General features: G+C 41.6%; 1 protein-coding gene and 1 pseudogene across 1 annotated transcript; both read left to right on the top strand.

Annotated features, from left to right (window-relative positions):
- The window catches only part of LOC127043561 (uncharacterized), a 3,211-nt pseudogene extending 1,330 nt beyond the window's left edge, over positions 1-1,881 (top strand).
- A 17,507-nt stretch (positions 1,882-19,388) lies between these two features.
- On the top strand, positions 19,389-35,876 carry SLC10A2 (solute carrier family 10 member 2). Its single transcript, XM_050937522.1, has 6 exons — positions 19,389-19,783; positions 27,244-27,362; positions 29,053-29,141; positions 31,577-31,752; positions 34,050-34,207; positions 35,716-35,876. The coding sequence occupies exons 1-6, from the start codon at positions 19,389-19,391 to the stop codon at positions 35,874-35,876; spliced, it is 1,098 nt and encodes a 365-aa protein (XP_050793479.1).
- Positions 35,877-72,089: the final 36,213 nt, after the last annotated feature.

A 72,089-nucleotide genomic window follows, 5' to 3' on the forward strand; every position in this document is an offset into this window, starting at 1 on the left:
GGCCTTACTTGCTGAGAAGCACTGCCTGCATCATGCATATCAAAACGATCCATCCTCAGCGGCAAAGAAGACCGCCTTTATCAAAGCTTGCAGAACAGTACAGAACTGACTGCACAAAATGAGGGACTTGTGGCTGAGCACCAAAGTAGATGAAATACAGGCGTATGCAGACAGGAAGGACTATAAGCAGTTCTATGAAGCCCTCAACACACTCTGTGGTCCACAGTCTTCTGGGAGCTTTCCCCTCCTGAACTCTGATGGCACTGTGCTTCTTACAGAGAAGACGCAGATTCTCCAGATATGGGCTGAACATTTTGAAGCAGTTCTCAACTGCCCCTCAGTCATCAGTGATGTGGCCATTGACAAGATGCCTCAGGTTGCAGTCAATGACTCCATGGTTGCTTCACCAGAAGAGGATGAAGTGAAGAAAGCCATCAACCCGCTGTCAAGTGGCAAAGCCCCAGGGTCAGATGCCATACCAGCAGACGTGTACAAAGTCGGTGGACCCATGCTGCTACGGAAACTCACTGAGCTGTTTCAGTCCTTCTGGAAGCAGGGATCCATTCCACAGGAATTTGGAGAAGAGTCCATAGTGCACCTCTATAAGAAGAAGGGCAATCGCCAAGTATGCGACAATCACCGTGGAATCTCGCTGCTCTTTACAGCGGGGAAAGTTCTTGCATGGGTTCTGTTGAATCCATTGATCACTCACCTGGAGCAGGGCTTACTGCCAGAATCACGGTGCGGCTTTCGCAAGGGATGTGGGACTATTGACATGATCTTCTCTGTGCGTCAGTTACAGGAGAAATGTCAAGAACAGAATCGTGAACTCTACATAACTTTTGTGGACCTCACGAAAGCGTTTTACTCTGTCAGTCGCCAGGGCCTGTGGAGGATCATGTCAGACTCGGCTGTCTAGACAGATTCATACGAATGGTATGTCAATTTCATCACGGTATGATGGCTTGTGTCCTTGATGACGGTGAAACATCTGAGGTCTTCCCAGTCACCAATGATGTCAAGTAAGGGTGTGTTTTAGCACCCACTTTGTTCAGCATGATATTCTCTGCCACTCTGACTGATGCCTTTCAACACTGCACTGAAGGAGTAGGCCTGAAGTACAGAACTGACGGGAAACTATTCAATCTGAGGCGACTGTGTGCCATCACCAAGGTGAAGGAAACTGTACTTCGAGACTTTCCCTTTGCCGATGATTGTGCTCTGAATGCTAGTACAGAGCCAGAAATGCAAGCCAGTGTAGACAAGTTTTCATCTGCATGCAACAACTTCGGTCTCACCATTAACATCAAGAAGACTGAGGTCATGCACCAGCCAGCTCCCCATGCTCCGTACTCAGAACTGTCCATCACTGTAAGTGGACAGAGACTTCAGGCAGTGGACCACTTTACGTACCTGGGCAGTACCCTTTCTCGAGCAGTGTCAATCGATGATGAAGTAAACTGCTGAATCGCTAAAGCCAGCTCTGCATTTGGCCAATTGCACTCCAATGTCTGGGAACGTCGAGGGATCAGCCTACCAACGAAGCTGAAGGTCTACCGAGCAGCGGTGCTTCCAACTCTGCTTTACGCTTGCGAGACGTGGACTGTCTATCGAAGTCATGCACGAAGGCTCAATCACTTGCACATTTCCTGTCTGCGAAAACTTCTAAAAATCAGATGGCAGGACAAAGTGCCCGATACTGAAGTCCTTACCAGAGCCAGTCTGCCGTCAGTTCACACACTGCTGATGGGAGCCCAGATCAGATGGGCTGGACATGTCGTGAGAATGTCAGATGAGCACATTCCTAAACAGTTCTTCTACGGAGAACTCACCCAGGGAAAGCGCTCCCATGGAGGACAAAAGAAGCAGTTTAAGGACATGCTGAAGACCTCTCTGAAGTCCCTCGAGATCTACACCACCACATGGGAAACCCTCACACTGAACCGTCCAGCATGACGCAGCCTCATTCACACAGGCAGTAATATCTCTGAGGCGAGGCGTACTGCTGAGGCTGAAAGAAAGCGTGAGCTGCACAAGTCCAAGGCTGCCCGCACATCATCGACAGTGCCATCATGTGTCTGCCCAACGTGTGACAGAAGGTTCCAAGTGCGAATCGGACTGATCAGTCATCTTTGGACGCACAGAGCCCGGTCATCGAATGAATGAGTTTTGAGGTCTTCATTGACAATGATGGACAAATATCAAATGTTTTCATGTCAACAGATGCTATAGTCAGTGTTCAGCCACTATAGTGGAAGGTGCTATAGAAAACCTTTAAGATAGAAGAAAATCTCTTTCCAATGTCAAGTGCAGCATCGGAGCACATTTTACAGCTATATGTAGTACTAGTAGTGTGGGCTTAGAAATAAACAGCAAAATTAACCAAAAGCACTCAATTTTATTGTCTTTAAATTCATGGGTTCTTGATAGTAGGATCATAAGGGATCATAGGTTGAACTGCACTCATCCCGCTGCAGGATGTGAGCCCAGAGTTGCTTTCACAGCTTTATATTTGAGCATTCAGATTTATATTACATTATTCAGCTCATGTATTTGCATGACTAATACCGGATCTGCATATACAGATATGGATTTTTCCACATGCTAATTTTGAAAATTTGGCCCTGAATACCTATTAAAACAAGAGGTCATTTCTTATTTTATCCCATTACTGGAGCCCAGCAATGCAGATGTTACACAACAAAATATGCCAGACTAGAGATTACATAGAGGAGGACCTGTGTTACAAAGACAGTATCAAATCCTAGTGTGATTATGTGCAGGATGAAATTCAGTTCACACTCTAGAAGGCTTGGAGCTGTGAGGCCTTTCCATTGCCGCACTCCTGGCGATCTCTTTATTAGTGTGCCTTTTCACTGTAAAGTGCTGCAGCCTGCTTCCCATTTCCACTGCAGCATGGAATATATATGAAATATTTCACAAATGAGTGGCCTAAGGTATATGCCTGGGGGATCTCCAAGGAATACACACATGTGATTAACAAACTAGCCACCTGGCACAACTGTTGCTCCACATAAATGCTGCTGAGACAGCAGCTTTTTTGCAGTGGGAAAAACAGTAGAAGGAAGCAGTGCCTGAATCTGAACTAAATCTGAGCTAGAGTAAAAAAGCTTCTCTCTCTGATATTCTAAGGAAGCCTAGAATATAGCTCTCTGGACTTTGAGTTCTAGCTTTCTCATATTTTAAGAAAAAGATGACATATTTTACAATGTAAAATGACTTCTCTAGAGTCTGTCTCTGAACCAGAGCTGATTTCCACTCCGTGCATTCATTAAGGGTCTTTTCATAGTCTCTGCAGGCCTACCTTGCGTATTATAACTGGCCTTTTGGCTAACTCTGGATTACCTTTTAAAATATTTCCAGCAATACAATGTGAAGGTAAAATCTTTATAAGAAATATTTTTCTTAGTACTGTGTGAGCAACATTTTGCGGTGTACATAGAATGGCACAAATGGTGCCTTCGAAACTTTTTATTATACTTTGTTAAAAAAGAGATTTCAGCTAATGGGGTGCTGTCAAATCTTCATTGCCTACCAAGCCCCACTCTCACAGAAGAGAGAGCACAAGGCCCTTTTTGACCACCACCATTGTCAGACACAGAATAAAAATACTTTGCCTCTCCCAAAGACTAACCCTTACTTAAATTTTTCCTTACTACCCCTATCCCCAACCAAATGTGTAGCATCACGGCCAATACTGGTCTACCCTCAAGGGCATGATCCTGCCTCCTTGTAACTCTTACAACCATATTGCTGCCTGGCAACATTTTCAGATGTAGGTGACTAAAGTTAAGCTCCTAAATCCATATTTAGACACCTACATAAATGGCCCAATTTTCCAAAATGATCACAACCTAGCAGCTCCCACACAGGGATTTGCATACATTTAAACTTTTGAAACAATGGCTTTAATAGCCACAAAACCACAACTTTAAAACTTTTTATTTCAAGAATTCTTCCTTAACAGCTGCCGTGACTACAGTCTTTCAGACACAATAAAATTATCTGAACAACCAATCCATCACTGGAATGATGGATTGATCCCTACTGAAGGCTGCAGGGATCTAGATACTGTTGCGCAGTCCTGACAGAAGTTTCCCATTGTAATGAAAGAAGACATGGCAGTCATGTTAAAGTTAAACTAAGATGACAGGTTTGGGGTAAAAGCCTATTCTCCACAATGGCAAGAGGCAAGAATTTTTTAACTTGATTTTCCAAAAAATAAGTTGCACATGCCATTGCTGCTGTTGCGTATGCAAAGTGGATATTTGTGCAAGCTCCAGTGATCATAAAAGAGCACACACACACACACACACACACACACACACAAAAGGTACATAGGGAATTGCAGAAGATGTAAAGCAGCTTCAGGCTTCAAGAACTCTGCTGGGTTTCATACAGGGCCTGAAGCAACAAAGTGTACCTCCACCCACCTGAGCTATGACACTTACTCAAGGCTTCACCTACGGAGTCATAGATCTAGAGTCCAAGGGTTGAACTTCATCAGGTCCCAAGCAGAGAGAGGATAGTGCTAACCTTCCTTATGAAGGAAAGGAGATAGCTATGTGGGAAGAGGGACGTGCTGTGTCCGCACTACTGGCCTAGTCATCTGGCTCCAAGTGTCCATATTGGATTTACATAATTCACTTGAGCCAACGTTCAGGAAATTATATAGGAGCTAAAAATTTTACAATAGTTCATAATTGCCTGGATTCAGAAAGGCATCTGTGAATACGAAAAGGTAATTGGATTCACTAAGCCCAGTCAACATCTGTGAGAGCTACTTCTGGATAAACACCCAAGGACAAGGAGCAGAGGGACGGGGATGACTGACAGAAATGGAGCTTATCTCATTGTTCTTGCTTTCTTCCTTTTTTCTGTGTATCATTTTTTCCCATTCCTTTTTTATGTTGTTTGTCTGGGAGGGGCTGAAAGGGTGGAGAAGTTTGCTTTGGAATGAAATGGTGTGATTGTGGTAAAGCATCAGAATGAAGGAGGGTTACTCTAATTGAATTGTGAAAGATTACACACTTTCAATCTTTCTTACAAAGCAATAGAGTTGAGGTCTTAACAACAAATTACACTGTGTTCAGAGTACATGAAAAGCCACAATACAAACTCATTTATCTGGTAAATTATGGCCAATCAATGAGGTATAATAGGTGCTGTTGATTCAGATTAATTGGCTATGTTGCCTTGGAGCTGCAGCTATAGACTGATTTTAATTAGGGAGATTTGAACAATTAGGGCTTGGCTACACTAGAGAGTTGCAGCGCTGGTGAGGGGGTTACAGCGCTGCAACTTAGGATGTGGCCATACTTGCAAAGCAAGGCCAGCGCTGCAACTCCCTGGTTGCAGCGCTGGCTGTACACCCGGTCGAGCCTCAGGTGTAGGGATTCCAGCGCTGGTGATCCAGCACTGGTCAGCAAGTGTGGACACACACCAGCGCTTTTATTGACCTCCGGGGTATAAGGAGGTATCTCAGAATTCCTGTCCACAACAAAACCGGAAGAAAGGGAGAGCTCGGAGTTCAGTCAAACTGCTTATTTAAAAAACAAACACAGCTCCTGTTTGCTGAGCAAGCTGAGGCAGGCAGGGGAATTACTTTGGAATGTTCACAGCTGTTTGCTTGAAGAGAGAAACAGCACGCTCACACGGCAGAGGGGGAGGGGGAAGTCCGTGTTCAGCAGTTGCTGATCTGGTCTGACGGGTATTTAGCTGTGCATAATTTGCAATTAGTGAATGAGAGAGAAGTGGGGGAAGGGAGTTAGAACTTTTAAAATGATTGAAGGTAGACACAAGTCCTTAGAACTTGCAAGGCAGGGAGCTGAGAACAGTGTCAACTCCAAAAATCCATTCTGTCTGTCTCCTCCACGCTCCCTGTCACATTCCACCCCACCCCCCTCTTTTGAAAAGCACGTTGCAGCCACTTGAATGCTGGGATAGCTGCCCACAATGCACCACTCCCAACAGTGCTGCAAGTGCTGCAAATGTGGCCACACTGCAGAGCTGGTAGCTGTCAGTGTGGCCACACTGCAGCGCTGGCCCTACACAGCTGTACGAACACAGCTGTAACTACCAGCGCTGCAAAACTGCAAGTGTAGCCATACCCTTAGTAACTTTGCATGTGCATATGTTTTGCATTACATGTTATAAGTAGAGATGTAACACCTGGACAAAACCAAGTTGTAAGTATATGTATGTATTCCTATGAGCACTCATGTGCTAAACTATAAAAAAGTAACAATTTTTCTGACCTTATTTATAGAGGTTTTGGTACAATACATTTTTGCAAATGGATGACCCAATTCTGCAAACGTTACTTATGTGGAGTAGTATTTACTTACACAAAGTAGTTCCTCTGAAGTCAGTATGACTATTCTAGATCAAGAGGCAGAATTGGGCCCAAAATAATTGAATTATAAAGAGAGATGCTTGCAAAGGATAAGATTTTCAGAGGTTCATACAGGATTTAGAAGTATAAATTCCACTGGCTTGTGGAAACCATTCCCAGAAATCAGTGCATTTTTAAGAAAAACAACAGGTGACACTGTAAATTTTGAAAACACTAGGATAGAAACATGATTTTTTTTTCTTTGAGGAAGGGAAGGGGGTTTTAAGGTTGATAATACAACAGACAAAAGTGTCATGGTCAGATGGAATTGTGAGAGATGAAGAGCCACACCTGTTGCTTGTGATAGAATATTGTGCTTTAACCATAAAAGAGTATGGATGAAAGAAATTAGAATGCAGTTAGATTTTAGCAATCAGTGTATTCTGTTCTCAGTGAAGCTCCCATTTTATGTGCCCTTAAAATGAGAACTTTGTATTTATTTTTAAGGTAATCCAAAAATGCAGGAGTACATTGGGATCTCTGGGTTGTAGAAGGTAGTTTGCAAAATATAGAAAATTATTGTATAGATAGAGTTCTGTGTTTATAGATTTTGATGCTATTCTGTTTGGCTGATTGATACAATGTTAAGGGAAAGGGTGGCCAAGAACTGAATTAGTCAAACAATGGAAACCCTTCCATGGACTTTGATTAATGGGGATCTCATTGGCATGTTCATTTCTGTGAACTGCCAATGAATACGGCTTTTATTTCCTGTAAACTGAACTAGGCGTTGACAATGATATTTGGGGCTGGCTATTTGCTGGTTTACTCCATTGGAATGAAGATGAGAGGGAAAGTGAACATGACTGGGATGTTTCATTTACCAGGTCAAAGGACACAGATCACCTTCAAATCTGGCTGCCTATATTTTTGTTTAAAGTTTAAAACAAAATAATTACAATAGTCATTTGCTTCAATGCCAACTCTCAAAGCAAACTTTCAATGTTCTCAAACTCCTTACAGTTTTCTTGTTTAAAAAAAAATTATATTGTCCTTTTGCTGCCAATGTTTCCACCACAGTGGTTTATTGCATTGATTTTCTGTGGGTGTAATTAAGTTATTGCAGTGAAATTACACTAAAGTAATTAAAGCTGAATCCTAGGGACAAAATCCTAGCACTGAGTTCTACTGGACTGTAGACTAGTCCCCATCACTTGAAAGATAAAGTGGGTGAGGTAATGTCTTTTATTGGAGCAACTTCTCTTGGTGAGAGAGAGAAGATTTCAAGCTTAATAGTTCTCTGTAAGCTCAAAACTTTGTCTCTCACCAACAGAAGTTAGTCCAATAAATGACATTACTTCACCCAGCTTGTCTCTCTAATATCCTGGGACGGACATGGCTCAACAACCCCAGCACTTAAGACATTTAAAACCAGAATGGGTCCTATGCATGGTGCACCCTCCCTGAGATCATCTGCCCACCTTTTTCACATTTGAATCCAGTTCAAAACCTCTTGAAGATCCATTTCTTCCATGCTTGAAGCATGACTCACACTGACAAAAAATCTTAATTAGAAAAAAAAAGTTATTTCCCATTCCCCCCTAATCTTGGTCTACTTGTCTATCTATCCTTACTTTGCAAGCTCCTAGGGACAATGACTGTTTTGTTCTCAGTATGGAGAGCACATAACAGGAGCTACAATAAACAATTTACAGACTGCATTGAATATAGTTAAATATGCTATAAGGAAAAGCTCTGTCCTTGCAAAAGGGTGAACTAAATTCACTGGATTTAAGGTTGCATCGATACTATTGACCTCATACTTGTCTATGAGCAGGAATAAACATTGACTTGGACAAGATGGTATGTGAAACTACAGTTGTTCCAAACATTTTCCTTCCACCAGATGCCACAGTTGCATGATTTAGATGTTCTAGGACTGGAGTGGGGATTATTAGAGAGGAAGAGGGTCCACAAATTGGCACAAGAAGAGGAAACTGGCACAAAATAAATTTATGAAAAGGAACTTAGAATTAAAAGAAAAGAGGATTTGGAAAGAAAGTAATTGGCCTAGTAAAACCAGGTTTATGAAGTACTGCATGTATTAAAAATGTAAAAAGATGTTACTCAAAATCCGTTAAACTGGCAAATATGTAGCTAACTAGAAACCAGGTGCAGGAAAATATAAGACAAATTGCTGGATATGTTTGAAGGATGTAAAGTTGATTAATTTGTTTAATAGGCATAAGTAGCATTTTATCACTTAATTAATCCCCACCACTTGGTAATTTATAAGGAAATTAGTTCCTCATTACAAAAATATTTTGATATTTCTTTGTAAGGAAGGGTGCATATTGGAAGCATTCCATTTCTAGAAGACTCTGAACTGAGAAATTGTATGGGCATTAAACTCTGCAGAGTAATTCTTCCTTTTGGCTCTTCTTTGATAACCCTCATTCTTTTGTACTCTAGGGTGGTAGTTTGTTTTTATATTGATGCTGTTAGCATGTTCTCAAAATGCTCAAAAACTAAGCCCCTCACAAAACCAAGTGAAGACACAATCCTTCCCCAAAGATTGTACGCAAATATGAAGGGACACAATAAGGGAGAACCATAGGCCAGAAAAAGGAGGAGAGGGGAGGGAGAGGAAATACAAAGCTGACACTATTCATAGTGATCACTTCTTGGTGATCCTCTTTCTGGTATGAGGAAGAATGGTCATGTTTAAAGGACTCAAGAGATCTGGGTTTAATTCTGAGATCCACCATAGACTATGTCCTTGTTTACTTGGATAAGTCACTTACTCTGTACCTTTAGTTCCTCAGCTGTGAGCTGGGGATAATGACATTTCCTTTTTCCCCACTTCTCTGTCCTATCAGTGTGGCTCCTTCTTTGTGCCTAGTCACGGGAGTAAGGGAGTAAGTCCCTTGGGGTAATTCCACAATCAAGTCCTTAGATTGTAAGCCTTTCCAGGCAGGAACCACTGTTTATTACTTATGTGTACAGCGGCTACCACAAAGGAAGAGGGCACTGATTTCAGCAGGGAGTCAGCTCTAGATACTACAATGATGAAAGTGTTAATCTGGTTCATAATTCCAATACAAACCAGAACCCACAAGAAAGTTTCTCCAAAGATATTCTAAGTTGCTGAAATCTATATTAGTTTTACATCAGATTTGATTAAGGTTAATTTCTGATAAAAATGACATTTCTAACTTTGTACACACACATACAAGAATATCATCTGGATCACGTGGTTACTCAAAAAAGCAAACTGTTTCTTGATGATTTTGTTACCTTTCCTCTACCCTTTACTTCTCAATTTGGAACAATTTTATTTTTAGCCTGTCTCTTATTAGAATGTTTTCTCAGCATAACGTGGCATACTGTAAACTATCATCTATTTGTTAAACTGTTAATGATATTGACAGATGTGATACAGCATGGCCAGAGGGCAGCAGGAGAGTGCTAGCAAGGAGCCTTATTCCCTGCAAGGGGAGGAAGGTTTGCTATAGATTAACTAGAGCACCTGAAGCCAATTAGAGCACCAGTAGTCAATCATGTGATAAAAAACCCCTGCTTCAGTCAGACAGTGTGGGAGTTGGAGCAGAGAGCAGTTTGAAGGAGTTAGAGCAGAGAACAGTTTTGAAGAGAGACCAAAAGGAAAGTTTGGAGGAGTGCTGAGGTGGGCTGAGAAATCCAAAAAAACCCTAGGTAAGGGGCACCTGGCTTATGTAGAAGGAGAGCAAGAAGCCCCTTCAGAAGCTAAAGGGCAGGAGAGGGAAGCAGCGCAGGGGAAGGAACCGCTAGTTCAAGTGGTTCACCACAAACCTCAGGGCCCCTGGGTTGGGACCTGGAGAAGAGGGTGGGCCCAGGTCCCTCCCTCTCCACTCCCCTCCTCAAGGACAATAGTGGTGTAATTAAAATACCGATTCAGAGGCAAGCAATGATGCCTTGAACCTTCCCCAAAGAAGAGAAAGCGCGAGACCCAGCATAACAGTACAGGCAATTTGCCACACAGAGAATACAACTTTGTATAAAGAGGCAAAAGGTCATCCTACGTTTTGGATGGTGGCATTCCGGACTGCCAAGAGCTCAAAGGACTGCAGCAGGATCTCACTCTTGGGTTATGTAATGTTTAAATAAAAATTATAGAATTAAATATAAACTCTCTGTACCTTAATAAATCCAAAACTACATGGGTTTATGAATAAGTACATCCAGATCCATTTTATTTCAAGAGGTTCTCATTTACTCTACGAGTGTTTGGAGTCACACCTCCAAATTCGTCTGCTTATGCTAAACATTTGTTGGGCCCCAACTCATTTGCATATTGAGAAATGAGGGCAGAATTTGACCTGGAAGGTTTACTTTTTTCAGTTTTCAAAGGGTTTCTAATAATTGCAATGGCTACATTGAGCTTCGCCAAAAGGCAGATGCAAATCACGTACAAACAACTAACAAGAAGAAACATCTAGCAGATCCAAGATCCAAGTCTTTTCTGTTGGCAGTGTTTTATGTTGCTTACTGAAATTTACTCACCTTCATTGGTTCTCTAATGATTTACATTCATAATTTTATCATAAACTGTGCTCTGGATGTGTTTTTAAGGTGAAAAGTTTCCTTATCTTATAATTGTGCATAATAATGTATCACACCCCCTCTTACCTAGTGACTAATTGGATACTACAGGACTAGGCAATTATATGCAAAGTTAGAGGAGTTAATTTTTATTCTGAAAAGAGATTAAAAGACCCTGTAATGATATTCAATAAGCTGTTGAACCGGGGAGGGAACCACCACACTAGAGTTTGGTCCAATAAGCCCAACTTGAATGTTTCCTACAAAGTAAAACTGTAACTTCTAAAGCTAAAGTAGAGACATTGGGCTAATTTGCATAATATATTGTCTGTCAAAGTCCAAGGTCGATACTTGCTAAGGAAAATGAAATACATGCTTGTATTAACAGATTCCAATCCAATAAAATCATTTGAAAACTTTTACGTGTACAGTTATGGGATGACTCATTTCTCTGACTTCAATAATATGGAATTATTTACCTTTCAGCTGTCTAGGCAATGACATTTTAGATCACCCTTACAGTTCAATGACCAAAAGGCCAAAAATTACATTCTTGGCAAATCTTTGGTATTTTTTCTTACACTGTGCAGTAAGGATTGCATATTATAAAAGTGTAACTCTCATCAGGCGTTCTCATAAATGTAGTAAAAAAAGGAAGAGCCCTTTGGAAGCTAGGGCATTTGCACTCTGTTGCTCTGTGTTAGATAGGTAATCACATGCTTCTGAGATGCAATATTATGTTCTAGTCAAAATGCTGGAGTTTGGCTACAACAGACAGATACATTGGATTAGATTTTCTATCAGGATTTCAGTATGCTAGCATGAAATGTATCACAGAAAGCAAATGTATTGCTGCATTTCTTCATGTGTAGACAGGATTTAAAAAACACTTTAGCAGAAAAATACTCCTCCAGTTGACTGACTGCACAGACATAGCCACAGATTGAAAAACCACTTCTCAAGGATAGTACCCCAGAAAATTGACTCTACACATGATGCAAGCATATGCAAGCACCTAATGCTTTTTCCTAGCTGGGCTTGTCTGCTTCATGTTTATCTGCAAGAAGAGTTGCCTGAGCAAGAAAGCATGTGTCCTGGAGATGTCTTTTTAGTCTGCATAGAAGCATGGAGCAGAAAGGCAGAATGTAGAATAGAATTCCATGCATGTATGCACACACCTCAGAACTAGCCTGTTAGCTTGTTGATTTAAAAAATTACACTGAAAAACTTACAGGGATTTACACTTGACAAAAATAAACTGAGTTATTTAATTCTGCAATGATGAAGTTAGAGATTGAAAAGACATTTGATCGTGCAGACCATCTCCCTGAAAACGCGAAATTGTGCTCTACAGCCTCTTTCCTGTATTTTGTCCAAGCTAGTTTTAGCAGTCCCAGGTGACAGGGATTTTCCACCATCCTTTGGAAGAAATTTATGTAGCTAAACGTATTTTAACATCAAGAAATTTTTTCTACTGTTAGCATAGATTTTCCTTTTCTTAATTCCTTCCATTACTCTCAGTTATACAGTACCGCTGTCTCCAAACTAAGCAATTATCCTCCTTGTCAATAATATCTAGGGTTGAAATTATTAACAGTTAAACAAAATACGAGAGAGGAGACACACAGTAACAGGTTATGGTTTAGTGTGCACTTACTGTTCATGTATTTTTGAACTACTGGATAAATAACTACGCTAACACTGAGCACATGTATTTAAAAATACATAGGGCCAAATCCCCTTCTGGTGTTAATCAGACTAGATTTATTTGCTTCAGTGGAACTACCACAATTCACCCCAGAGAAAATCTATCCTATTGCTCCTGAAAATTCAACAGAGCAGTATTCATTATCTAAAGTCACAAATATTGATGTCAAGTATCAGAGGGGTAACAGTGTTAGTCTGGATCTGTAAAAAGCAACAAAGAATCCTGTAAAAGCAGCAAAGAGTCCTATGGCACCTTATAGACTAACAAACGTTTTACAACCGCATCTGCTCTAACCCCTCAGACAGAGACCAACACCTACAAAATCTCCACCAAGCATTCTCAAAACTACAATACCCGCATGAGGAAATAGGGAAACAGATCAACAGAGCCAGACATGTACCCAGAAGCCTTCTACTGCAAGACAAACCCAAGAAAGAAACCAACAGGACTCCACTGGCCATCACGTACAGTCCCCAGCTAAAACCTCTCCAACGCATCATCAGAGACCTACAACCCATCCTGGACAATGATCCCACACTTTCACAGGCCTTGGGTGGCAGGCCAGTCCTCGCCCACAGGCAACCTGCAAACCTGAAACATATTCTCACCAGTAACTGCACACCGCACCATAGTAACTCTAGCTCAGGAACCAATCCATGCAACAAACCTCGATGCCAACTCTGCCCACATATCTACACCAGCGACACCATCACAGGACCTAACCAGATCAGCCACACCATCACCGGTTCATTCACCTGCACGTCCACCAATGTAATATACACCATCATATGCCAGCAATGCCTCTCTGCTATGTACATCGGCCAAACTGGACAGTCGCTACGGAAAAGGATAAATGGACACAAATCAGATATGAGGAATGGCAATATACAAAAACCTGTAGGAGACACTTCAACCTCCCTGGCCACACTACAGCAGACCTTAAGGTGGCCATCCTGCAGCAAAAAAACTTCAGGACCAGACTTCAAAGAGAAACTGCTGAGCTTCAGTTCATCTGCAAATTTGACACCATCAGCTCAGGATTAAACAAAGACTGTGAATGGCTTGCCAATTACAGAACCAGTTTCTCCTCCCTTGGTTTTTCACACCTCAACTGCTAGAACAGGGCCTCATCCTCCCTAATTGAACTACCTCATTATCTCTAGCTTGCCTGCATATATATACCTGCCCCTGGAAATTTCCATTACATGCATCTGACGAAGTGGGTATTCACCCACGAAAGCTCATGCTCCAAAACGTCTGTTAGTCTATAAGATGCCACAGGACTCTTTGCTGCTTTTACAGATCCAGACTAACACGGCTACCCCTCTGATAAAAGAATCCTGTGGCACCTTATAGATTAATAGACTTTTTGGAGCATGAGCTTTCATGGGTGAATACCCACTTTGTCAGACACATGGCAAATATTGATGTGACACTGTAGTTATGCTAGCATTAATACCATGAAGTATTGATAGTTAGGACTTTCCAGAGCTGTTCTGGAGGTTGAATAACAGCTTTCATGTGCAGAAGAGTTTGCAGGACCAGGCCATAGGGATCATCCACCACTGAAATTCAAATTCACAATTTGTGGCAGCTAAAGTCAATTATGACTTTCTGAACACAGGAGGGTTACAGTGTGCAATAGAAATAACAGAGTACACATCCCACAAAAGCTCCCTTAGGAATTATGCTCCAGTCAGTTCTCCACTGGTATCTAGCTTCACCATAACCTGTGTAGAGGGGGAGCTATGTAAGAAAATGGAGGCAGCATAGTTCAATGGCCAGCAAACTGAATCAGGAGAGCTCAGTTTAGTTCCCAGAAATCCCCGACTGAGTAGGTGACATACAGTAAAATAACATTTCCTAAAACAGGAATACTACTTACCATTAGATTGACAGTGTCATAGGTTATTGGGATCTGTGCTATTTATTTCCCCACAGTATCACATTTCTGTTATACCTAGATATTTTGCCAAAAATGCAAAAGCCCACTAGTGATTTTTACTGAAATGGATTAAAAAAAAACACTAGCATGCTAAAAGAGCTACAGTATTGACCACTATGGAAAAAGTTCTGTTGTCATTCCCAGATTTCATCCATTACTCTTGGTCTTCTCATTTCTCATTCTGTCCTGCTCAGCCTAGTAGGTAGAACTGGAACAAATGTGTTGCATGTCTGAGTTAATGACTCAAGAGTGTCAAATAACTGGCTCAACTGGAATGATTTAATCAAAGATTATCAATCAGATTAGTGCAGCACTAGAAGAAAGAAAGAAAGACATTGTCAACCCTTTTTGTCAGACCAAGAGTTGGTTCTGTCTTTCTCCTTGACTGTTTGTGGAGGGACCCGCAGTTTTCATTTCCCCCAGCTAAGTTCCCATACCAATATCATTATATAGAGTTTTAGACAAATAAACCCTCTTTGCCAAGAATATTCTCCCAGCAACATATGTTCTGAGGTCATTTCTATATATTCTCACTTTACCTGATTTATGTGTGAAGGCATGATTGACAGCTGAGAGAACTAACAATTCCTCAAGATAATCTCTCAGTGGGTCCTTCTTACCCCACAATCATTCTTTCCTATTGATTCCACAACAGAAAACATCTGCTGTAACAATCGTCCCTTATTAGTTTCCCAAGTCTATATATACTTACGTAAGCATTACGGACAGACAGGTTTCCAAGAATATTTGGAGTTGTATAGACACGAAGGCACCGAAGATTGTTAAAGTACAGCATAATGGAGAAAATTCCTGACTAGAATTACTTATCATTCAAGGACCAGTGTTCTGGGCCTTAGAATTCAGACACACTCTTTGCTGAAGATAAAGATTCTTAGGATTAGTTGCTATATAAATGAATGAAAATATACAAAGAGAAAGAACTAAAAGGGTTAATATTTATTAACGGATACTAACAAACCGTAGCCTTTTACCTCATTATCCCCAGAAGTAAAACTATTGTGTCTAAATGGGACAATGACAAAAAATTCATTAAAAAGCCATGTAACTGATCTAATCAGTAGTTCAAATTGTTGCCTCAGTAGGTGTATGAATGAAATAGAGGCACAATCTGCCACCCACAAAGATCCCTAGCAATCATGGGGAAGGGTATACAGAATCCTGTGGAGGAGGATAGATCTTTGGTCACTCTTAAAGCAGCAGGATCCTTTAGGAGGCATCCGGATAATTCCATTTCAGTCACAGCCCAGGTAACAACATGGATAGCCATTGCCTAGAAATGAGAGAGTAGCATAGAGAGAGGTTCCTAGTCTGTAAACTTCACAGAGCTTAATCTCACACAAAGAAGTCTCTACTGGCTGGGACTGTAGAGCTGATAAACCCCCTTTATGTGGAAACCTAATTGAGGCCTACCAGATCAAAATCCCCTCCACCCACAGGAGTACAGGGAATTTATCTAGTTCTTAGTGTCTCCAAAATGCAAGAATAAATGCAAAGAAAAGCATCACTTATTCCCAAATGGTGTTTTTGCCTATTCATTTTGATTACGCATCATATGCAATACACAGCTGGTTTCTTACCTTGGCCCTATGTGAGTAATATGTCCATCCCAAACTCATCCAAATAAAGCCTGACCATTATGTGTGCACTTCCTTGGTTTTATACTTGTGTATCATAGAACTGGAAGGGACCTCGAGAGATCATCTAGTCCGGTCGCCCACACTTGTGGCAGGACTTAATATTATCTAGACCATCCCTAACAGGTGTTTGTCCAACCTGCTCTTAAAATCCCCAATGATGGAGATTCCACAACCTCTCTAGGCAATTTATTCCAGTGCTTAACCACTTTGACAGTTAGGAAGCTTTTCCTAATGTCCAACCTAAGCTGACTTAGCTGAAATTTAAGCTGATTGCATTTTCTCCTAGCCTCCAAGGTTAAGAACAACAATTTTTCTCCCTCCTCCTTGTAACAACCTTTTATGTACTTGATGTATACTTATGAGCATATACACCCATTAGACATTCAAGAAGAAAAAGTAGAGGGAAACAGCAGCAAATATACTTCCCAGCTTCTTGAGAAGACTGTGCTGCCTGCAATAATCAGTAGCAAACTGGCCACTTTAGAGCTGCAGTTGTTCATCTGCTCCAAATTTAAAGAATCTGCTACCAGCAGAGCATACTGGGCCAGACTTTTCAGAGGGCAGGCACAGACTGGACCTCAGTGCTAAACAATCCATCAACTAGAAAGATGAGAAGGCATCTTAAAAGCCTGTGTTTGAGGTAGTTATGACATGGTTTCCTCAGGTATGAAGTGTTTCTATACTGAATAATAAAATATTTTTTGGACTTCAACCACTCCTTATACTTCAAATGTACCACCTCCTGAGCAAATGTACGTACACACATACATATACACTCACACAGAAACTTTAAGATAAAAAAAACAGCTCTTGGACTGGGATATCAATTCAGATTAGTTAGCACAATTAACCACTAGGCTAAAAATTATAAGGGATGCTGCTTCTTGTGGTTATTTTGCAATAGCACCTAAGTCCACCAAAAAATTATTTTGGCCAAAACAATTCAGCAAATTCATGAATAGTTTTGGCTGACCACAAGTGCATTTTGCAGCACATGAGCTGTTTGTCCAAAAAAAATCACCCAGCTCTTCTTGTGGGCATTAGAAATGAGCTTAGAACACAGTACTGGTTGTCAAGGACCTGCATGCTGTTTCAAGCTTTTCTATTGACTTCTTGCGTGGGGAAGTCACTTAACCACTCCATGTTTCCCCATCTACAACATAGGATAACACTAGCCACTTCAAAGAGATATTGGGACATTTAATACATTAAAGTTTGTGAGGCTAAGTATCATACAAATATCTATCCATAAATAAAATTAAAAATAGTAGCTCCACAGAGAGGTAAAGGTAGGAGAGGGAAGCAGATTCCAGGCAGGGAGGCTGGGGATAAGGAGAGATGACATGCCATAGGTGTCTAGGGAGCCAGGAACCATGTGAAACTCTTTAAAAAAGTGTTCTATATTTTTGCCACACTCTGCAGTGATAGAAACCAGGGCTCAATCCTGTAGCTCTTTCTTATTCATGCAAGCAAACCAACAAAAGTAACTACTCACATGAGTAAGACATGCAAATTTTGATCTTAAAAGCTAGCATTTATCTATCTTAGAATTTATTTTTATAGATTTTAGTCATTAAAAGCCCTACTGTGGGCTCTCACACTCTTTGACATCACATGAGAAACACAGTGACTAATGAGGCAAACTTTTCTATTGTGCAATGCAAGTCAATTACAATGAGCCATACAATGTGATAAATGCTTACTGCCTACCTCCAGCAAAGCACTTAGGTAGAATCACCCCAATGGCTTCAGTTAAACTACTCATGTGAACGAAATTATTATTAAAATTTATTATCTGTATTATAGCACCAAGGAGTCCTAGTCATGGACTAGGGTTCCATTACACTGGGCATTGTGCAGAGTAAAAAGATGTTTCTACCTCAAAGAGCATATAATCTATGTAAAAGGGGGCTGGAGGAAGATCCCTGCAAATGAGAGGATGGAGTGACAGGAGTGGAAGCGAAGGGCAGTACTGAGACTAGGTGTAGGGGAGCAGTCTCCAGGCTGGGAAGGTGTCAGGGTTTCCTACCTGGTCCATTCCAGCCTCCACAGGTCCAACTCCCTGGCTTAATCTTGGGCCCCGAGGCACCCACTCCAGCCTTTCTGGGTCCCACAGTCACTTTGCCTCCTTACTGACTGCCCAGGTGTGCACAAATGTATACCATGTCAGAGCCCCCACAATATTTCCATTGTGGGAATGCTATCCCATCCTCAACTCCCGAGTTGCGCTGCCCCAATCTAAATATAAGACAAGAGACTACAGATGAAGACAGATGGGGGAGTACAAGGAACCAATGAGTATTTGCATCATCAGGGCCTTCATTTCTAATTTTTATTTGAGCAAAATGTTTAGTCCCTAATTCTGCCCAGAATCAGCCTCACTGATTTTGTTTGCACTTAGTGCAGAGCCCTTCCCACAACATTCTCAGTGCAGGATAAGGGCCTTAGTTTGTTCTGATTTCATTTCTGGATAACTGCTACAGAACCTATTGAAACAATGGTATTTTGTATGCCATTTTCCAGTGATGATAGTTGTACACATACACACAAAAAGTACCTGTTATTGTTAAAGCAACACCCCAGCTCCCCTAAAATGTAGTTTTGTGCATATTGTGTAGTAAATTCAATCCATGGGCTTTAAACTTGCAGTTTCTCATACTTAAGAGGATTGCTCATCATTCCCGAACCCCATTGACTTCAAAGGGGTTCTGTGCATGGGGAGCAGTCCAAACTCACGCAAGAAATGGAAAGACTGATGTGATCATTCCTGTGGATCTCACTTTGTGTTAAAGCTATTTAACAAACCTAGCTCACGCTTTTAAATATAAACACGATTGCTCTTCTGGTGTGGAACTAAACATTATGGCATGAATAAATGATTAATTAAAAGTTTGCCACTTCAAAAAGATAGCACCAATTATATATACCTTTGTGACTCAGCACAATACTAGACCCTAAACTGGTAGAAACTGAGTTCAAGTATTTATTGCTCTTTATTGCCTCTCATGACATTTAAAAAGAACTACCAAGAGAAGAGCATTTGCAGAGGGCTTAAAAGTTTGACCTGCATGAACTGCGAATTTCTTTATTTTAAAACATAGCAATAGTGACTTTGAGAAGTTTAATTTTGGCAACTTCAAGATGACGACAGCAAACTCAACCACAAATATTTCATACTGTTCTGCAAATGCCACCATTTGCAATGGCAATTCGTGTGTTACACCTGATGACAATTTTAACCAAATTTTGAATGTAGTTTTAAGTACTGTCCTAACAATCTTGTTGGCATTGGTGATGTTCTCCATGGGCTGCAATGTGGACATACACAAATTCTGGGGACACATAAAAAGGCCATGGGGCATATTTGTGGGCTTCCTCTGTCAGTTTGGAATTATGCCTTTGACAGGATTTGTGCTGTCACTCATCTTTAATGTGCTTCCTGCTCAAGCTGTTGCTGTGCTGATCATGGGATGCTGTCCAGGTGGAACATCTTCCAACATTCTAGCATATTGGATAGATGGGGACATGGATCTAAGGTAAGAGCATTACTTCTCTAAAGGAATTACTTTCTTTTTTAAAATTACCCATTAATCTCTTTGGAGCAGAAATGAAGGATGGGTCAGTGTTTAGTGCAGTAGCATAGGATTTGGGACAGCCAGGTTAAGTTTTCTTTTCTGTCAGATTTTCTGTGTGACCTTGAGCAAATCACTTAGCCTCTCTGAATCTTAGTTCCTCATCTGTAAAAACTGGGATAATAGTACTTCCCTAACTGACAGGGGTGTTGTGAGGATAAATACCTTAACAATTGTGAAATACTTTGAGATCTACTGATGAAAAGTGCTGTATAAGAGTGAAGTATTATTATTTAGTACACTATGTATCTGTTCAGTTCCATGCACAATGGGGCTCTGACCTGGTTGAGGCTTCTAGGGACTACTGCAAGATAGATTTCATAACAATTAACTTTATAAAGAGAGATCTATAATCAATTGTTGTTCTAATGTCTCGTTAAATAAATCACCAGTGGAAATATATTTATCCATCTATGTGTTCTTCACAATGGCTAGATTTGCAAAGTTTTTATCCAGGATCCAAATTCATCTGTAACAATTCTGTATGCATCTGGCATGCATGCAAAGTTTTCAAAGAGTGTTTTGTAGGATATAAGCCATAGCCTACTTACTGGTTGCAATCAAAACGCTTCTTTGTGAGTGTGATGATCTCAGTGGCAGGTCACTTGGCTGCAACTTCAAGCTGCTGTAAAGTCAGAAATTGTGATGTGTCTGGCAGCTGACATGTTTGCAGACATCAAATATGTACTCAATGTGAACGCTGCTCTTGATGCAAATCCCAAGACACTTATTTTTTCCATCATTTAGCTCTAACAGCCTCTAAAAAAAGAGCAATTTTTTTTTAAAAAACTGATTAGCTTGTTCTAAAATAAACAAAAAAGTTACTCTACTTCCCACAGAGTAACATAAATTACAGCATGCGTCTACTTCATCATATGCCAGTCTGAAATAGCAATGGAAAAACTAATAGAAGTAAGAAAGATGGAGAGCTAAGGTGCATAGATGAAGAATTTTAATATTTGTGGTTTTAATAAGGCATTTTACCACACTGCAAACAGTGTATTTCTTTGTAACATACAGGTGTTAATGTAATATGTGGTTTTTAATACAGTCTGTAATCAGCTGTGCTAATCACCAGCTTTCTTGCTCTGGAGAGAAGACCTTGAAATATTATAAATTGCCAAGTACTTTATTTCAGTAAAGCACTGATCAGGCAAAACCACAAAGGGAAGGAAATTCAGCAAAAAAGGCTGAAATTCTGTTTTGATCTCGACCCATTTTATCAGGGTAGAACAGTGTATGTAGGGCCAAATCTTGCTTTCACTGATATCAGTGTAAATTCAGAAGAACTCCATTGAAGTCATGGGCGTTAATCTGGATTGACACTGATGTAAATAAGCACAGGATCTGGCCTTTTATTTGAGAGAGGAAACTTCTATGACCCTTACAAAGGGAAAGATAAATACCTACAAAGGGAATATTCCCCAGGTAGAGACTTTAACCCTGAGACTTCAATGGGCTTTCAATCAGACCTTTAGGGTATATCTACATTGCAAAAAACAAACCATAATCGTGGCACTGAGTCCAAGTTTTTAGCCCTGGAGCCCAAGATCCCACAAGCCCAAGTCCTCTGACCCAGGCCAGCTGTGGGCCTTTCATTGCAGTGTAGACATACCCACAGCGACCATTATTCAGGGCCCTGAGGATGAGGGTTGTGTAAAGTAGGGAACAATGTAGGAATCCTCATGCCTGGTAGAAGAATGACCACATGAAGGAAAATATTGCAGCCAGCACTGCAATGCAAAAACCGTGCATGTCATACCACATGAGTGGCTGGTCATTAAACAGATGATATTTTGTTTGTTTACACAACAAACCACCCCAAGTGTGAAAGGGCCATTGCATTCTAAGTCTTACTTCAGGGTGCAAGCTGATCACCAGCTGAGGGCAGAAATAAATTTCTGTCCATGACATACTCAGAGTGAGTATATACCTTCCTCAGAAGATCACCCTTAGTATAGAATTATGATTATTTATTTGTATTACCATAATGCTTAGGAGCCCCAGTCATGGACCAGGGCCCCACTGTGCTAGGTGCTGTACAAACACAAAACAAAAAGATGGTCCCAGCTCCAAAGAGCTAACAATCTAAGTACAAGGCAAGAGACAACAGATGAATAGAGACAAGGGTGTACAAAGAAACAATGAAACAAACTTGGTCAGCACAATAGAAAGTAGTCAACACACCACTGAACACTCAGCAGCTTGTCAAGGGTTTTTTAGGCATCATAAAAAAGGAGAGTTTTAAGGGGGCTTTGACAGGGGATAATGAGGTAGTTTGTGGATGTTAACGGGGAACACTTCCCAAACACGATGGACAAGGCATGACAGTGCTTGTTTGAAAATGGGCAATGGATACTGGCATCATAGGCCAATCACAGGCTGGAGTGAATGCGAGATACGTAGAAGGGAGATAGGCTGCAAAGGGTCTTGAAAGCGAAGACAAGCAGCTTATGTCTGATGTGGGTGGATACAAAGAGAGGTGTGCCATGGTCAAAGCTACAGGCTAGGAAAATAATCTTTGCAGGAGCATTCCAAATGGATGTGAACAGGGGAAGATTGCATTTGTCAAGGCCAGAGAGAAGGATGTTGTAGTAATTGATACATGAGATGATGAAAGTTTAGATAAGAGTTTTAGCAGCCTGGATGGGTAAGAAAGGCCATATCTTAGAGATGCAGTGAAGAAAGAATCTGCAAGATTTAGATATAGTCTGAATGGGAGGACCTTTAGAGAGTGCAAAGATGATGCAGAGGTTACAGGTCTGAATGACAGACAGGATAGTGGCATTGTCTGCACAGATTGAGAAAGGAGGTGATGGGAGGATTTGAAAGGGAAGAAGAGCTCTGTTTTAGCCATATTTATCTTGAGATGATGTCTAGAAATCCACAAGATGTCGTAAAAGAGACATGCCACAATAGAAGTTCAGACAGCACAAGACAGATCTGGGGTAGAGATGTAAGTTGTCAGCATAAAGATATTAGGTGAATTTGTGTTTGCGGATGAGATTACTCAGAGCCAATATGCAGAGGGAGAAGAGAAGACGACCAGAACAGAGCCCTGTGGAGTCCCAACAGAAAGGTGGAGAGAGGATGAGGCGACTCCTCCGAAGGATATGCCAAAGAAACGATTAAAGAGCGAGGAGAACCAAGAGAAGACAGTCAAGGAAGCCAAAGGAGGGCAAGATTTCAAGAAGAGCATGGCTGACTGTGTCAAAAGCAGCTGACACAGCAAGGAATGAGGCTGGAATACTTGTTCTGAGCTTTAGCTAGGAAAAGGATATTAGAAACTTTCGCGAGAATAGTTTCCGTTGAGTGCCAGGGGCAGAGGCAGGTCTGGAAAGGGTTGAGGAAGTAAGTGGAGGAGAACAGCTCCAAACAATGATCACAAACAGTTTCAATGAGCTTAAAGAGGAAGAGTGAGAGGAGATGGTAGTTGGAGAGGCCTGGGTAGGTTTTTTAAGATAGGAAAGATGAAAGCATGCTTGTATTGTGAGAAGAAAGAACCAGAGAAGGGATGTTAGGGAGAAAGGCAAAGCAGGAGGTGAGAATGGGCATGAGGGAGGTCGGGAGATGGGCCAGTGATCTCACCAACTCAGCTATATACAAAGAATCCCCTCTTGCTGCAGACATCCCTCCTCCTCTATTGGAGCGAAGGGCTTGAGGCAGAGAAGGGACAGACTTTGAGGAATAGTAGGTTGGCCAACAGAGAGGTAAACCCATATCATCCCCTGTAACAAAGCCCAAGACCTAACTCCATCTTTTACATGGAGCCCTCCAACTGGAGCCTCTGGGCAGCCATAGCCAAAGGGCTAAAGTGAAGGGCCAGAATCAATGTGAAAACACAGGGCTTCCACATGGATGGTCCTGACCTCTCATGGATCCCTCACGTTTGGAGGAAAGTCCCCATGGCCTACTCTGTTGGCACAGTCAAGGATGCATTCAGATTTCTGTTGTAGAATTATCTTCCAATGGGGTTACCACAGGAGAGGGAATTTAGGGCCAGGCCTTTATCTACACTGCCCATGTGCCTGAGATTCTCTTTGTTACACACCTACCTTTTCCCTCTACCTTTTCACCCCAATGGTAATCACATCTCTTTGACAAAGCCTATCAACCCACACTGCAGTGCTGATTAATCAAATGACTGAATGCCTTAAACAGAAAGAACAACTTCTAAAGCCTTCACATTTAAAAACAGAAAGATCCATGAACAAATAAGGAAGCAATAAGTCTCATGCAAAGCTTCACTATTCAACTGCACTGCTTTTCACTGAATCCATCCTCCATCCTTTGGCCTCAACCCTCCAATGTGATGAACATGGAGAGACCCCTGACACCTGTGTGGTGCCCCAATAACTTCAGTGGGGCCCCCCGAGGACACAGGGTTCCACCCTTACACATCAAGTTGCAGAATATGGCCTTTGTTGGCTATTTAGGGCCTGATCCAAAGCCCACTGAAGTCAAAGAGAGCTTTAGATCAAGTCCCCAGACTAGAAGCTTTTGGGGACAAAGACTTTAGGCTGACTTCTGTCTTGCAAAGAACCCAAGGTACTATATATAAAAATAAATAATATTCTGGAAATTCCTATGAGTACCCCACGGACAGTATATTTTTAAACTGGTCTATGTATCTTTTTACCAGAAGCAGTGTTGTCATGATGTACCAAGTAACAAGGTGGTGTCGATTTTAATAATTAAAGACAGTACACCACTATAAGCTGAAGTGTGTCTCTCAGCTCCTGCTGATTCTATGGGAGATCCTTCTGATTTGTTTTCATATTTCTAGTATTTAAAGAAAGGAAATTATAAAACAATACCTTACATTAATATTAACAAAAAAAACTGCTTATTTACCATTGAGCCTACCCTTTGGGCTGACATTTCCCCCTTTAATTTCTCTCTTTGCATCTAAGTACCAAAGGGGCCAAGTTACAGGATCTGAAATATCATATGGTATTAGATAGTATATCCTATGATATACTGTACATCACCTGGGCAGGCAGTGTGGTTCTGTGGTGAAGGCACTGATGCTGATCTAACTGGCTAACCTAATTGCGATCACATGCCTGACTAATCTAATTGCCTTCTATGACGAGATAACGGGCTCTGTGGATGAGAGGAAAGCAGTGGATATGTTATTCCTTGACTTTAGCAAAGCTTTTAACACAGTCTCCCACAGTATTCTTGCCAGCAAGTTAAAAAAGTATGGGCTGGATGAATGGACTATAAGATTGATAGAAAGATGGCTAGATCGTTGGGCTCAATGGGTAGTGATCAATGGCTCCATGTAGTTGGCAGCCAGTATCAAGCGGAGTGCTCCAAGGGTCGGTCCTGGGGCCAGTTTTGTTCAATATCTTCATTAATGATCTGGAGGATGGCGTAGACTGCATCCTCAGCAAGTTTGCAGATGACACTAAACTGGGAGGAGTGGTAGATATGCTGGAGGGTAGAGATAGCGTACAGAGGGACCTAGACAAATTAGAGGATTGGGCCAAAAGAAATCTGATGAGGTTCAACAAGGAAAAGTGCAGAGTCCTGCACTTAGGATGCAAGAATTCCATGCACTGCTACAGACTAGGGACTGAATGACTAGGCAGCAGTTCTGCAGAAAAGGACTTATGGATTACAGTGGACGAGAAGCTGGATATGAGTCAATAGTGTGCCCTTGTTGCCAAGAAGGCTAATGGCATTTTGGGCTGTATAAGTAGAGGCATTGCCAGCAGATCAAGGGACGTGATCGTTCCCCCCATTTGACATTGGTGGGGCCTCCTCTGGAGTGCTCTGTCCAGTTTTGGGCCCTACACTACAAGAAGGTTGTGGAAAAATTGGAAAGAGTCCAGCAGAGGGCAACAAAAATGATTAGCGGTTTGGAGCACATGACTTATGAGGAGAGGCTGAGGGAACTGGGATTGTTTAGTCTGCAGAAGAGAAGAATGAGGGGAGATTTGATAGCTACTTTCAACTACCTGAAAGGGGGTTCCGAAGAGGATGGATCTAGACTGTTCTCAGTGGTACCAGATGACAGAACAAGGAGTATTGGTCTCAAGTTGCAGTGGGGGAGCTTTAGGTTGGATATTAAGAAAAACTATTTCACTAGGAGGGTGGTGAAGCACTGGAATGGGTTACCTAGGGAGGTGGTGGAATCTCCTTCCTTAGAAGTTTTTAAGGTCAGGCTTGAGAAAGCCCTGGCTGGGATGATTTAATTGGGGATTGGTCTTGCTTTGGGCAGGGGGTTGGACTAGATGACCTCCTGAGGTCCCTTTTAACCATGATATTCTATGATTCTATGATTTCAGAGTCCTTGGTTCTATTCCCAGTTCCATAGCCTGCAGTTTGACCTTGGGGAAAAAAATCACTTCACTTCTCTTATGTCCCCTTTCAGTAAAATTGGACTAATACTACTTACCTCCTTTATAAAGGAATTTGGGAGCTACTGATGAACAGCCGTCTATTATTACTAATTACTATTATTACTAAACAAGCTGCAATAGCATGCATGGGTAAGGAGCCAAATCAAGGTTTCCCAGATAAAAATAATTGGACATAAGGTTTATTCTAGTTAGAAACTTACATACAGCCAATTCCAGGACAGTGCTCCAGCAATTAAGAGCGAGTTTCTGTAATACTTTACACCATGAGTAGACTTATTGATTTAGTGAGCCTAATGTGACTAAAACTGGCAGAATCTGGACAGAAGATGGGAGTACATAAAGCTTACCGGATCTCTCTGCTCCCATCACCTCCACATGCTTAATTCAGTGTGAATCCCCATCAGATAATCTCCCAGTCAGTTAACCATACCCTTTAGCTCGCCTAGGTTACATCTGCATTAGGGATATGGGTCAAGTCAAATACTTGCACTCGCTTGAGGAGAGCCAGCACAAATATAAATAGCAGTGTAGCTGCAGCAACATCACAACTTAGCCACGCCACGTACGTACCCACAGGATTCAGGCAGGTTTGTACTCAGCACAGCTAAGCTGTGCCTCCAGTGCCTGTACTACTGCAGCGACACTATGATTTATACTCCTACTATCTCAATGAGAGCTGGCACAAGTGTGCATACATGAGCTGGAAATCACATCCCTAGCTTGTAGTATAGATGCAGCCCTAGGCACAACAGAATAGTTTAAGGTGAAGATTCCACCTTAACTGGAAATAGTTCACTTTTTTTTTCAGGATAACATGGCACTCTAACATTTCTTCAATTTAGTTTTTTTGTGAATTAATATGCAGGATAAATTGACTGCAGCCAGTAGCATTTCCTTCACCATTTTTCATAAATTATTAAATTGCAATAAGAAAATGGGAGACTCTGTTGGAGAGTATAAAATGAACTATAACTTTTGCCAATTTCCTTGCAGTATCAGTATGACAACATGTTCAACATTGCTTGCACTGGGGATGATGCCACTTTGTCTTTTTGTCTATACCAAAATGTGGACAGACACTGAGTCCATCGTAATCCCCTATGACAGTATAGGTGAGTCAAATCAATGTTTTCTTTCTCTCTTTCTCTCTCTCATATCTTTCTCCTTTAGGAAGCAACTATCTTTGTACCAGCAGCCTACAGTATCCATTCTGACAGAGACTAGGGCATTCCGCACCTTACAGGATGGAGCCTTACAGCCATTACTATCTGTACTATTTATAAAAAGAGTACAGATATTTACCGTAGGGTAACAAATTTCCTTTGTATCACTCATTTCCTGCCTCACTCATTTCCTGTCATTGACATCTACAGTCTCATTATGCTGCTGTTTTGACAGACTTTATTCAAGATATTCACTAGGAATTCGGAACTTTTCAACTGGCCTCTAACTGATGGCCAATGCCTTCATTTCCTTTTTCTGCAAAGACGTACTGTATTTATTCTTCAGTCCAAACTGGACAGTCGCTACGGAAAAGGATAAACGGACACAAATCAGATATTAGGAATGGCAATATACAAAAACCTGTAGGAGAACACTTCAACCTCCCTGGCCACACTATAGCAGACCTTAAGGTGGCCATCCTGCAGCAAAAAAAACTTCAGGACCAGACTTCAAAGAGAAACTGCTGAGCTTTAGTTCATCTGCAAATTTGACACCATCAGCTCAGGATTAAACAAAGACTGTGAATGGCTTGCCAACTACAAAACCAGTTTCTCCTCCCTTGGTTTTCACACCTCAACTGCTAGAACAGGGCCTCATCCTCCCTGATTGAACTAACCTCATTATCTCTAGCTTGCCTGCATATATATACCTGCCCCTGGAAATTTCCACTACATGCATCTGACGAAGTGGGTATTAACCCACGAAAGCTCATGCTCCAAAATGTCTGTTAGTCTATAAGGTGCCACAGGATTCTTTGCTGCTATATCCTTTGGGGAGATGTTGTAAGGATATAGAAAAAAACAGGTATAGAGATTTGCCCCACTTTTGGATAAATATCTGTGCCATTTTTTGTAATGGCTGCAGGGCATGGGACTGCAAGGTGCTGAGTGCTGTGGCCCTGATCCAGCAATGCACTTAAGCACATGCTCAGATTTAAGTTAGGTTGCAAATCTGAAACCTAAAAGTAGACAATGGGCTCCACCAGCAATGGAACTTAATTTGATTCAACAGATGAAACCTCACCTGGCCAGAGAAGAAAGGACAACTGAATGCTTGAGGTCAGTAGGGCTACTCGTGTGTTTAGGATTCAGCACTTAATGTCCACTGGTTTAGGTCCCGGAATCTGTTCCCTACACAACAGTGAAGTCACCTTCATATACTTAAATTTCAGCTCCAAAAGAGAGTCATGTAAATCATTTGTGTTCCTAATATCAGCATTGGGAAAAATGCCCACAACATAAGAAGCTCTAATATGAGTGCTGCTATGGCACAGTAGTAACACCTGCAGGCAAAATGCACGTTTAATACCACAGTAAACAAATGGTACACCACACTAAAATAGCTGTATGCTTTTTTACCCTGATGAATATATATGTCACCACAAATACCTCACAAGGTTTCTGAAGATAGTACAATTCATATTCTTATGCTTTACATTACGCTCTGTGTGTGGATGTCCATGGGTATAACCAGAAACTTACCTACAGCAACCTGCTATTTAAACATATTCTCATTGTTCAGTGTCTGTTTTCTTATTATGACTGTTCTCTGTTAAATGTTGTTTGTTCTTATTTTCAGGTATTTCACTAGTAGCCCTTGTAATTCCTGTTTCAGTTGGAATATTTGTTAATCACAAATGGCCCCAGAAAGCTAAAATTATACTTAAGGTAAGATATGAAACTTTCATATACTGATCTGAACCATTGCTCATTGCGGGTCAGGTTATGGCTTCAATGGGACTACTCAAAAATATGTTTCTACTCACAACAAATAAGAAAATCAGTAACTAGCTTCATGATAGCAATGAAATTCGCCATCTAGCAACATGTTGCTCCAATCCTGAACAAATGCGTGCGAGTTGCATACACCATTATAAATCAGCATTGTTCAGTGATTTCACATGTGATTTGGTGTTAATTGAAATAGATTATGGACCCTATCCTACAAGGTTCTCATTGCTTCTGAGAGATGCTGAGTACCCTCAACGCCTACTGATCATCATTAATTAATATACATATTTTCTCATTAAAATAATCCTTTTTGATGAATAGTTATTCCCCTTAATATTTGTCATCCTTTCAGTGATATCAGAGCTCAATATAATGTTTCTCTTTATGTCAAATTCCTTTTCTTAACATATTCATTTACTGTGCTATATTTCAAAATCTACTCATAGCTATTTATAAATTTGGACATGGTATATTTTTGGACCCAAAAGACTTGACAATTGCGTACTAAAGCTGGTAGTTTTCTTTTTTAAAAAATACCTTGGTAGCAATAAATGGAAGTTTCAACTTTCAGACATGTTTACATCCTACACATAAACAGAAGGTGCATAATAAATAGTATACATGCACACTTTGCTTTGTGTAGGCCAGTGAAGGGTCAAGAATAAGTCAAGGGCAATATGAAGGAGACAAAGCTAACAAGGTTTGGTTCAAATAGGGGGAATGGGTACAACTAGAATTTACTAGAATGAAATCAAACCAGATTTGCACAGCTGGATGCTTTTCTCTTCACTGGAATAATCTGGCTATTAGCTCATCCCAAACCAAAGCAAGAATAGTCACATCAACTCACTTTTCTTGCAGGCCTGGGCCAAAGACCATTGAAATCAGTCTTTCCATTGAATTCAATCAGAGCTGGATCAGCCCCATAGTCTCTATGGTTGAATAATTCACTCCATCTGAGTCCAGCTACATAACCCCAAGTGTTCTCTGACAGTGTATGCCATCAGGGCAGAATTTCTCCTCAGGAAGAGATTTAACCTTTTCGATGCCAAACACAGGATGGGATCTCCACACATCCCATCACAAGGACCTAAATTAAGTTTTCAGTACTACAAAAAATAAGTAAAGAAAAAATTGTAAATATAAGTTGTGAAAAGACAATCATTCCTTTGGAGACTATTGCAGTAAGAATTTAAAGTGGTGTTAAAATTTTGACTCAAAGGATTTCCTGGTGTCCCCACACATTGCTTTTATTGTTAACTGCATATCTTACAATTACATGTCCTAATACCTTGTTTCAGCATATCTTGCTGTAATGGGGTTCACAAACCTCGTACTGAGCATAGCCAGAAAGGTGAACAGAGTATTCCCCATTTCAGAATACCAGGCTAACAATATGCAGTACAACTGATAGAACTACTTGTCATGGAGGCAAGCACCCACAGCTGGGAAAACAAACCCATCTATAAAGACAGCAGAACAGAGGGTGGAGGGAAGGCAGAAAGGCCTGGTACGGTAGAAGGGTATCAGCCCAACACTAGGATGCGTCTAAGGACAAGTCTACACTACATCGGCATAGCTGTGCTGCTGTAGCACGTCTGTTAAAGATATGCTATGCGGACAGGAGAGCTCTCCCATCGGCATAATTACTCCACCTCCACAGGAGATGGAAGCGATGTCAGCAGTAGTGTCTCCCGCCAACATAGTGTGGTGTAAACAGCACCTCAGTAGATGTAATTTATGTCACTTGGGGTGGGGGGAGGTCTTTTTCACAGCCCTGAGAGATGTGTTACATCAACTTAAGTGGTAGTGTAAACCAGCAGTAAGAAACTGACAGGGAGACAAAGGAAGACTGAAAGCACTAGAGATTCGTGGCAGGAAGCGGTGGCCAGCACATCCCTCAGCCCGCGCCGCTTCCCACAGCCCCCATTGGCCTGGGACAGCGAACCATGGCCAGTGGGAGCGGCAATCAGCTGAACCTGCGGACGCGGCAGGTAAATAAACCGGCCTGGCCCGCCAGGGTGCTTACCTTGGTGGGCCACATGCCAAAGGTTGCCGATCCCTGGTAGGTTAAGTTGATGGACCAGGCTAATTTGAAATGAATAGAGGCAGACCAGTTAGAAGAATACTGGGACCTCCAGAGACGCTGCCCCTAGAGCAATGAATATTTGGCCTTTGGAGTATAGGCAGCTAGGTTTCATACTATCTACTGCAGCTTTTGTGAACCATTAACGTAAACCCTTTCTTTTTAAATGTAAAACTTACTTCAATGTGATTAAAAGAAAGATATGTTTGTGCGTGATTAAATCATGGTGATCTACTTGATTTAGCCAAGGTTTATTTTAAAAGACAACCCTTTTTAATCCCTTCAGGCAGGTTCCATTACTGGACTAGTTCTCATATTGATTGTTGCCGTAGTTGGAGGAATATTGTACAAGGGATCCTGGATTATCAGCCCTCAACTGTGGATCGTTGGAACCATATTTCCAGCTGCTGGCTACTCTTTAGGTTTTCTTCTGGCTCGCATCGCTGGTCAGTCTTGGCAAAGGTAGAGATTGCTCTGTTATGTAGTGTGTGTAATCTTATTTCAGTCATAAAAGAAAATTGGCCCAAATGATGCTTATATTTAGTGATTAACCACTAACTCACTCTTAAGAGCTAGTTATGTTACGGAGTCACAACCCACAACTTGGTGTATACATCAAGTTGCAACTTTTGTTCTGAACACTTTTTGTTATGGTTTCTGGCTATTCTTTAGTTCCACAAAGCCTTCCTGAAAGTGGTTGGGTGTCCAGTAGAGTTCCCTAGGAAACCCAGATGTCTGTGCGCCTGATGTTTTAGTTTGCAACCACCTTTTTCCTTCACAATAGAGGTCTTGCTGTGACTGACTTTCAGCTGGAAGAGCAGCCTGTCACCCAAATGTTGACAAATCAGGAGCCATCACTGCATATCGACCCCCTACACACCTGCATACATGTATTTGTCCACATCTTTCTGAAACTAGAACTCAGAACTGGACACAATACTCTAGCTGAGGCCTCACCAGTGCACAGTTGAGTGGGACAGTTACCTTGCAAGAATGATTAGCCTTTTTCATATTGTTGACCCCTACTCATTTTGTGATCTACTATGCACATGCATACATAGGCTCACATCCCTTTCAGCAGTGCTATCCCCTACCCAGTTATTTCCAACTTTGTAGTTGTGCTTTTGATTTTTTTCTTCCTAAGGTAATGCTTTGCACTTGTCTTAGCTGAACTTCATCTTGTTGATGTAAGACCATTTCTCCAATTTGTCCCAGTAATTTTTAATTCTAATCCTGTCCTCTTAAGTGCCAGCCTGGTGTCATCTGCAGATTTTATAAGCACACTCTCCACTGCACTATCCAAGTCATTAATGAAACTATTGACTACTGGACCCAGGACTGACCCCATTGAATTTTACTATGTAAGTTCTCTCAGTTTGACAGCAAACCATAACTATCCTTTGAATCTGGTCAATCAACTAGGTTTTCATTCACCTTGTCATTAATTTCTTCCGAGCCACATTTCCATAGATTGCTTATGAGAAAGTCATGAGAGACTGCATTAAAACCTTACTAAACATCAAGATATTACATCTACAGTTTCCCTGCACTCCTAAGTCAGTACCCTTGTCAAAGAAGAAAATTGGATTTGTTTGACATGATTTGTTCTTGACAAATCCATGCTGGCTATTCCTTATAACCCTATTATCCTCTAGGTTCTTACAAAGAGATTGTTTAATAATTTCTTTAGTATCTTTCAGGTATCCAACTTGGGCCAACTGGTCTATAATTACCTGCATCCTCTTTGTTCCCCTTTTTAAAGATAGGTGCTATGTTTGTCCTTCTTCAGCCCTCTGAGAACTCATGGAAGACAGGTGAGGTCCCAAAGATCATTGTTAATGGTTCTGAAATGGCTTCAGCTAGATCCTTAGGTACCTTAGGATGAATTTCATCAGGCTCTGCTGATTTGAATACATTTAACTTATTTAAATATTCCTTAACTTGTTCTTGGGCTTCCATTCCTTTCCCCTTGATGTTAATATTAATTGTATTAAGCATCTGGACAGAATTAACCTTTTTAGTGAAGACTGAAGCAAAGTAGATATTAAACACCATAGCTGCCTTGATATCATCAGTTATTAGCTTTTTTGCTGCTAAGTAGAGGATCTACACTTCATCTTTCTCTTGCTCCTCATGTATTTATACAACCTCTTCTCATTGCCTTTTATGTCCCTTGCTAGATGTAACTCGTTTTGTGCCTTAGCTTTTCTGATTAGCACAAGCATGTGGAGACATTCTTTCGTATGCATCCTTCGACATTTATCCATGTTTCCACTTTTTGTATGTTATACCTATACTAGGCAGTATGTAAATTCCCCTCATCCCACTCTTGTGGCTACGTCCTACAATCTTCCTTTACTTGATCAATCTATGCTATGTCATTTGCAAATAGTTGGATATGTCATATGCTGTGAGTCACTAATAACGCCCATGAAATCCATAGACTCCTGCTGACTTCAAGGGGCATACCTTAAATTCCCTGGACAATTCTCTAAGCGTGGGCAATGAGATCTCACCACATGAAAGATGTTGAGAAGAAAATCCTGCATTGCCACAGTGGTCTCTGTACATTTGTGAAATGGGTCATTTCCAATTCTCACATTTGATTGAGTTCTGTGACTGGATTATGTAAACTAGATGGTTCTTTTCTGCCCTGTTGTCTGTGATTGTATGTCTCTTACATTCCTTTGTATTCTTTCAAAGTTACATTGGCACAATAGAGTACCATATGAAATTTTTCTTTTTATCATTCTCTTTAGATGTCGTACAGTAGCTCTAGAAACAGGTATGCAGAACACTCAACTGTGTACAACTATAGTCCAGCTCTCCTTCACCTCTGAACAGCTTGCACTGATGTTTACTTTTCCACTCATCTACAGTATTTTCCAGATAGTGTTTGCTTTAATATTTGTAGGAGGTAAGTCACAGATATCTTCTACTATACTAATAGCTTTATTATTAGTATTTATTCCTTGGGGTCCAGAGATAATGAGACAATTAGGAATACAAAAATACAATATTAAATGATAATTCAAATAATGTGTCCCCATTGTGCTAGGCACTGTACAAAAGATAGGAGATATGGGCTTCAATTCTGCATTCTGGCTAGGCCATTTACTCCAGCACAAAGGGGCTCTAAACATCTAGAAATAGCTATCTGGGAATGTCCCCAATTCAGAAGCATCCCCTGGAAGGCATGCCAAGGGTATGACTAGGGTAGGAAGGAGGTACACTAGCACAGAACAGATGTGATTGGACCTAGTGCACTCCAACTATTCTGAGAAGTTGCAACAGCCCATACAGGACCAGGACAGTATAAACTATACCTGCCCCTGCTGCTACTCTTTTCTACTTCCTGTATGAAAGATGTTTTACTGTATAGGGCACTGAACTGGGACTCGAGTGACCTGCATTCAGTTTCTGGCTTGGCCACAGACTTCGTGTGACCTTGGGCAAGTCACCTAGTCTACTCTGTGCCTCAGTTTCCATCTGTGAAATGGGAATAATACTTCACAGGGATATTGTAAAGGTAAAATCCACTAATGAATGTAAGCAGTAGACATACTGTGATAATGGCCATAGATAGATATGCTGGAAGTGTAGCTAAAGTAAGAGCTTCATCCCTCTTCCTCTCTTTTTACACCATATAAATGGGTCAGTGCAACATAAAGGGGTGGGGGGGGCTAAAAAGGGAAGGCAGTGTGATCTCATGGATAGTGCACTAGCTTGGGAGTCAGGAGCCCTGGGTTCTAGTTCTCAATCCACCAGTGGTCAGCTGCTCTTAAGTCACTTCACAGCTAAGTGCCTGGATTTCCTCATTTGTAAAATGGGAATAATGATACTACTCTCCTTTTAAAGCTGCTTGAGAGCTAATGATGTTATAAACTAGCTAGATGGTGGTGGTGGTATTTTAAGTTTCAGGTCTATCCAGGGGAAGATACTTCCAACCCAGACATTATGAAAGACAGCCATCAGGCTGCCTCCTCATTAACTCCTGCCCCCAGAATCCAAGAGGTACAAAAGTGTCACTTAACTATTCTTCCCCCACTCCTTCAGCTCCTGCACCAAGTACAGTCCAGTCAGAACTGAGAATTGGTACCATGGGAATTGCCTGAAGAAGCCAACATTCTAAATAAAATAAATAAATTAAAGCCTATAATCCACTGGATGATCAGAAGACAGTCAAATTCCCAATGCAGTGCAAATATTTATCTTTATTTCAGATATACTTTTTTCCGGGATGGGTTACTGTTGACAGACTTTTGTTTAAATAGCTATGTTAAACATTAAAGAGTAGCTGGATCTACCTTTTATTAATATTAGGAAAGTAAAAGCCTTATAGCACCTTATAGCACTAGCTTCTGTGTCTTATTATAAATTTCTGCCTTTATTGTAACATATATATATATATATATTGATTCCTAGTCTATTACTTGCACAAAAGATTCTGTAGCACACCAAAGACAGACTTCACAGAACCAACAAGTGAAATTGAATCGACACCAGAAACTTATACCCAGATGAATGGAGGATTTACATCAAATGAAAAAAGTACAAGAAACATGAACGACGCTATCATCTCCTGACATTGTATAAAAGAGTTTCGCAACGATTGACTGGTGAACAGTTTCTTTGTGGTTTTGTGTTTTAATTTTTGAATGAAGCTTGCACCACCAGGATACAAATCTAGGTTTGACACTAATTTGCTACAATATTTAGTGTTCCATAATTGTCCATTTGATCAAGGAAGGACAGAGTAAACCTAGAGGAAAGCTGAGCAAAATTTCAGGCATAAGTGTCCTTCCCCCCACCCCAACGTAAAAATGAAATGACAATCCAAAGAGCAAATAATTAGACAAAATTTCATTTTGGTCAGCATGAGCAGCCAAAAACATTGTATTGAAATAATTGAGTGCCATTATCAAGGTATGCAATTTGTTGTTTTTAATCTGACATATTTGCTGTTTATCACAATAGGCAGATCATATCAGGACCCTCAAATTCCCTGTGTTTCCCACAGACATAGGGCTTAAAGCGAGTTTATTTCTCATAGTCTTGGGCGAGGGGGGGGGCAATGGAAACCACACAATTTCAAGCCATCTCTTACAAGAAGTAACAAAAGGATTAAATTTATACTAAAGCTATTATTTTAATAAGTAAAAAATGTTTCAATTTGTGCCTATATTCACTACAGTAAAAATTTTCATGTCTTCAGTTTAGGTCAATCAGATATGAAGGTGCCTGGTATTCTGGTGAAATCAGGAACTTAAAGATTTATATTATCTAAACTATGGACAGTAATTGTGAATAAAAATGCACCTATTTATTCCTGAAGATTGGAGGCTACTGTTTGAAAATCTGCCCCTGAATGCCTGAATGATCCGAGTTCAATTCCAAGAAAGCACAGTAAATCTGTAAACCCCAAACATATTCAATAGTCCAAATTCAACAGTCCTTATGCAAGGAAAACATACATTTTAGAGCCAGTTAAAGGTTAGTTGAATAAGGACCTCAAGAATGAGCCAAATATCAACACGTGGAAACAATCACTCTTTTTCAGAGACTGGTTAACTCAAGGAAACATATCTATGCGTTGTAAGTTCCCCACCATACACATTAAAGCACTTTATATTTTCTAACCAAAATATACATTTTGCAAATATAATTTAGGTAAGGAATTTAAGCTCCAGCCATACAGTTTTTCACCATTTCAGAAACATGCTCAGTATCAGAGTGAATTACTTTAATGTATTAGATGTGGAGGAAAGGGTCTTAAAAATCATTCATCACTTAGCAAAGTGCTGGGAAGCCTTAAGTTGTATTGATTTGGGAGTTGAGTGCTCCTAACCTTCTAGGAAGTGCTCAGCATTGGCGTGAGCTGGCCCATACCACCACCTTCACTTTTATTTAAACAGGCAGGTGCTCCGCAGCCTAATATGGAGAGATCATAAAACTGAAAAGAAACTCAGTAAGCAAAAGATAAGCATTTAACTCCAACAGTTGTGGGAAATGTCTTTGGACTGGATTGTGTTCCCCTTGGGTCAATGGAAGTTCTACTATTAACCTCACATGGGTTAGGGAGCGGTCTTCATGTTTGTTCCTGTTTAAACTGCGGAAGCAAGGCAGAATTCAGCTTTGCTCATATAATATTCCTTTCTGCTTTGTTAAAGCTAGAACCACCTCTGAGCTTTTGAAATGAAAATTTTCTGTACATTCTTTTAATGTATTTTAAAAAATATTAAGTTTCATAATTTGTCTTGCTTTATCACATTAAAGCATGCGTCACAGGGTACACTCACTGCTGAGATAGCCTCCTCCTGGTGGCTCTGGGAATTAGATCACTCCAGGTCCGACACTCACTTTTGTCATCTCGCCCTCACCACAGCCCGCTTGGACTTCACATATTTCCTCTTTGTGACTCAGTCCTCCAGCCAGGTCATTATGTAGTCCTCCCCTGCCAAGGTATCAAAGTTCCACTGGATCAGCTGTATTCATCCACTCCTGACAGTCTTCCAATCCACAGGTAAGTGCTGTGCTACTTTCCCAGCAGCTGGTAGAGGAACCCAGACCCACCCACAGCTCCAGGTTCCAATCCAGGGACCCTATGTCTAGCAGCAACTATGACCTGCTCCCAGACACTGTTACTATTTCCCTGGGCTTTTTTTTCTTTCCTCTCTGCTCTGTCTTCTGCCCCACTCTCTGGATTTACCAGCCCAAACTCTCTCCAACCAGGGAATAACTGCAGACTAAACACTATAACCCCAAACACACCTCTACCATAGAGTGAATGCAGAGTACTTCCCCTGTAACCAGCTTCTGCTGCCAACTTCCTGGTTTTACACCAGCCCCATCTGTTCCTTCTCAGCTAGGCTGAGAAGACTTTCAAGCCTTCAATCAGGCTTCCAAGCCCTGACTGTCCCCCAGATGCAGCTTATCAGGTTAATTAGACTAATTTAACCTGCTCTGCCTTGGGTATGGAGTGGACACCATGCCCAGTCACAAACAGATATGTGTGTATATAAAAACTGAACGAATGTTTGTAATTTTGGTCACTGGAGTAATTTGAGATGGAAAGAACCCAGCCTGAATCCCAAGACCTAGGAGTTTACAAAAAACCCTCTTCTTACTTGTAAAATTAACGTTTGATATGAAAATAATTAGGAGACAATGAACATGGAACACTATGATGTCATGTTTTACAGAATCACATTTCAGAGCAGAAGTTCACTTTAAGTTCTATGAGCCAGATCCTCTGCTTAATGTAAGGGGACTGGAGGCAGTGGGGGGGAGTTGATTGACCATCTCCCAGTATGAAAAGAAAGGGAAAACTCAGATTGACAGTCCTCAGGGGCAATGGGGAGAGGTCAACACTCCAGATCAGCCTGATTGACAGGGCAGACAAGCTAATGAGGGTATCAGAAGGCCAGGGGTCCTATTCTCCATGTGGCCTGGAGCTGCCTGGGACAGAGTGGTGCCGAGTTAAGGAAAAAGAAGGTGCCTGGGATGAGCTGGGATGCTGTGCAGGCCAGAGCCAGAGGAGCCCTGAGCTGAGCAGAGTTATCCTGTCCAGAGTCAGAGAAGTAGACCAGAGAGCATATCCATGCTGGGAGCCATAGTAGCCAGGGACAGAGGCACAGCCCAGAGAGTGGTGCTGGAGGTAGAGCAGTGCTGGGGCTGGAACTAGGGCTGGAGCAGTCTGGAGCCAGGTGCAGTGAGCAGCTGGGAAGAGTGAGGGGGGATCCTGGACAGAAGACCCAGAGCAGGGAGATGAGCCCAGCCAAGAGACCTTGCAGGCCAGACATGGAGGGGGATCATAACCCCAACAGGGTGGAGGACATGCTGGGAAGAAGGGCCCTGCATCCTAGAGCCTGAGGGCATGTGGCCACCACCAGAGCAAATGTCCGACCTGCAGCATCCCTGCAGCACAGCCAAAGGGCCTGGCCAGGAAGCCTGGCACATGTGAGGAACAGACTGTGAACTGCCCTTACATTCCAGAGAATGTTGGTTGTGATGTCCCCATGCCACAGAGCGGGGTTATATGTGTTCCTTTAACCTTTCCCATTTTTCTCTTATTTTTTAAATTCTTTGCTGAACTACACATAAAGATCAGTCGGCCAGGGAAGCGTACAGTGCAGAGAGAGCACCCCGGAGTGGGGACACCCAAGCCCCTGCCCTAAGTGACAAAAAAAAGATTGGGGCCAAGCTCCCCAGGAGTCCTGGGCCCAGCGTTGTTGTGGTTAGGAGGACTCTGCCACACAAGAGAGTGGAAGGGGGAGTCCTCCAGGTCAGGCAGGCCTCTGGGTAAAGGGAGTGGGAGTGAGGACTCAGATCCTTTTGCTAGCCCATTCCACCAGGGGAGTATATAAACCATAAAAGTTCCCCGCAATAGCAGGACCTTTCCCTCACTTACATTTAGGCTGCTTATTCCACTCCAGCAAAGCAATTGGAAAGTAAGTGTTACCACCTAGTAGCAATTTCTCTAATATAAGGACAATTCCTAGCTGGCTTAGCCTGCTCTACCCTATTCCCTTTCCCAGCCTCTAGCATAAAGGTCATGTCAGGGAAAGGGAGCACGGCTGGAGCACCATTGTTTTCTGACAATCCTCATCTGTGGAACAGCTGTTTGTAGGGGGGGAAGAGCATTGGACCCATGCACAATTTAGAACATCTCTCGGTCTGTGCCGCTTCCCACAGCCCCCATTGGCCTGGATCGGTGAACCATGGCCCGTGGGAGCCAAGATCAGCCAAACCTGAGGATGCGGCAGGTAAACAAACGGGCCCAGCCAGCCAGGGGCTTTCCCTGAACAAGCAGTGAACCGGCTTTGAGAACCACTGTTCTAAGTTGAATCAGCACCCACCCAACTCCAGGATCTGTAGATCTGTAGAGCAGTTCTCAAAGATGTAAATCCCCATTTGTCCCCCAGCTGACTATCTGGCCCAAAAGCAGTAGATAAAACTATAGAAAATTGAATATATTTCCCTGATTAAGGGTTTGAAGTTTAGCATAACCATTTCCACTGAATCAACAGTGGTTGGACTCAAATAGACACACAGAGCTCCTGGCATATGGTAAGTTTGTCAAAGTAAGACTATGCCAGGAACTGAGGAAAGAGCCTTAACAATTATATGCTGTTGACATTCTAGTAGTTGAAGGCACTTAGTGGCTTCTGTGAGTTAATTAGTATCTCACAGAACTGGAACCAAAGTTAGGTGAAAATCATTAGAAGGGTATGGGGGTGGGGGTAGAACCTAGTAATTGTTTCCCCCAGTACCCTGGTCTAACATTGCTACTATGAAGATGCATTGAAAAGATGACTGTCAAAAGAAAGCTATCCCATATTCATTCCTGATGAAGAACTGGTTGCAACAACAGCATGTCATAGGATACTTACATTTCCCATATGCATTCAGGCATTCCTTCAAGAGTTTACCCCTGGAAAGATGGCAGAAAAAATTATTAAACAATCAGTTGGTAAAGACCTAGCGGATAATAAGGAATAGCTAGCATGGATTTGTCAAGAACAGAAGATATCAAATCAGTCTAATTTTCTTCTTTGACAAGATTACTGGCCTAGTAGATGGGGGGAGCAGTAGATATATCTTGACTTTAGTATGGCTTTTGACATAGTAACACATTCTCATAATCAAACTAGGGAAACATGGTCTAGATGACATTAGTATAAGGTAGGTGCACAACTGGCTGAAATATGATACCTAAAGAATAGTTGTCAATCGTTTGCTGTCAAACTGGAAGGACACATCTACTGTAGGCCCACAGGGATCAGTCTGGGTCTGGTACTATTCAATAGTTTAATTAATGATTTGGATAATGGAGTGGAAAGTATGCTTTTAACATTTGTAGATTACATCAAGCTGGGAGGGGTTGATAGGCTTTGGATGCCAGAATTAAAATTCAAAATGACTTTGACAAATTGGAGAATTGGTCTGAAATCAACAAGATTAAATTCAATAGACAAGTGCAAAATACTGCTACACTTAGGAAAGAAAAATCAAATGCACAACAACAAAATGGGGAATAACTGGCTAGGTGGTGTACTGTGGAAAAGGATATAGGGTTATAGCGGATCACAGATTGACTGAGTCAACAATGTGATGAAATTATGAAAAAGGCTAATATCACTCTGGGGTGAATTAACAGGAGATTTGTTTGTAAGACACAGAAAGTAATTGTCATGCTCTACTTGGCACTGGTGAGGCTCAGCTGGAGTCCTGTGTCCAGTTCTGGGTACCACACTTTACGAAAGAGGTGGACAAACTAGAGAGAGTCCTGAGGACAGCAACAAACATGATAAAAGGTTTAGAAAATGTGACCTATGAGGAAAGGTTAAAAAAACTGGGCCTGGTTGGGCTTGAGAAAAGAAGATTTGGGGGGAAGTGAAAACAGTCTTCAAATATGTTAAAGAACACTGTGATCAATTGTTCTCCATGTCCACTGAAGATAGGACAAGAAATAATGATCTTAATCTTCAGCAAGGGAGATTAAGATTAGGTAGTAGGAAAAACTCTCTTACTATAAGGGTAATTAAGCTCTGTAATAGGCTTCCAAGGGAGGCTGTAGAATCTGTCTTTGGAGGTTTTTAAGTACAAGTTAGTCAAACACCTGCCAGGGATGTTCTAGATTTACTCGGTCAGCAGAGGGGGCTGGACTTGATGGCTTCTCAAGGTCCCTTCCAGTCCTACATTTCTATGATTCTTTTACACAAAGTTGGGCCAGATTCATTCCATCCTGGTGCTACGCCATTAACTTTATTGAAGTAACACCAGGGATGAATTTGGACAATTTTTTTTTCCAGCTGTACCTGATTACGTCACATATCTCTTATTTTAGACCCAAGGTCACCATTGCCCCATGCTCAGTTGAAGATGTGGGTGACACAGAATTACGTACAGTTACTTACCACCAGGGACTTAAGGTTGTCTGTTGTGAATTTTGGTTTGCTTTCTTTCTTTGTTTCCTAGAAGTATTGCCAGCTGTGATGCTAGGCAGTACTTCATTTAATAATATACATGATCATCATTTAAAATTCCAACCACAGCATGCAATTATTTTTTCTGAAAAAAATTCAGAATCTAGCTGTACTGCAAGTTAAGAATTGTCATGTAGTAATTAAATGGAGGGAACATAGTATGCTAAGAAATAAGAATTAAAAATATAGCCCTATTTGTTAGGACTGAGAGAAAAACTGTATGCATTCCCATTTCATCACTAAGACCATCAATATGTTATAAGACTATTGTGAAAATATGTATTAGATAAGTTTTAAACCACATATACTCAGCAATCTAGAAAAGCACTTAATGAGGTATTTTGGTTTATAAAGTGAACACTGTATAGGTATTTACAAACCTTTCTAACTCATTTTTATTCAATAGTCATTACTGGCTTTAAATAATCTATGGAGCGAACACAGATTTAGTCCTACAATAAAAATCCATGTTTTTAAAGCTATTGATCATGCATTAAGAAGGTGAATTTTAAACCTCAGTATACAAACCATTTTATGTATTCATTTCTTTTTTAAAGTATTGCAGAGGAACAACGTACATTAAGGACTAAGCACCTGATAAATTTCTTTTAACCACAGTGTCTTACATTTTAAACCTCCAAAACTGACCCCAAAACAAATCTTTTTTCAGTTATCTTTATTTTATAAACAAACCAGTTTTTTAAATGACTAAAACTATAGGGAACTGTCTGGCTCAGAGTACTGGTAATGTTGTACGTAGCCTTCCACTAGTAAGAACTGAACGTTATTAATAACTAAGCCCTATCTGGTGGCCTATATGAAATGAGTTTGTGATTTCAGTCCAATTAGGTTATAAAGTCAGAAAAGCCAGTGCTATAACTGATACTAATTGATATTATTTTTGGCAGCCTCAGCAGAGAGGCCTAGTGTAATGAATTGATGTGCTACAGACAACAGGCTTTATTACTGTGTAAATCACACACACATGGGGAGCTGCAGCTCCAAAAATCACAGGCTTCTATTACTGGTAAATGGTCCTTGATCTTCTTTGCAAACCAGCCACATCACTCAAACGCTCATAGAAACAAGTACATTACATTAGGACTGCATCAGAATGAAGATTAAACTAACCTCTCATTAAGCAGCAGTCTTGCCAGGCCAGGACTGGAAACCAGTATTGGGAAGAGGCCACTGCTGCTTCTTAGACTGACTTATTCTGTGCATAGAACTTGAACTTCCAAAGCTTTCAGCTAAGCATTAAGTTTACTTAAAAATATAAACAGATTGAAGCAAAAACAGTTAGTGGCCAGATTGGTTGCCAAATTTCATACCAGAGTATATGTATATGGCTAAGTCATAACCCCCAAAAGACATGTAACATAATGAATAGTGATGCTATAATAAACAATATTATAAAAAAATCTACTGCCACTGGCTCAGTATCTATTGAGTCTATTTTGTAACTGGAGTCTATTTTGTGTTATATGGTATGCTATTATGAGCCTGCGCATTTCACAGAAGAGCTCCTATAAGGTAAAACACCTTTACCTGTACCTAGTGATACCATCTTTCATTTATCCTGCTGTATAACCATGATCATAGTAATGGACATTAATAACATACAGCCAGATCACAGCTGACCCAGAACCACACAAAGAGGATCCTCTCTGCAAGCTAATCATCCTCTTCAGAAATAGAGTGCCTCCACAATACCACACTGCTCCCCCAGGATTCTGGGTCAGGAATCCATGCCTGAAGAGAGGGCAGGACAAAAGGGAATGGGGGGTATGAATACCTTTGGGAAAATCCAAGAAAAAGTTAATTCACCTTAATTTTTCCTCTCTATGATATGAATTTCTTCCTGTGTTCCAGGAGCATCTGTCATTTAAGGAAACCCTGGCAGTGTGTTTCCAGTAGAGACATTCTCCAGGGGAACAGGGTTGGGGGAAGGGTTCCAGACATTCTGTGGACATATGGACCTCTGCACAAATGCCCCGTGTTTCTTGCAGATCCTCCATGATTCACAGCGCCTGGAAGCTTAACTCCCTGCTCCTTCAGGGGCCGGACCAGGGGGAGAGAAATACGTCCCATGCAACAATTACAATTCCATAAGATTATGAGTTTTCCTCCCACAGGGCACTTCTTGTGAGATTTTGTTTAAGAATTTGGGCAATATTCCAGAGTCTAGTAAATATATTATTAGAATGTTATTTTAAAATGAATCATGTAACTTTAACAAGCTTTACCCAGCCCAATCTCTTTGCACAGAAGTATCTACAAAGGGTCTTCAGAAGGACCATGAGTAAAATTCACTGAGGACGTTGAAGGCTATGAATACACAGATAAACAACACAGAGACTATGCATAGCTAATTTTGCTATCTATGGCCTTGATCCAACACCCATTAATAAAATCCAATATTGTCAACCCTAAGCACTTGAAAATCATGAATCAGGCCCCAAAAAAGTAATGGGATTGCTTTAAAATCATAATACTGTGTGAATAATAAATTTGGGGATGGGTTTTATTTGCCTTCTGGGCTTTGAGTATTTAGGGTTCATATTTTCTTTTCTCAGCAATCATGAGGAATAGAAATTTGCTTTAAAAAAGAAATCTGAGATCCTCATAAAATCACAGGATTCCAGGAGCTGTGGGTTTAAGAAAAAAAACACCAAATATTGCAAGGCTTGAGATAAAATTGCAAAAGTTGACAACACTGACTGGAAAACTCCTATTTACTTCAAGGAAGGTTGTGTAGTGAGTGTATCCTCTGTTTATTAGTTATTTTAGTATAAATTATCATCTTTCTATTGAACATTATGGACCAAATTCTGTTCTTAGTCATGCTGGTCCAACTCTAAGCAAAAGCATAGCCCAAAGGCTTTTTCTGAGAACATGCAGTTCATGGATACACTCCCTTATTTCTCCAAGGACTCACTACCTTATATAGATTTATATGTCTCAGATGTACTTGACCGTGAGGAACATAATTCATTTTATACCTACACAGTTACTGTTATCTCACAGTTTATAGCTGTAATTTAATTGTAGCAGATATGCTGAATCGTTAAATTGTAGAAAACCTGACATACATTTTTAAAATGAGCTCCCACACCTCACTTCCTCTTCCCCTATGATGGGTTACAGATATCACCTTTATCACACATTTGTATTGAAGTCCTTTCAAGAATCTTTGCTTTTCAGTACAAATATCACTATACAAAAATGATAAATAAATGCTATAAATTAATATTTACCATCTGTAATATACAGCATCATGTCAACATACATATGCAAAAAAACATTTTAAGCATCTTAATCTATAAAGTTAACTAACTCCGTATTTTACAACTAATGGAGGGACAACACTGACAAGGTAAGGAGGGAAGAGGCAGCTAATTTAAACTCTCCTCTTTCCCAGACATTGTCCTGGTTAGAACCCCAAGGCTCCTCTCTGCAGACCCTTAAATTTTCCCCAGAGTCTTATGGCCCACAAACTACTTCCTCTTTCCCAGCATCTGTTCCAGAAGTCCTGGAATGGGGTTTGGGTGGTGCCAGTCCTCACTGCCTGTTAAAGGGGATAGATTACCTTGCTACAGTGCCCAGTCCTGTATTCCTTACACAGTCAAAACTCCCACTGGCTTTAGTGTGGGCAAAGATGCAGCACCAGGCCCTTTCATATTTCCTTAATTTTGCCTCGTAGACCTATGACAACCCTGACTCATGCTGTTAATCATCAATGAAGTCGCATAACCATAGTAAATGAAATTTCTTCACTTTAATGCAAATGTTTTCGCTCTCGGTGGATAAAATATAGGCTTCCCAAGTGTCAGTACCTTTGACATATTGTTAACTTTAAAAGCGAGGAGTGGGGATTAATTTAGTACCATTTATATGCTAGTTAGAGGATTTTGTTGGATTTTTATTGATAAGCAAATTAATGGATTATCATCAGGAAATGAAAGGGTACGCTACCCTGGCAACAAGGGATGAGAAATCTCCCCCAAATGTGAAGGAGGAGAAGCCATGTACCCCCATGGCTATGGCTGCAATCCTCACCACTCCCAAGATGAAATGAAAAGTGGTAGTGGTCGGTGACTCCCTTCTTAGGAGGATGGAGACATCCATCTTCAAGCCTGACATGGCATCTTGGGAGGTGTGCTGCCTGCCAGGGGTCCATGTCTGAGACATTACAGAAGGATTGCTGAGGTTCATCTGGCCCTCTGACTACTATCCATGTGGGCACTACTAATACAATGAGGTTTGATCCTGAGTAGATCAGAAGTGACTACAGGGCTCTGGGAGTAAGGGTAAAGGAGTTGGTAGGGAGGGGGCAGGTGTTGTACTGACTGATCCTTCATGTCAAGGGTAGGGGCCCGAGCACACACAGACACATCCTGGATATAAATACATTGCTGTGAGAATGGTGTCACCAGTAGGGCTTCCGCATCCTCGACCAAGGGATCCTGTTCGGAGAAGAAGGACTGCTGAGCAGAGATGGGGTCCACCTGTCAAGGAAAGTACAGAGTATCTTTGGATACTGAGTGGCTAACCTAGTGAGGCAGGCTTTAAACTAGGTTCAACTGGCAGGAGATAAAAACCCACGTGTAAGTGCAAAACATGGAGACCTGGATGAAGAGTAAGAATCTGGGAAGAACATGAGCAATCACAGCAGGGACAAAGGAGAGACAAGGGGGAATACAGAAGGGAACTCAAATGAATATCTTAGATATATGCATACGATGCAAGAAGTATGAGGAATAAACAGGAAGTACTACAAATACTAGAGAATAATCACAATTACAACATAATTGGCATCATAGAAACTTGGTGGGATAATTCACATGACTGGACTATTGGTGTAGAAGGGTACAGCTTGTTCAGGAAGGACAGACAGAGAAAAAGGAAGAAGTTGTCGCCTTGTGTATCAAAGATGTATACACTTGCACTGAGGTTGAGATAGAAGTGGGAGGCAGACCTGTTGAAAGTCTCTGGGTAAGGATAAAAGGGCTAAACAACAAGGGTGATGTCATGGTAGGTGGCTACTATAGACCACTTAACCAGGAAAAAGAAGTGGATGAGGTTTTAAATAACTAACAAAATAATCCAAAACACAGGACTTGATGATGGAGGCCTTCAACTATCCAGACATCTTTTGGGAAAATAAATACAGCACTGCAAAGATTATCCAATATTTTCTTGGAATGTATTCAAGATACAGGCACTGACTTTCCAAAGTGCTGGGGTTGCTTCACCCCCAGCCCTGCCCCAGGACCCGCCCCCACTCCACCATTTCCCCCCAAGACCCCACCACCACCTCACCTCTTCCTGCCTCTTCTCCATGCCTGCCTCTTCCCACCCAGTCTTGCCCCCTCCCCCAAAATGCACTGTGTCCTCGCTCCTCCTCCCGCTCCCCTTGAGCCTCCTGAATGCCACAAAACAACGGATTGCAGTGGGTGGTAGGCTCAGGGAGGGAGCGGTAAGTGCTGATCTGCGGGACCCGCCAGTGGGTGGGAGGTGCTGGGAGAGGGGGAGCTGATAGGGGCTCTGCTGGTAGTTGCTCAGCACCCACCATTTTTCCCCATGGGTGCTCCAGCCCCAAAGCACCCATGGAGTCAGCACCTATGATTCAAGACAACTTTTTATTATAGGCAGTGGAGAAAGCGACTAGGGGTGAGGCCACTCTGGATTTGGTTCTGACAAACATGGAGGAACTAGTAGCGAATCTGACCGTGGAAGGCAGCTTGTGTGAAAATGATCATGAAATGATAGAGTTCATGATTCTAAGGAATGGTAGGAGGGAAAACAGCGGAATAAAAACAATGGATTTCAAAAAGACAGACTTTAGCAAACTCAGAGAATCGTATGTAAGATCCCATGGGAAGCAAGTCTAAGGGGAAAAAAGAGTTCAGGAGAGTTGGAAGTTTTTTAAAGAAACATATTAAGGGCACAAGACCAGACTATCCCAGAAGCTAAAATGACATATTGAGTGGGGTCCCTTAGGGGCACAGTTCTATTAAAGATCTTTATAAATTATTTGGATAATGGCATAGAAAGTACACTTATAAAGTTTGTGGATGATACTAAGCTGGGAGGGGTTGCAAGTGCTTTGGAGGACAGGATTAGAATTCAAAATGTCTTGACAAACTGGAGAAATGGTCTGAAGCAAATAAGGTGAAATTCATAAGAACAAAATGCAAAGTACTACAGTTAAGAAGGAATAATGAATTGCACACATACAAAATGGGAAATAACTGCCTAGGAAGGAATACTGCAGAAAACAATCTTGGGATTATAGTGAATCACAAACTAAATGAGTCACCAATATAATACTGTTGCAGAAAAAGCAAACATCATTTTGGGATATATTAGCAGGAGTGTTCTAAGCAAGACATGAGAAGTAATTCTTCCACTTTAGTCAGCACTGATAAGGCCTCAACTGGAGTAATGCATCCAGTTCTGGGCACCCCACTTCGGGAAAGCTGTGTAAAAATTGGAGAAACTCCAGAGGAGAGCAGCAAAAATGATTAAAGGTCTAGAAAACATGACCTGTAAGGAAATATTGGAAAAAATGGGTTTCTTTAGTCTAGAGAAGAGAAGACTGAGGGGGACATAACTATCTTCAAGTACGTAAAAGGATGTAATAAAGAGGAGGGTTATCCTTAAGCCCTGAAGACAGGACAAGAAGCAATAGGCTTAAATTGAAACCAGGGAGATTTAGGTTAGACAATAGGAAAAAGTTCCTAACTATAAGGGTGGTTAAGTTCTGGAACATATTTCCCAGGGAGGTTGTGGAATCTCTGTCACAGAAGATTTTTAAGAACAAGTTAGGCAAACATCTGTCAGGGATGATCTAGACCAGGGATCAGCAACCTTTGGCATATGGTCCATCAGGGAAAGCCGCTAGTGGGCCAGAACGTTTTCTGTACCTGAAGTGTCGGCAGGTTCAGCAGATCGCAGCTCCCATTGGCTATGGTTTGCCATTCCAGGCCTATAGGGGCTGTGGGACGTGCTGGCCAGCACGTCCCTCAGCCCACCTCACTTCCTGCAGCCCCCATTAGCCTGGGACTGCAGTGGGAGCTAAAATCGGCTGAACCTGCAGACACTGCAGGTAAACAAACTGTGTGCCAAAGGTTGCCGATCTCTGATCCAGATAATACTTAGTCCTGTCTCAGAAGAGGGGACTGTAGTAGATGTCCTGCTGAGATCCTTTCAGTCTTACATTTCAATGATTGTATTAAATGCATTATCAATTATATTTACCCTTAAACATATAGGCAGGAAAAAACTTACTTTTGAACCCCTTCACATGGGTGCCTGAATTTTAGGGAAGAGGAAGAATGGTTCAGTGGTTAGCACACTGGCATAGAACTTGGGAAACCAGGTTCAATTCTCTTTTCCTTTGCAGGTTCAATTCTCTTTTCTGTTGAAATGTAAAGCCCAAAAAAGGTTGATTACGAAACAACTCCAAGGCTTCCCATCAGATATTCAAAATAAATGTAACCTGCTATGACTGTAATGAAAGATAACAAATCCAGATAGAAATCAGATAGGGTGTGCCATACAGTTTTATTAAAGAACTCCATCATTACAACTCAACAGTTGAAAACAGTTTTTTCTTATCAGATAAACTGTGCCAATAAGAGGACTAAGTTCAGATAAAAGATATGCACTTTGAATGGGGCAGTCGCCTTTAGTAAACTGTAAAGAAGCACAAGGAAATTATTTATTCCTCTCCCACCCTACCCGTAAGCCATACCCTGCAGTACATGGAAAGATTTCCTAACTTTCATTCCTCTGAACAATTATTTCAGTCAAGTTTTCTGTTTTGAAGCAAAACTGAGATTTATTGAGCTGAAGAGCAGGACACAGGGCCCATGTCTTCAGTCCATCATTAGCCTAACATTACTAGACTCTGCTGGATTAGTTATCAGGGTGGGTTGGTATGATACAGGGAGGGAGATGGCTTTTGTTCTTACTTTAAATAGCTTCATCTAATGTGCTATTGAACTGAATTTATGTCATGCTCCAAGTCACCACAATTAGCAAAATTATTTAACCATATATTTTTCCATTTTTATTGTGTCATCAAATATTGGTGTAATATAATCACTGCAAATATAGGTTGCACTTAGAGGGTCACATTCACAACAGAGGCTAAACAGGTGTAACTTACACCTTCTTCTGGTCCCCTCAGCACATTACTTACACTAAATCAAACTCCCTTTCACTTAATTACGTCCCATGTTGCAGTTGCATCTTTACAGATGGACCTTTCCTCGGCATGGAGGTTCATGTTCATTGCTGGGCACTGCCCATGGGAATAAGCCTCTGGCTGCATAGATTTATCTGTCAGATTGAGACCTTGAACTCTCTTAGAACAATCAGACCCATAGCTATTGACATGCATTTTAAGTAACCACTGGAACAACTTACCTGGGAATTTGGTGGGTTCTCCAGCACTTGAAATCTTTAAATTAACAGTGGTTATGTTTCTAAAAGATGCTCTAGCTCAACCAGAAGTTATATGCTTGATGCAAGAATTACTGGCTGAGGTTCCATGGGCTGTGTTATGCATAGGGCCCTACCAAATTCATGGCCCTGAAAAATATGTCATGGACCGTGAAATCAAACTTCCTCTGTGAAATCTAGCTATTGGAGGGGCAGGGCTGGGGGGGCTCCTACCATTCACCAGGCTCCAGCTGCTATCCGCTGGGCTGGGGAGAGATGGGACTTCCTCTTCCTCTGTATATCCATTCTAGGGGGGAGATCAGACCCACCTCCAGGTGCCTTCTCCATGGCCACACAGACCAGCTCTGAGGGCAGCACAGAAGTGAGGGTGGCAATCCCATGACCCTCCACTATATCAGCTTTGTGACTCTCCCCCCATGATTCCTTTTTGGGACAGGACCCCCATGGTTACAACACCATGAAATTTCAGCTGTAAACATGTGAAAACATGAAATTGACCAATTTTAAAACCCTCTGTCTGTGAAATTGATCAGAATGGACAGTGAATTTGGTAGGGCCCTAGTTATGCAGGATGTCAGACTAGATTATCATAATGGTTCCTTCTGACCTTAAAAATTTAGGAATCTATGCATTCAAACCCAATTACCAATGTGTGTCTTACACATTACCTCTGATTTGTCTAGTATTTTAAGTAATATGGTTACAATTATACCGCACCTACTCTGCCATAGTATACTATAGTAGTTTGTCCTATATATATTATTAACAATGTTTTTTCAAGCCAAGATTCTGAAATTAGTAGGATTGTGTGAAATATTTACAGTGAAATGTGAAAACCCCAACATTTGCACTGAGATATCATTGGAGCAGAGCAACTAAGATCAGGGATAGATCTTTGTTCAGTCAGCTCCTAAGACCAAACGGTCTCATTGGACTCCAACACACATACAATTTGAGAGGAGGGCAAAAGAAACATTACACGTCAGAGCCCAACATGTGAAGGTTATTGCATCTTAGTATAGTTTGCTCTTTGGAGACCAGGAAAATTGCATCAGAAAGATGCATGTTACAATGGTGCAGTTTAAAACTAGACCTTCCTTAGTTTAATATTTAGCTTTAAACAACATAGATACAGACCGCACCTATTACCCCTTTTAGTGCTTTTGTCAAACTGTATCAGATTCTACTAAAAGTTCTATATTCACTACTGCGATAAAAAGCCCACCTCACTGAAAGTCCTAGAACCAAAATGAGTATGTGATTCATACAATCAATACTGACCTACTGGACAAGCCCACTCTAAGCCTGGCCATGTTTTGGCCTTCTTTGCAGCAATGGGCAGATATGCCACAGATCATTGCTTTATGGAAACACAGGGAGAAAAATCACTTTGCTTCTCCATAACACAGTCTCCTCCCACACCACACAGCACAAAGACGTTCAAAGGTTTTGTGCTTTACTGAAGTCCATGTACATTAGATCAACTGCACTTCTCTTAACTAAAATATCAGTTCTATCACAAAGAAGGAAATCAGGTTAGTCTGATCTACCTTTTGTAAACCCATGTTGCATTACAGCCCATTTACCTCCATGAATTTATTTATTTTTCCCTTCACAATTTGTTCTAAAGCCTTGTACACTGATGTCAGACTAACAGGTCTGTAATTGCCGCATCTCTTTACTTCCCTAAAGAATATATATAGCCATTTACTTTTAATTACATTTGGCTGACATTGTAATAACAGGGTATTTATGTCATTTTTTCTGCCTATTAATATGTCCTTGTGCATCCTAGCAGTATGGCACAGGGGACATTGGGACTTTGAAATACCAACCTTTATATTCAACCACCTGATACTGTCAGTAAAAGGACGGGGTGCCTGTTTGCAAGAAGTAGGTCTGTTATCCACAAAAGCCTAGTCATGTGTCCAGGGAGGTTGAAGTGTTCTCCTGCAGGTTTTTGATTATTGCCATTCCTAATATCTGACTTATGTCCATTTGTTTCCTTATTTCCTCATGCAGGTATCGAAACAAATCAACAGAGCCAGACGTGTACACAGAAGTCTCCTGCTGCAAGACAAGCCCAAGAAAGAAACCAACAGAACTCCACTGGCCATACATACAGTCCTCACCTAAAATCTCTCCAACACATCATCAGTGAACTACAACCCATCCTGGACAATGATCCCTCACTTTCACAGACCTTGGGAGGCAGGACAGTTCTTGCCCACAGATAACCCGCCAACCTTAAGCATATTCTCACCAGCAACCACACACTGCACCATAGTAACTCTAACTCAGGAACCAATCCATGCAACAAACCTCAATGCCAGCTCTGCCCACATATTTACACCAGTGACTCCATCACAGGACCTAACCAGATCAGCCACAACATCACCAGTTCATTCACTTGCACATTCACCAATGTAATATACACCATCATGTGCCAGCAATGCCCCTCTGCTACGTACATCGGCCAAACTGGACAATCTCTACGTAAAAGGATAAATGGACAAAAGTCAGATATTAGGAATGGCAATATACAAAAACCTGTAGGATAACACTTCAACTTCCCTGGACACACAATAGCAGATTTAAAGGTAGCCATCCTGCAGCAAAAAAACTTCAGGATCAGACTCCAAAGAGAAACTGCTGAACTTCAGTTCATTTGCAAATTTGACACCATCAGCTCAGGATTAAACAAAGACTGTGAATGGCTAGCCAACTACAAAAGCAGTTTCTCCTTCCTTGGTGTTAACACCTCAGCTGCTAGAAGAGGGCCTCATCCTCCCAGACTGAAATAACCTCATTATCTCAAGACTGATTCTTGCCTGCATATTTATACTTGCCTCTGGAAATTTCCACCATATGCATCTGATTAAAGCTTATGCTCCAATATGTCTGTTAGTCTATAAGGAGCCACAGGACTCTTTGTTACTTTAATTTACATTATCTCACACCAACCTCCTAGCCGCCTTTCTTGCTCCACACCCAGGAGCGGCGCCAGGGTTTCTGACGCCCTAGGCGGATGGCCATTTCACCACCCCCCGCGGGTCCAGTGGACCTACCGCAGTCATGCCAGCGGATGGTCCGCTGCTGGAAAGGCTCCGGTGGAGCTGCCACAGTGATGCCGACGGGCAGTCCACTGATCTAAAGGCTCTGGTGGACCTGCTGCAGGCATGACTGCGGTAGGTCCGCCGGAGCATTTAGACCAGTGCACCGTCCGCCGAAATGACTGCGGCAGCTCCACCGGAGCCTTTCCAGCAGCGGACCATCTGCCGGCATGACTGCGGTAGGTCCACCGGACCCACGTGCCGCCCCCCCCGGCAAAATAGCGCCCCCCAAAAATTCTGGCGCCCTAGGTCATTGCCTAGGTCACCTAAATGGTAGCGCCAGCCCTGTCCACACCTCTTTTCCCACTCATCCACATGTAAATTACCCTTCCCTAGTTCTTCTAGACTCTGTTAGACAATCATGAAACCCACTCTCTGGTCTGTAACTCATATCACCTCCAAATTCAGTCTGTAATGTAGATATTATTGCATATGTTGGAATTCCTTGCTAGGTCATTAGATGGCATGTGGCTGTGCACCATAGGAAAGTCATTTTTAGTTCTTTCCATCTAATCTGTCTAAGCATGTATACTACATTCATCACCATGCTTCTGATCACTTAGTGTGTGAGATAGCCTACAAGGTAAAATCCTAGTTAATCCACTGGTCTTTATTTTGGTGACTTCTGTCATAGGACCCCACTCTGGGCATGTATTTAAATCTGCATGGTTGAGAGGGGGGAGGAGAATTTTGGTCCCAAAATCCCCAACAATTTGAGCAGAAATTTGAGGTTATTTAAAACAACCCTGCTTTCTTTCTGCATTCTTCCTGCCTCCACTGAAACAGCCAGCATTAGTGTTTCTCCTGGGGGAGCCAGGACAGCTATGCTTTGGCTAAGTGCATGTCTCCCCAGACTGAGAGGAAACCTCTCCTGTTAGCAGTGTGTATGTATCTGGAGCAAGATGACAGATGATTCCACCAAGCTAGCTCTAGGGGAGTTCTTTGGAGGCTTTAGCCAAGCTGGCAGGAGAAAACACAGATTATTACGATTTAACATATGAAGGCTGAGCTAAGCCAAAAAGAATGTGAACACATCCATGTCAGTCCAATTATACTTTATGCCAGCACACTTTGTCCTTTGGAGCTTTTATTTTTTGTCCTTTACAGTAATTGACCTGAATAATGTAAATCATATCTGATAAAACCCATTCAGTATCCACCAAAGCAGTGAAGTTAAGCGGGGAAGAACAGCCATATAAAGGTGTGATATCTGCAATAAGAGCCAAGTTGCTGAAGGGCTAGCCCTTCAAATGGCCAAGTTTAATAAAACAGAATTAGTATTAACTTAGCTTCCACGAGCTCCCAAATGTGGTCTTATAAATACCTTGAGGGACAAGTTAGCCCCAATTGTTTCTTACTTAACTTGGTCATTTTAATGGCTGACTCTTTTCCAACTTGGCTCTTGTTGTATATGTCACACCTTTATATGGCTTACCATTAATTCTAACCTGGCTTTTTTGTACATGTTAAAAAGTCTTGATTAGTATTGCCATACGTGTGTGTGTACATAATAAACACATACACATGTAAACATGTGCACATATATTACACACACACAGCCATACATATGAGATGACACGGGAAATTTAGAAACCTGTTTCTAGGGTCTCTTAGATTATTTGTTTTTACTGTTTCTCTAGAAGGTCAGACAAACTGAGGGCCAAATCCTGACTTAGATAATTGGTTTTCAATGGCAAAAGATCCTCCCAATACCTCTTTATATGTTAACTGTGCATAATGCCAATAGATCCTTGGGAGACTCAGGTCCATTGCAACAAGGATGTAGAGGGAACCCACATGGGTGGGTTGTACAGAGCTGCTCTGGAGGGGAAAAGAGGGGCCTGCACCAATGAGAATCCTACTTCTCCCCTCCACCAACCCCCCGTATCATATATATCTCTCTCGTCAATGAGCCTGGAGAGGTTGCCCTAGAACTGCAGTAATTCCCATACTATTCCTATGGCAGGGGAGACAGAGCAGGCCAGGTTGTAATTAGGATGCTGTGGGACATCTCTGCCACACCTCATTCTAATCACAATGAGCAGAAGTGTTCCTCACCTCCATGGGCCCTGCTGGCACTTTGTGTCTCTGGTTGCCAGCTCCATTTGCGAACTGCCAGCAGCGAGATCTTCCATGAGTCATGTGGCCCAAACACTGCCCCTGATGTCAGCTGACACAGTACCAACTGACTTCTCAAACTGATAACTTCCAGGCCTGCTAAGTCTGCAGGTTCAGAAATTTGGAGATTTTATGCAAATGACATAATGCCCTGATTAGTATATCAGATAAACATATACCATCTCACTTGCATAAACTCTCCATTTCTCTCTGTCAAGATCTTCTGCAGTCTCTGGCTGACTCTCCCTTCTCTCTGCAAGTGTCTTCCCATACCTGCCCTCTGACTCTGGCTCCCCACAGTTTCTCCTCATCCATCTACATTGTGCTTCCTAACCATAGAGATCCTGCCTATAGTCTTGTCCCCAAACCACTTGTGGTCATAGAGATATAGCTAGAATGTCAGATTACACAATAGCACTCTATCCATTTCACTGCTTAATACTTTAGCTATATCTCTAATGGCAATGAGCAGGTTGTGGGCTATGCTCTAGGCAGGACCTGTATGGGACCTAGAACATGTCTCCAGGACTCTAGCCACAGAGGCATAGCCTAGAGAACCACAGCCACACTGCTTCCCTGCCCACTCACCCCCAAAATAGGAGAAAGTGTCAAAAATTGGAAGCCACTGAGCCAGTCCAGTCCAGGAGACCTATCGTTTCTGCCATTCTCAATGGTTTATTATTCTATACATATCTATTTTCTAGAAATGGAGGAGTAGGGGTGATGGGTAATTCAGTTATTGTGCTCTCATCAACACAGTAGTCTATTGCATTCCAACACATAAAACTGTAAACATTCCTTATTAACTCCAAAATTAGTCAGATCCTGTATTTCCCAAAAGTTAGCCTCTATCTTATTAAATGCATTCAACCTTGTCCATAGAAGGGACTGTTTGCACTGAAATCCACTTCAAATCCCTGTCAGTTCTTGCTCTACTTCCACATCATGTTAGTAATATCACTCATAGCACCAACATCTTTTATTCATTTCCAATTCTGCAAAATTTAATTCTTAACTTCTAAGTTGCTCCCATTATCTATCAACAGTCTTATTTTTTCTTTAGTGCTCATTACAGAGGTATATGAGTGCTCATACTTTATCCATTTTTTATGATTTGTGCATATCCATTAGCAAGGTAAGATCTCACAGAATAAATATTTTGGATCTTTAGATTAAATCAATTTGAGGACCATATTTACTCATTTGATTACCTCTTCCCAAAAGCAGTAAGGCCATTTAAAATTCCAAATTGTTCTCACAGTAGAGCTGGGCCAACTATTGATTGAGAATTTTATTCTGTTTGTGACCAATGATTTTCCTCCTTTTTTGTTCATTATTTATAATTATTCACTGAGCCATTTGTACAAATAAATGACTGATTACCTGTGAATTGAGATATATAAATCTATTTGGGATTGATTACCTAAGTCACATGGTACTGCTCCTGATTGGATGGTTGAAGTATTTCGAAAAGATGAACAACAAACAGTAAACAACAAAGTCAAGTATGAATAGAGGTATTTATACAAAAGCTGATATATCTTTAAACAGAAACATTTATATGGAACATTCACCCAAACACAAACCATTTATCCCATGTTTGCAGATCAACACAAAGGATCACAAAGCTGGCTACCTCACATCACAAGTCAGATATAGTGCATATTTTCATTAAGATTTTTTCCAATTTTAACAAGATGTTCCTGGATGAGTTGGTGTCTCTGGGATCAAATTCCAGAACACCTGGATCTAAAAGCATAAGTCTGCATTATCTGATTTAAAAATACATATTTCTTAGCTCAAAGGTTGTAGCAGACTCCCTAAGCATTCTACACAGTCCATTAATGGTTGTTAGCCAGGCTGGGTAAGGAATGGTGTCCCTAGCCTCTGTTTGTCAGATGGTGGAGATGGATGGCAGGAGAGAGATCACTTGATCATTACCTGTTAGGTTCACTCCCTCTGGGGCACATGGCATTGGCCACTGTCAGACAGGATGCTGGGCTGGATGGACCCTTGTTCTGACCCTGTACGGCCGTTCTTATGTTCTTACACAGTTTAGCCACTAAAAGATGACAGAAAGCCATAGCGTTTAACGAGTTACAACACCATACAGCTGTAGCCCGAGGTTACACTCATCCAACTATGTGGTATTGTAACTGAGGGTAGACTTTGGCCCATTCTCATCATCATCATTCCAACATCTTTCATTTGCTGTGGTGTCCAATGAGTCCCTATATTCTTTTGTACTTTGATAACCTAGTTATTATTTTCTCTGGTGAAAGTCAGAAAATGGTCTGACCTGAAGTGATCATTGTCTCTAGTGTTAGGCAAAAAAAAATTCAGCAAATAGTAAACTCACCAAAAAATTGCATGTTTGGGGGCACCAAAACTACTCATAAATTTGGGGAGGATTTTGTGTATAATTTTGACCGAAAAAAATTAAAAATGCAAACTGTGTCATTTCTGTCATTTTGAAATGAAATGTGTCAACTTTTTATTTTGAAACTGTTTCTTTAGAAATTTAGCTTTTATTTACAAAAGGGGGAAACACACCCAAAAATGACATAAAACAAAATGCAAAACTGAAAAATGTTGTTTTGGAGTGAACAAAATAATTTGTTTCACCCAAAAATGACTTTTTTGATGGTGGAGGTTTTTTTTCCAATCTCACCAAGCAAAACCAAAAACATGTAGTTTGGGTTTAAACTGAACTGATTTGTTTTTTCAGATTTTTCAGTTCAAGCACTCAACCAAAAACATTAATTATTTGCTCCACTCTAATCATCTCCTTTCTCTGCAAAGCTGCCATCATTTACTGTCAAGTTTTGAACCAATTTCCTTGCTCAGAGATGCCCAGGTTAATGCTTTTAAACAGTCTCATTCCAGAAATAGACTTTTTTCCTCCTAACCAGTTTTCTTTTAAAATGAAAACTAAAAATAAAGGAAATGCTCTAATTTTAACAAAGTAAAAAGGACAGACCACTAGAAACAGAAACTGCAAGTCTGACAGGCTGAATAGAAGGGCATTTTCTGTAGGAAACAAGGCACTGTGTCTCCATCTCATTTCTGGCATGATTTCATCCATTATTGGACTATATTCTTTTATCGAATGTCAGCCCAGAAAAGTAAATTTCACTTCCCCATCACTTCTCAGTACAAATTTCAAGGTTCAAAAGTAACTGCAGGTGGTAGATAGATTAAGCTGCTACAGACTCCCCTGGATGTTCATCTCAGCAAGATAAGCAACTTAGAAATCCAAGAGCTAGTGACTGCTTCCTCTTTTAATCAATAGTAACTGACAAGCCTATTCTTTAAAATATACATACTTAGAAAGTGTCATTGGTAAAAGTGATTTTCTCCAGTTTTCAAAATGAGTCCTGGTCGCGCTGCACTTCTTCCATTACTTGTTAATTCTCAGGAGTATAGTGATTGTTTTCTGATATACAGCTTGAAATCTGAAAAGTAACAGGAATCAGATAAGGATCATGTGCTCTCTGTCCTATGGCCTTCTCTATTTTGGAAAGATTCTACATTTTGGGTGCTATCACAGTCTAAATTATCATACAATGGATAATGAAATTATGCTAGTCCCACCACAGCCATTTCTTAACAAGAAAGTGAGTGCACAAATCACATAAGGCAAATGTAGCATTACACTGCTTTTCATTCTGCTTCATCTCTTCCCCCATATTTTTATATATAATCCCTATTATCAGTGAAACTACTTAAATGTTGATGAATTAGAAGATTTTCCCGATACTTGTTATTTATTTAGATGGCAGTGTAGGGCCACATACTGCCCTCAGCCCCTATGCACAACAGTTTATATCAATGTATTTTTTAAGGTGAGCATAAGTGTTACCAAAGGGAGATGCACGCAAGGTCAACTACTACACAATAGTTATTCTGCACAGATATGTTGATGTGAAAATGCATCTTATTATGTATCGTTTATGTAATAGCAAGAAACTTTATAGAAGAGGAAGGATGATCCACGGAATAAGGGTGGTAGTTTAGGATATTGAAAACTTGGATTTGATTCTTTGAACTGCCGCAGACTTCCAGTGTGATCTTGCACGTCTTTTAGCCTCTCTGTTTTCCAGTTCCCTTTCTGTAAAATGAGAGTAATAGTACTTCCCTACATCACAGGAGTGCTGCGGGATAAATCCATTAAAGACTATGAGGTGTTCGGATATTATGTTAATAGGAGTCATATTAGTACCTCAAATGGACAGAAGAGCACTATACAATATGCATACAGCTCATTTGCTACATCAACTTGCAGTTTTTAAGCCTTTTCATTTAGGTCAAGTGAATTATGCACCTCTCCCAAAAAGACAGAAGAGAGTATGGCGATCGTATTCAGTCATCATCTTACCATCTTACCAGCAACCCCCTCACACTACGTTTGGTAAGAGTGTAAGTTCACATAATTTGCTCTACTAGAACACCAATCTTTCACAAATACAATGGAGGGCCACCATAAAAAGAAAATAATAAAAAACCAAACAAACACCTATATAGTACTTTTCCCTTCTAGATTTCAAAGTCACAAAGCTGAGTCACAATGGTAATGCTGTTCCATAATATTCAATTCCTGTTTACAGGCTGTAATTTCACATATAACAGAGTGACCTACCTTTGAAAGTCCCTAAGCATTGTATCTGAATTAACACAGTCATTCTAGACCTGGTCCAGTTGCTACTGAAGTCAGGGCAAAACTCTCACTGACTTCAATGAGATAGGTTTGAAATATATATGTCCCATGAAATAATAAAACCTTGTATAATATTGAATTATATTAATCTGACATTAAAGCAGCATTACCGTATATTTTTCATTACATAATTAAATTTTTGCAGTTCATTAAATATTAATATGAAAATTTATATCTGCACTTTACCGCTGAGAACAATTACGTACAGTAAGTACAGTATTAGTGATGGCCAAGGTCAGACTGCTAAGGACAATGGATAGTGACCACATTATTATCTCAGTAAGATGGAAGGGTTCCATTCTTAGTCAGCACCCCATGATCCTAGACACTGTACACAGGAGCAGAGCCAGAGTTTCTGACGCCCTAGGCAGAATTTGGGGGCGGCATTTTGTGCTTTCCCCACGGTGCGCGCAGGAGCTTCTGGTTCCACTCCCATCGCGCCGCCGAAGAAGGGCCCTCCGCCAAAATGCTGCAGGCTACAGCTGCAGTCATTGAGCTGCTCAATTGCCTGCCGCTGTTTTCCGCGGCACATCAGCAGAAGGTCCTTCTTTGGCGGTGTGATGGGAGTGGAACCGGAAGCTCCCGCGCGCACCGTGGGGAGCGCACAAAATGCCACCCCCCAAATCCTGGCGCCCTAGGCAACTGCCTAGGGTCGCCTAATGGAAGCTCCGGCCCTGACTGTACAACCACAGAGGTGACATGGCCCCTGCCCCAAAAAGTGCTTACAATCTAATTTAAGACAAGATAGATCAAGTGAGTGTAATAAACAATTGGAGGGAAGTCCATGGAGGACAGGGTTCACAGTAATAAGACTACATGGTTGCTTAGGCTAGCTAGTGAAAAACTTGGTTTCTCCAGCTCATCTAAAAGTTTTGTTTAGAGCCATACTCTGCACTGACATACAGCATTCAAGATAAATAGAAATATTAGCTAGACAGATAGCTAGCTCTTCAGGGAAGGCAGGGACCTTATCTTTGTATGTAAAAAGAGACAAAGTGTCCTGTGTTACCTTATAAACTAACAGATGTATTGGAGCATAAGCTTTCGTGGGCTAATACCCACTTCGTCACACGCATGTGGTGGAAATTTCCAGAGGCAGGTATAAATATACAGGCAAGAATCAGTCTAGAGATAATGAGGTTAGTTCAATCAGGGAGGATGAGGCCCTCTTCTAGCAGTTGAGATGTGAACACCAAGGGAGGAGAAACTGCTTTTGTAGTTGGCTAGCCATTCACAGTCTTTGTTTAATCCTGAGCTGATGGTGTCAAATTTGCAAATGAAATGAAGTTCAACAGTTTCTCTTTGGAGTCTGGTCCTGAAGTTTTTTTGCTGCAGGATGGCTACCTTTAAATCTGCTATTGTGTGTCCAGGGAGGTTGAAGTATTCTCCTACAGGTTTTTGTGTATTGCCATTGAACTAACCTCCTGCTCCAATATGTCTGTTAGTCTATAAGGTGCCACAGAACTCTTTGTTGCTTTTTACAGATCCAGACTAACACAGCTACCTCTCTGATACTTGACACTATGCAAGGCACTGCATTTAGCCGTGTGGAGTGGAAATTCATCAACCTCATGAAGAAACTTGTACAAATACAGACAGATATTTTCCTTTCCAAATGAAAATGGACGGACATCACACCAAATGGACTGAAGGTGAAAAATCCATTGCTATCTACATCCTGCACAGACCACAGTGAAAGATTATGCCATACACATCAAAGAAACTGAGGAACCACCTGATGAGCGTCCTATACAGCAAACGGGAAAGCATCAAAAAAAAGCTCTCCAACCTGGATATTTTCATAAATTACCAACCTCCCACACAAACGGACTTTACTAAAATAAGGCAGGAGATCTACATTACACACTTCACCTCTCTACAAAGGAAAAAGGACCGTAAGCTGTCTAAAATCCTACTTGCCACATGGGGCCACAACAGTGGTACCCCTAACTCACCCAGCAATATCGTCAATTTATCCAGCTACACACTCAGCCCAGCAGAAGAGTCTGTTCTATCTCGAGGACTCTTTTTTTGCCCCACCACCCCCACAAACATGATACAGTTCTGCGGTGATCTGGAAGCCTACTTTCGCCGTCTCTGACTCAAAGAATACTTTCAGGATAACACTGAACAGCCCACTGATACACAGATACACCCCCACCAACAGCACAAGAAGAAGAACTCTGCATGGACTTCTCCTGAGGGTCGAAATGACAGTCTGGACCTATACATAGAATGCTTTTGCTGACGTGCACAGGCAGAAATTCTGGAAAAACAACATTGCTTGCCTCTTTACCTAAGTCATGCAGAACGCAATGCCATCCACAGCCTCAGAAACCACCCTGACATTATAATCAAAGGGGCTGATAAAGGAGGTGATGCTGTCATCATAAACAGGTTGAACTACCAAAAGGAGGCTGCCAGACAACTCTCCAATACCAAATTCTACAGGCAACTTTCTCAGATCCCACTGAGGAATATACTAATAAACTGCACCATCTACTCAGGACACTCCCTACACTAACACAGGAACAAATCAACATAGCCTTAGAGCCTCAGTCGGGGTTATTCTATCTACTACCAAAGATCCACAAACCTGGAAATCCTGGATGCCCCATCATCTCTGGAAACGGCACTCTCACTGAAGGACCATCCGGATATGTGGATTCTTTACTCAGACCCTATGCCACCAGCACTCCCAGCTATCTCCATGACGCCACTGATTTCCTGAGAAAACTACAATGCATTGGTGATGTTCCAGAAAACACCATCCTAGCCACCATGGATGCAGAAGCTCTCTACACACACATCCCATACACAGATGGAATACAAGCTGTCAAGAACAGTATCCCTGATGATGCCACAGCACAACTGGTTGCTGAGCTCTGTGACTTTATCCTCACACACAATTATTTCAAATTTGGTGACAATATATACCTCCCAACCAGTGGCACCGCTATGGGCACCTGCATGGTCCCACAATATGCCAACATTTTTATGGCTGACCTGGAAAAGTGCCTCCTCAGCTCTCGTCCACTCACGCCTCTTCTCTAACTACGCTACACTGATGACATCTTCATCATCTGGACCCATGGGAAGGAGACTCTGGAAGAATTCCACCATGATTTCAACAGCTTCCATCCCACCTTCAACCTTAGCCTGGACCAATCTACATGGGAGGTCCACTTCCTAGACACCACGGTACAAATAAGTGATGGTCACCACCCTATACCGAAAACCCACCGATCGCTATGCCTACCTTCATGCCTCCAGCTTCCATTCCACACACAGCACACGACCCAAACACTGAGGTATAACTGCATTTGTTCCAACCCCTCAGACAGAGACCAACACCTACAAGATCTTCACCAAACATTCTCAAAACTACGATATCCACATGAGGAAATAAGGAAACAAATCAACAGAGCCAGACATGTACACAGAAGTCTTCTGCTGCAAGACAAGCCCAAGAAAGAAACCAACAGAACTCCACTGGCCATACCTACAGTCCTCAGCTAAAATCTCTCCAACACATCATCAGTGAACTACAACCCATCCTGGACAATGATCCCTCACTTTCACAGACCTTGGGAGGCAGGACAGTCCTCGCCCACACACAACCCGCCAACCTTAAGCATATTCTCACCAGCAACCACACACTGCACCATAGTAACTCTAACTCAGGAATCAATCCATGCAGCAAACTTCAATGCCAACTCTGCCCACACATTTACACCAGCGACACCATCACAGGACCTAACCAGATCAGCCACAACATCCCCAGTTCATTCACTTGCACGTTCACCAATGTGACAATCCATACATAAAAGGATAAATGGACACTAGTTAGATATTAGGAATGGCAATATACAAAAACCTGTAGGAGAACACTTCAACCTCCCTGGACACACAATAGCAAATTTAAAGGTAGCCATCCTGCAGCAAAAACACTTCAGGATCAGACTCCAAAGAGAAACTGCTGAACTTCAGTTCATCTGCAAATTTGACACCATCAGCTCAGGATTAAACAAAGACTGTGAATGGCTAGCCAACTACAAAAGCAGTTTCTCCTCCCTTGGTGTTAACACCTCAGCTGCTAGAAGAGGGCCTCATCTTCCCTGATTGAAATAACCTCATTATCACTAGACTGATTCTTGCCTGCATATTTATACCTGCCTCTGGAAATTTCCACCACATGTGTCTGACGAAGTGGGTATTCACCCATGGAAGCTCATGCTCCAATACATCTGTTAGTCTATAAGGTACCACAGGACACTGTCACTTTTTACAGATCCAGACTAACATGGCTACCCCTCTGATCTTTGTATGTGTTTTTGAATACCTAGTACAATAAGGTCAGGAACCTGAATGGAGCCTCTGGATGATATAAATATTCAATTATAGTGTTAGAAAGAATATAGAGATTTTTCTTTATTTCTTTTTTCATTTTTATCATGAGTGGACAATCAGACAATATAGTTATTGATGTATAGCAGATCGTAGCTGAAGTCTGGATTTTCCATAATATTGGTCAGATTTTTTTTCTTTAACTGATGCATAATTGTGCTAATTTAGCTTAAAGAGAGGTTCAGAAGTAACTTCTTTTGAAGCATCCCTAAATCATTTCCAGATTTGAAAGAGATATTCCAGCACATGCTATTGGGAGAATGGAAAGCAATACCCTGGTGTTTGTTGAATTCAAACACTGAAGATATTTTACATCAAACAGTGACAATCAAGTCATATGTCTAGATCCATATGGTTTATATCACTTGAAAGAGGTTGAAATGGAGGGTTGTTTTTCCTTAATTGGCTCTGAGCATGATTCTCATTAGGGCTTGGAGAGTAATTAAAGCATGGACAAACTCTGAGTACCATCCCTAACATGATCATCACTTGATATTTACTGTCTATTACAATCAGACTACAGGCAAAGCTGGAGTGCCACGTTTTTATATTGCTGCCACAAAACTACATGTGAGCCCCTTAGGTGATCCATATATTATCCAGCAGTCCTAGTTTTTAAAATGTTCTCAGCTGCGTGCGCGTGGGAAATATGCAATGGGATGCATAGCCTTTGTTCTCTTTTTTTGCACTGAGCTATTACTAGGGTTTCTGTGTAATGGTGATAGTGACAGAAGTGTTGATGCCAGGCCTAGAAGGAGTGCTAGAAATAACACCCCTCTCTCTTCAGACTCAGAGATAACCCTGCAAGTAAATCCCAACAACTAAGCTATTATACATACAAAAAATAGCACTGGTGGATAAGTATTGTCTGCTTGGGAGGGAAAATATGGCCCAGCAGGCTCTAAGAACATATGGAAACTCATATCTTCCACAGAGGTGTACGGCAGGAGATCAAAGGCCCTCATCTCTGGAAATTCCTATGTATAGATAATGCGACTGGATGGTATTAGCCTTCTACAAATATTAAAAATAAATGTATTGTAACCTAAGTTATTTGTTCCCATCTCATGGTAAGGTCCCTCATGGGAAGTGCTTGCAGACTTCTGCTGAATAAATGGTTGCTAGATGCTATTTGATTCCCTAACAGAAAGACCTTCAGTTAACACACAGCCATTTTATTGACAAATAGTTAAAAATAAAAGCATACTAGAATATTTGCCTTCAGGAGCTATTCCCTCCATGCAGCACCTCAACTTCACTCTTGGCAAGGTAGAGCCAGGGGAATGGCTATGGTTATATTTATACATTTCAATTTTTAGCCATATTTGCCAAAGTTCTTTAATGAGGGAAGGATGGACTAAATGTGTGTGTGTGTTGCTACATAGATGTTCAGTGAATGAGGCAGTACTTTCATGGAGCACCGCCTCAGTCACTGTTCACTTTGTGTGAAAAGGGCATGCTGGCCTAGATTATTTTTACTGGACATTCACAGCATAGTAATAGATAGTTGGTAAAATCCAAGAGCTTCTATACACTACAGCGATGGACTGATTTTTCAATTAGCAAGAGACATATTTACCCTTCTTTATAATTTCTTTGTCAAGTATAAAAATCTTATCTGATAAACAAAAGGATTTCATATTACTAGAAGGTTAAGGAAATCAGGCAGCATGTTAAATATTAAATGCTTAAAGCTATTTGAAAACCATGTACTATAGTAGATGCTGTAAAAAAGAATACATAAAATCTAAAAACTGAAATGAGATACTAAGAGCTCAGAACTTTCATATAGAAAGTGCAAGGATTCTGAAACCACTACGTATCAATGCGAAGTCTGATTTCAAAAAGAAAACTGTCCTTAGCAATAAAGTACTACCTTTCCACACCTTTTTCTACAACTTTTAGGCCTGATCTTCCACTGCCTTGCACCATGTATAGTTATTTGCCCCAAAACACAACCAGGTACAGGATATAGTGATGAAGCTTAAAATACCCCACAACAGAGAAGCTTTACATAAATGTGAACTGGAGGCAGGGCATGGGTGATTGTAGGAAGTCCCATGCCCTGGCTAAACCTGACTGATAGAATGGTGCAGTGCAAAGAACAAGCTGTCTGACAGCTGAGGACAGAGAACGTGAGGCTGAAGAACCTGCCACAAAACCACTATGGAACAGCCATTAAATAGTTCATAGGATTTTAATTTTTGTTATACTTTATGTATTATTCTGTATTCATTTTTCTTAAGTCTGAACTTCTCCCATTCCTTATTATTATTTTCGCAAGCCTCACCAGGTGATACTGTTACATAGAATATTTCAGGTTCTTTTTCTTAGCTTGCAAGCAAATGTTCAGTCTTGGGGAAACATGATTCACTTCATTTAGTGCTGGATTATGCAAAGTTCAATGTAAAGATAGCTTCTGGAAAGCTGTGTGAGCAGCAGGAGAGTTTACACTCTGCTTTCCTCACTGAGTAGAGTCAATTCTTGAGGCAGAACTGTCCCCTGGGATCCATATACTGGCGTTGAGCTGATAGTCTCAATAGAAAAGATTGCCCTGCATGCTATTTGTGACCACTTTTGATCCTGGACTGGTGTATGTATTTAAATAAAACAAGTAAATGAAACACTTAGAATATACTCAGACTCCATGTCACTGATATCTCCTCCACAGGGAAGCTGACATGCAAGCCCCAGAGATGGGGCTGCCACTAAGGAGATGGGTGACACTGCCATCAGAACAAGACATTAGCGTCAGAAAAAGGGCAACATTATCATTTTTTGAGCAGCAAGGATTGTACTATAAACTCTTAATTGTCTCCTCTTTTTTTGGTGGTAGCATTAATATCCATAACTCTCATTCCATAAGTACCCCATAATTCTGTCAGTGGTGGCTTTCACATTACACATTTCAAGATTGGTGTCTTGTTCATCTAGCAGCTAACTTGTGCCCCGTATTTCCTGTGATGTTGATCTGCTCTGTCTAATGGATCTGTGGTCCCGTTTCCCCAATCTCTCTGAACCTAAGGTTCAGCCAGTTCCTAACACAGGAGCATGTTGCCACAGCTGTTGCCAGGTGAACACTTTTTTGTTCCTGCCTAATCTGTATAACATGATTGGTCCGATGACCCAGTGCAGAGCAATTGGTGTGCCTTTATTACTCAGAACAGACACTTATAGGAGCATTTTCTGGTCCAGAATTTCTCCCTGGCATTTATCTATTAAAAATTGCAGTTATACTTGCCTTTGAAAATGCTCAGTCTGTGTAAAACCCACTTGCAGCTGTTATTGCACCAGAAGCTGCAGCAGCATGGTAGAAAGCCTTTGAAACAGAACCCAGAGGCCTACATTTTCAAAAGTGACTAGCTTTTTGGAATGACTCATTGTTTAAGTGCCCGACGTGAGGTACCTGAAAAGGTGAGCACTTCGGAAAATCAGGCCTCTGTCAAGTGTCTCAAGTTGGGCACCCAAAACTGAAATACCTCCAATCACTGATCACTTTAAAAATATAAGCCCTTGATTCTAGCCGTTTTTCATTATTTGCACAGAAGAACCATGGCCAATCTTTTTGTGTACTTGTGAAAATTAGGTGTGAAAGTCACATAAAGTGTTCATGACCAAAAGCCTCCCAATATAAACACAATTACTCAGGGTTCATTAAAATTTGCATGCATAAATCACATAAGAGGGGAGTGTCTGTTGGTTTTATGCTCACTTTGAAGCACAAGAAAGGTAGTTAAAGGGCATATTCTGCTCTCAGCTGCATCCCTGCAACCTAGTTGAGCCTAATAAGGTTGCACAGGTGCAACTGAGCAGAATTTACTTTCAGTCAGTTTTCAGCTAGAATTGATCCTTGACCTGAAGCAATCAAAACAAAACTGCTCAAGCAAATCATATGAGCATGTGCTTTTTCTTAGAGCAAAGCAGTTAACATCACTGGAGACACATTAACTTATGTTATAAAACAAATGAGAAAGAGTTTTCCAAATGACTGCTACTCATCATAACCTTATCTGCCTTTAAAACACAGCTGGCATTCCTGTCCTGAGCAACGACTAAAACAAAAACACTGAGAAGCACAGCAATAGGTTCTTCTGTTTCTTTATAAAGCCATATTTAAGCCAATTTTTTTAAACTTGGGTGCCTGAAGTTAAGGAGCTAAATTAATATTTAAGCACCTAAAGAAATTACCTGGTTTTCATTGGCATTAAGCACACAGCTCCCACTGTGGAATAGGAAGGTGCTTGGCAATGATGGCAGTGTGAGGTGCAGGCATGCAATGTTTCTGAAAATCATAGAATATCAGGGTTGGAAGGGGCCTCAGGAGGTCATCTAGTCCAACCCCCTGCTCAAAGCTGGACCAATCCCCAAACAGCTTTTTGCTTCATATTGCTAAATGGGCTCCTCAAGGATTAAACCCTCAACCTTGGGTTTAATAGACCAACAGACAAACCACTGAGCTAGCCCTCCCTCCTCAGGGCACTGGTATTTTGAAGTTTAAATATGGATTTAGGCGCCTAACATTAGCCCCTTAGGTTTGACAATGCTGTCCTTAAATAATAGAATTATAATTAACAGATGCAAAACAATCTCATTTTATGTTGCCAACATCGTCCCTATAGCCCCACCTCTAAGGTTATGTTAGCAATCCTCACCGTAAGTAAACTTTAAATCATTTGAGACTGTGCCTCATTCCTGCTATCAACGCATACTATCATCCCGTACATAAAGGCTGCTGTTAGCAGACTTGGCCAACACTTTTTTTCCCTAGTCCCAGTCCCATGATGTGACAGTGTTAGAAGAACATTATCCCCGGTCACGTGGCAGGGATCGCTATCCTTGGGCTCCAACAGCAACTGTTACAACTTCCCTTTTATTTTTTTATTCTCGGAAAATCATATGCAAATTAAACCTAATATCAAGTGAAAACAACAGCTTGAAATTTATACAGCCATTGCACCAATTGATAAAATACAGCAATAGGGACTTGAGGTCCAGCATCCTGCTTTCATGATCTTAGAGAGACAAGAACTGAAGAAGAGCTCTGAGAAGCTCAAAAGCTTGTCTCTTTCACCAACAGAAGCTGGCCCAGTAGAAGACATTACCTCACCCACCTCATTCAGTTTTCTTGTCAGAGTATTTATTCTGTTCTAGTTTCTTGCCCTATCATTCTTTTGTAACATCTTCCAGGTTAATTGTCTTTGGCCCAAGCAGCTTTTAAGGTGTCAGTAGAGCGATTTTTATCTTTCTCCCCATAAGTTTCTGAGCTACTCATTCTAATGAATCATTGTGAGATGTGTAATGACATTCTAACAATGCTAAATATGGGTCCTTTGAAACTGCCAGAACTTTTTCTTTTTAACCAAGTTCCTTGTTTTTTGTACTGATTTTTCTGCTAACCCATTTTCATGTTCATATTATAGCCTTGACATGATGTGCTTGAAATGATACATGGGAAAGAAATTCCCATGAGTCACTTGTGAATTGTGAGCCCTTATCCATTATTAACTCATCAGGAATCCAATGGATAGCAAACTGCAATTTACAATGTACTATTACATTGGTGCTTAATGTGTTGTGTAACAGCTCATTTTAAAAGAAATTGGAGTAGTGCTCTACTAATAAGAGCTTGTCTATGTGACAGACCCAGACCAGTAGGGTATAGGAGTCTGGTCCTATTGGTATCCAGGGGGGTGGGCAGGCAAAGCCTGCCCACTTCTAAAGGACCTCCCCCCACTCTATGGGGAGGACCCACAGGTCTGGGACACCAAGTAATTACATGGGACAACTAATGAAAAAACAGGATCGGGAGTGAGGTCATAGTGCTAAACTAAGGGAACCTGATGGGGACACCGAGCAGAGAACCCCGGACAACGCCCACTGCTCCTCGAAGGCGTCAAGGGAGCCAGTGGACGCCGCCCAGAGGAACTCTGCCAGGATGCGTGAACAGACGGAGGAACGGAAATAGGCCCTACAGTCGCAGGAAATCCCATCAGCCAACCTCCTCTCCCTGGTGTTGTAGATGGCTAGTTTGGCCAGGGCTACGAGGAGGTTGATAAGGAGATTCCGCGACTTCGTGGGGCCACGGATGGGGAGCGTATAGATAAAAAGGTGAGGGGAAAAGTGCAACCAAAAACGCAGGAAAATATTCAGGAGGAGCCGGAACAGGGGCTGCAACCTGGCGCACTCCAAATAAACGTGCGCCAAGATCTCCTTCTCACCACAGAAAGGGCAGGTGCTAGGGACAGATGTGAACCGCGCCAAGTACACGCCCGTGCTCACGGCTCCGTGAAGGAGCCACCAACTGATATCCCCGGTGGGCCTCGGGACCAGGGCAGAGTACAAGCTGGCCCACCGGGACTCCTCACCCTCGAGAGGCGGCAGGAGGTCCCGCCATTTGGTATCGGGGCGGGACGCGAGGGTGAGGTAGTGAAGGGTATGGAGCATGAGCGAGTACAGATGTTTCCTTGGCGCGGTCTGGAACAAAACCAGCTGCAGATCATGCAGCCAGTTGGCAGTGAAAGGGTGAGGGGGCGATTGGGTCCACGGGGCAGGGGTCCGATAAAAATGTCCACGGGGCCTGGGGTGGAGGGTGGGCGGGGCGTGCCTTCTCGCAGGACACGGTCGAGGTAAGCCCGAGCAGCAGGCAGTAAAGCGGCCTTCACCTCCTGAAGTACGCGCTGGGGAGTATGAGGTCTGGAGAGCCCCAGGCACTGAGCGAGCGTCAGGGGATCCAGCCAGTCTCCCCGGTCGTAGTCCAGGAGGTCTCCGACCCTGGTGACTCCCGCCGAGACCAGCCTCTGGCATACCGTGGGGGACTCCGCCACCTGCACACGAAGCTGGGGATTGTGTAGCAGGGGGCTCCGCGAGGAGGTCAACCCCCACGGTGGCCGCCACGGACCTGGTCGTTGAAAAGAGCTTCCAGGTCCGGAGGAGGTCTTGGTAGAAGACCGGCAGCCCGGAGAGGTCTCGCGGAAGACCTCTCGG

The sequence above is a fragment of the Gopherus flavomarginatus genome, chromosome 1, assembly GCF_025201925.1.
Source record: "Gopherus flavomarginatus isolate rGopFla2 chromosome 1, rGopFla2.mat.asm, whole genome shotgun sequence".
Lineage (NCBI taxonomy): Eukaryota > Metazoa > Chordata > Testudines > Testudinidae > Gopherus > Gopherus flavomarginatus.

Coding starts and splice junctions, on each gene's coding strand:
- SLC10A2 (XM_050937522.1), top strand. CDS start 19,389: ATGACGACAGCAAACTCAACCACAAATATTTCATACTGTTCTGCAAAT. Junction 29,142..31,576: donor AAGCTAAAATTATACTTAAG/GTAAGATATGAA, acceptor TAATCCCTTCAG/GCAGGTTCCATTACTGGACT. Junction 31,753..34,049: donor GCTGGTCAGTCTTGGCAAAG/GTAGAGATTGCT, acceptor CATTCTCTTTAG/ATGTCGTACAGTAGCTCTAG.